At 46.1% G+C, this 71,006-nt stretch overlaps 2 protein-coding genes across 2 annotated transcripts; one reads left to right on the forward strand and one right to left on the reverse strand.

The window, feature by feature from the left end:
- The first annotated feature begins 670 nt into the window (after positions 1-670).
- Positions 671-36,314, forward strand: ATP13A5 (ATPase 13A5). Its single transcript, XM_050902252.1, has 30 exons — positions 671-733; positions 5,664-5,837; positions 6,993-7,139; positions 7,363-7,433; positions 7,510-7,590; positions 8,153-8,222; positions 10,440-10,574; positions 12,901-12,973; positions 13,788-13,919; positions 14,542-14,712; positions 14,947-15,104; positions 15,384-15,572; positions 15,818-15,879; positions 18,555-18,705; positions 19,977-20,060; positions 21,170-21,326; positions 22,755-22,872; positions 23,497-23,621; positions 23,785-23,948; positions 24,509-24,631; positions 25,451-25,530; positions 26,541-26,583; positions 27,449-27,558; positions 28,290-28,386; positions 29,440-29,512; positions 30,120-30,294; positions 31,365-31,555; positions 33,041-33,129; positions 33,997-34,077; positions 34,831-36,314. Exons 1-30 carry the CDS (start codon positions 671-673, stop codon positions 35,029-35,031), a joined length of 3,588 nt encoding a protein of 1,195 aa, XP_050758209.1. The 3' UTR covers positions 35,032-36,314.
- A 747-nt stretch (positions 36,315-37,061) lies between these two features.
- On the reverse strand, positions 37,062-40,014 carry PLAAT1 (phospholipase A and acyltransferase 1). The gene is made up of 4 exons (XM_050902465.1): positions 39,986-40,014; positions 39,145-39,377; positions 38,684-38,952; positions 37,062-38,290 (listed from the first exon to the last, which is right to left on the reverse strand). The coding sequence occupies exons 2-4, from the start codon at positions 39,281-39,283 to the stop codon at positions 38,189-38,191; spliced, it is 510 nt and encodes a 169-aa protein (XP_050758422.1). The 5' UTR covers positions 39,284-39,377; positions 39,986-40,014; the 3' UTR covers positions 37,062-38,188.
- Positions 40,015-71,006: the final 30,992 nt, after the last annotated feature.

Consider the following 71,006-nt stretch of genomic DNA (forward strand, 5'->3'; position numbering starts at 1 on the left):
GAGTCAACCAGCCTCATTGCTCTTTCCTTGTAACTCAAGCAGAATTTGAACCAAAGCTTGTCTTTGAGGTGATGCCCAGAGCTAGTGGGGAAGTTCAGACCAGATCCACACCTGAAAACCACTGCTCCAGCGTGCACCTCCACTGCACGGAAACCAAGCCCAGGCCCGGACACTGTGATCTCCTCAGAGCGGATGCTCCTCTCTGACATGCTGGAGGTGGTTCCCAGCGCTAGGATGGCTGCTCTGGCATCAGCTCTGCGCAGGGCTGTGGCACTCTCCCACCCTTCTCCTTGCGACGTGCCTCGATTTCCCCTCCGAGCCCTGCGCAGAGCCATCTCCCTGGCACAGGACTGCAGGCGCCTTCCCTCCCTCTGCCACCAGAGCTCTGCTCCAGCCAGTCCCACCCCAGCGAACGCAGCAAAGCCAGGAGGCAGAGCATCACGTGTCTTACATAAGCCTGGCATTCAAGGGCTTTACACGTGAGGATGGATTTTCCTCCCTCTCCTGGGAGCCTAATAAGAAGCGTGTGCACTGTGAGACTTTCAAAGGCAGCAGACAGGACCATGGTGAGAGTGACTTTAACACTGGTCTGAGTTCAAGTCAGGAACTGCGTTCAACATTGCTTGACCCCACCGACAAGGACATCTGGGACTGAAAACAACGTGGTCAGATGGCGAAAGAGCTTTGGAAGGATCATTGTGTGCTCCTCAACAAGGATGAAGAAAATGAGCTGGTAAGGAGTGGGGGACCACGCTGGGTTTTGGTTTCCTTGTGTGCCTCTTTTCCCACATGCCCATTTTGGATATGCCTCCGCTTCTTCTTCACCTTCACTCCCCATGTGGGCACTGTCTGTTCAACATAGCCTTGGTGAAGGCAAAATCCTGGATCAGTCCTTGCTGACTTTGAGATTGATTTTTGCAAAGTAAGGGCTAAGTGAGGAACATACTACTTCAGTCCAGAGGCACAAAACATGGAAGAGGCCTCTTTGCCCACCAGAAGTCATCGCGCCAGGGAGCAGTGTCCCTTTCCCCACTGTCTGTTCTATTGTCTTTTCCATCCTAATTGTGAGGATCTCTGCTCATGGGTACACTTTCCCTTACTGGGTCATCATGTATCAGAAAGCAAGTCATAGGGAAAGTGCTTACAAATGAGTTTTATCCTGGACAATTGTCTGAAGTAGTGATTAAATCACTTCTCCTGAAATGTAAGTGTGTCTGCTGCTTACCAGGTCTAGGAAGATTGGGCAGATGGCCAAAGTCTACCACAGCTCTCATGGCAGGAATCCCTTGTTTCTCAGTCTTTTACAGCAGCTTTTATGGACCTACTCTGCCCTTACAAGGGTTTTTTACTACTGTTAATTGAATCCAGTTTCTGTCTTTGATTATGATTGATTATTGATTATGTGCAGCAGCCTGGAAGGGCTGTACTAAGTGAGTGCTTTGCAAACACAATGAGTTGGAAACTCTTCCTCTATCTGCTAACATGCAGTGATTACACAGAGTCTGGTGAGGGTGGGAGTAAGACTTTCTCCTCCAGCTTTCTGTGCAAGATACAACTGGAATCCAGATATTTCCAGTACACAGAGTGGGCACAGAGGTAGATACCTCTGCACAGGTGTAAAATATAGTCCTGTCACTCCTGTATTTGCTAGAGATATATGTGTGCTGCATGCACTGGAAGCACAGCAGCGCGCTCCCCCAGGACAGGAGTCTCTGTCCTCTGCAAGCAGAGGCTGCTAGCAGGTGTTTCCCAGCATCTCCAGTGTCACTGCCCAGCCTTGGGGACTGAGAACGTGCCTCCGTCATGGGGATGCAGGTGCTCAGGGCATGCACAGGTGGGAGAGATCCTGCCCTGCAGAGCACACCTGCACCTCTGTATCAGGATTGCTTGCAGGGCTATTAATAGTGGTGGGGCTTCAGCTTCTATGGTTGCCTTCAGTAAATTCCTGCTGGGATTTGACTGCTGCTCATATGTGCTTGTGACTAGGGAGCTTGAATCAATTGCAGCAGCCTGGATCCAGCACCAAATGAAAAATCTGCTGTGGGAGACAGGTAAGGAGTCAGCTAGGGATCATCTGTGTCATGCTGATTGCTACAGACAGCGTTCTTCAGGGGGTCACTAGCTGGCGTGTGGATATGGCCCTCAATGCCTGCCTCTACTTGCATAAGAAGCAATGGGGATGCCAACTCCCTGATGAGGATGGATGGTCAGGATGGAGGGGTGGAGTGAGGTTGTTGCCACAAGCAGCCTTTTAGGAGCCTGTGCACCCTAGATGAGCTGCACTCACCTCCAGGAGACACCTCCCTTGCCCCATCCAGCCTGTGGCTGCAACCCTGCTGGCAGAGAAGGGCCCCAGCTCTGCCCTGGATGCTGCTGACACAGCCTGCCTTGTGCAAGGTTGTCTGTGCCAGGCTGAGTGATGTTTTTCATAACACAACTTCCTGTGGTCCTGCTTGTTGGAGCAGCCTTGCTTCCAGGTACTGCACTTCTTGGAAAACTCTTCTTACTGCAGACAGGCTCAGTGGGGTAAATCAGCTGTGAATGTGGGTTCCCTCAGTTCTGGCCTTTAGTGCTTCCTCCTAAGTACTGTGTGAATGCCCAGTGTGTATACTCTGAGAACAGGCTGTGTACTAGCACAGGCTGCCTTTGTGCCTTGCCTGTGCAGAGCTATCCTGTTGATCGGCCATGTGTTGCAGCCGTACGGGGACTGACTGTGCCAGCCGAGGCCATCTCTCTGGCCTGGGGGACTCGGGCTCCTGCCTGTAACAGCAGGACTGGGCTCCCGCCTGGCCCCGTGCCGGCACAGTGGTGAGGACCTGGCTGTGCTGGGATCCTGCAGCCTCTGGGAAGGGGCACCTCCCCAGCACCTCAGATGTCAAGAGCTCATAGCACCACTCCACTTTATTTAAACAATCCCTTTTAGACATGTACAGTGTACTTCTATTGATTATCTTCCATCATGTCTAATGCATTTTCAGGTTCCTCAGTTGCTGTGCTTAGCGTACAGCTGTGCGCTAGAGCCCCACTTGCTGGCAACAGCCCGTGGTCGGCTCGTGCTCGAAACCCCCAGATGCTCTCGCTGGGTGACTCCTGGCCTTGTGCTTACCCAGCCCTAATGCCACAGCTCTTCCCCAGCCTTCCCTCCACCTTTGGCTGCAGATTTGATCCTCTCCAGTCCCTGTGGGGTGATGGATGAGCTGTGGTCCCACACACCTCCTGTCATTCCAGCCACCTCCATAACAGGCTCCTTGTTTTCCAGGCCTGTACTTGGAGTGTATTTATAAAAATCCTGTTATGAAAAGGCAAGAAAATGAAAATCTCCTTGAATTTCCTTAGTTGTGGATACTGTGGTTTGTCCTCCCACCCTGAAAACACCGTTTGTAGTTATTGTTTTAAACTTCTGTGGCCTCTGAAGGAATAATATTTTGTATACAGCAGGGCTGCACATCTAAAAGCTACAGAGCTGGTTTGAAATGGACTCTACTAACCTGGTATAAGGGCTGCATGATTATCTTTATTTCAGTTGAGCTGCATTGATTTCAGCTTAGTTTGTTGATTATGATCAGAGTTCAGATAAATCAAGTTAATTGCTCTCTTAAACCTAAATAGGTGTTTACTCTACTGCCTTTAAATCACTTGAAAATTATATTTTAAGTTGAACCAGTACAATTGTTTGTATAAGCCCTCTCCAAGGAGCTCTGCTTTGTTGCAAACTCATCCTGTAAAACACCAGTCATCCTTCTGGCATTTCTCTGATGTATTTCAGATGTGGGACTTCCTCATTTTTATTCTTTTCTTATAAGTTAAAACACCATTTCCTCTTCCTCCTAACGACATAAGCCATGTCAATAGGTTACACTATCCCACCACATTGTGTACTTTAGTTGGCAAGCTATTCTGGAAAAACAACCGGTGTAGTCACAAGCAGATATACAAAACCACTTCCTTTTACTTACTACCTCTGCCTATATCTGCAGGGTCACTTGATATGTCCTCAGAGGCAGGTGCCTTATGCACCCACTGCCCTGTGGGTGGGTAACTGTTATCTGTGCTCTGGGTTAGGTATCTCACCTCGGTGATGGCATAGGATTGCTCCTGCAGCTCCTTGCACAGGCCTGTCCTGCAGCACCCATGAGCAGCGGGTGGCTGGCAGCATCTGTGCTGGTGCCAGGGCGACGGGCCAGGCGTGGGCAGGGCAGCACTGCAGCTGCTTGCCTGCGATGCCGCTGCTTCCTCTGCTTGCTCCTGAGCGTGGGTGCTCTTCTGCCCTCGTCATCAGCCCTAGGGTGAAGTTGCAGGGATTGCCTGGAGCTGGGCTTTTTGGAGCGGGGAAGAGAGCTGAGAGGTGGCTGGGAAGTGCCCTGTATAGGGAAACAAATGGATCGCTGCAGCAGGAATGGAGACACCTGATGGAAAACAATTGTTTGTTTTTTCAGCAGTGGATGCAACATAAAAAATTAAATCTCTTTTTCTAGGTTTTCATTTCAGCCTTAAAACAAAATTCTTTTCCCAAATAAACTTTTATACAATCTACCATAGCATGGGTGGCACAAAGCGAGCCCCATGGTGGGGGCTGCCTGGGTTCCCGCCTTAGTACCTGTGGGGAAGCAGAAAGGGACACTCGCACAGCGGCTGAGCGGGTGGGTGTAGGGCTGCAGGGTCAGGGTGGCACCTACCACGGCTGCTGTCTCAGTGCTGTGAGAGCTGTGGCCAGGCTGGATGTGGGTGACATGTCCAAAGGGTTGGCATCCCTGGATGCTGTGAGCCACCAGCTATGGATGGAGCATCTCCCCCCTTCCCTCATGCCCTGCAGGGTGCTGAGAGGGCTGGGAAAGCACCCAGCATGTAGAGAAGGATCCAGTTACGCTACAGGCATTAAAGTTATTGTTAGCCCCATGGGCTTGTTTAAAGCAAACCAAAGGGTACAAAAATCCCACGTTCTTCTCAAGGAGAAAAACTAAAGTTCTGGACTTAACAATCTCCTTCACAGACAATAGAGCATCACTGAATAGATGACTATGGGGCTATCAAAATGAAAGGGCAAGTAGGGAAGATGACAGATGACCTGGGGAATAAGTTGGAGGAAGAGAGTGTACTGAGGAAAAAAACCCTTCCATATTTGTTTTCAAGATAAGGTGTACGTGGTGGAAGATAACACACCAGTAGGTATGGTACCTGGTACCAGAGAGGAGTTGCTCGGGGCTTGGCAGTTTTCTTTCCCTGAGGCAGATTCTGTGCCCCTGCTGCAAGGTAGATTTTAGCAGTCAGCACCAAGTTTGTGTGGAGACATCCTCCTCGGTGGCATGCAGGGCTGTTTGATGCTAGCGCTGCAGATGATAGAGAACCGTTACCATGAAGGGTCAGCTGCACTCTTGGTGGTAAAAGCTCCAGACTGGAGTTAATTCTTCATTAATCCTGGGAGAGCTGCTGTGAGAATGCTCCTCTGCTGGCAGCAGCCCAGCAACGTTCTCCTTTCAGCAGCTCTGCTGTATTCTTAATTATGTCGTATCAATCGGCAAACTCTCATTTCCAAAAATGACCTTGAGCAGTTACGAGGGAAGGCTTCAGTCACCAGCCTTTCTTTTCAATAAGCTTGGGCTTCCTGATGAACAAACACCAAGGTCAAACTTGTTAACAAAGAATGCTTTCTCTTTGCTGTACAGGAGATACTTGGCTACAAAACCCAAGGCTGGCGGAGGGTCTTGTGCATTGCTGGATACATCTTGTCCTGTGGGGCTCTGCTGCTGCTGTTTTTCTGGAAGCCAGAGTGGGACGTGTGGGCAAACTGCATCCGCTGCAGCCTGGAAGAAGCGGACATTGTTCTCCTCAGAACAACAGTAGGTGAACCCTCCTAGCTCATTGTTATTTGCAGAACCTATTGTTTTCACAGATAGGGCAGCCTGTCTTTGTCTGCATGATGTAGCAGGTTAATAACACGTTCCACTTTTGGAAGTGGAGCAGCAGGGATGAGTCAAGCTTCAGAGGACCAACCATTTTTATTTGCAGAGTTTGAAATATTGCGTAAAAGACCATGTTTACACTAACAAGAGTGCAGCTACTCTGCCTGAAGGCTGGGCACCAAGCAGACTTCAGGCATTGCTGCTGCCCATCCACAGGCTCCAGCAGCTGCCCTCTGCCAATAACATGTTCCATAAAACAGCTCTGCCTCTTCCCTTCCTTTATGTGCATGGGGTGCTGCCAACTGGCTTCAGCAGAGGGATCATCTTCAGAAGTTGTGGCTGTTAGTAGCCTTTCTGCTTTAAAGTTATTGGAGAATGCCGAGGAGATGGGTTTTAGAGAGCTAGATTTCAGGCACTAGTTATGTTCTAAGACTCCATGACAGTAAATTAAAATCCAACTCAATTCTAGCAGGGCAAATGCTTAAGACACTTAACGCCCAACATTGCAATGATATTCCTAAAATAAATGCACTCAAACCACTAAATGAGTAATCTATTGCTCATTGTAACTAGTTACATTAGACTAAACTGATTAAAGGACAAGTCAGTCTGACAAATGCATGTATAGCAGTAAAGCTGAGTTGCTTCTGGCTGTGGATGTACAGCAAGTAACACAGCGCTATAAGAGTTTTGTAGAGCAAAGTAGCTGGTGCTGAGGACCCAATGTCCACACCAGAAGTATTTCAGAAAGCTTTTACTTCCATCTAGCTCTAGTCTGATCCCACAGACTGAATATCCATCCAGTAGCTATTGAAACACATCTTCTGGTTTAGTTTCGTCTTTGAAATTGCTCTGCAGCATGAACCAAAGCAAATGGAGATGACTGCGAGATTGACTTTGAAGTGCTTTACTGATTGGTACTAAACCACTGATACCAACGCCCCTGTTACTATGGACTTACATTTGCTATGATTGCAATGATGCTACAGTACTGTAGTTCTCTGGGAATCTCATACATACTTCCCACAGTCAGGAAACATTATCACAGGCAACGTTGTGGGCTTGTTGCTGAACTGTGCTCTATTTCTCTAGGATGAGTTTCAGAGATACACCCGGAAGAAAGTGACCTGGATTGATTTGTCCACATTGGCACTACCTGTTGGTAGTAGTTCAGATGGTCCTCTTGTAGCTGATAAAGACTCTGTCATAAACAGAGCCATAATGAAGCCACAGTTAAAGGTAAGTCATCTATAAAATAGAGAAGAAAGATGGCAGGGAGGAGGTGGGTGAAAATAGGAGTCAAGGCACCTGGAGGCTCCCAAGGGCGCTCTGTCAGCATCTTCCTGCAAATCCTGTTTACATAAGCTCAAGTTTTCTCCTGAAAGATGGGGAAGCATTTCTGTAACAGTGAGATCGTTTTCCCTTGAATGGCAAAAGGAATTTTTGCTACTTGGTCTTGCAGGTGAGATGTATCCAGGTGCAGAAAATCCGTTATATTTGGGACTTTTCTGTAAAAGAATTCAAGAAAGTTGGGTGAGTGTCAACAGCCTGTTACAAAACCCTTTGCGGTAGGGAACTCCCTTGTCTGAACTTTCTCCTGTTATCCTAGATCATTAGAAGACAGCAACACATGTCACAGCATACACCACAAGTTTGGAGCTGGCCTGACAAGGGAAGAACAGAAGATCAGGTACGGTCTACATATGAGTAGATGTATGAACTAATTGTGACAGTGTGACCTATTAATTCTTCTTTTCAAATTCATGTGAGCTTCTTGCTACTCATCTTAGTAGTAAGGCAGTGCAAACTGTGTGGGTGACATTCAGAAAGGTGCAAAATCATTATCCCTTACATTCTGTTGAGCTCATTATCTTCTCAGTGATGCCATAGACTGAATACCCCTCTGGGGAAAACGCCACCAGTTCTACCTGGGGTTCAGGGCACAGCAAGACGTGACTGGCTTCCTTTGCCATTTTCTCCTTAAAAGCCCTCTGAAAAGCTCATCACAGAGTTTAGCGGCAAACTGACAATCCTTTCGGCAAGGGAACAGTAAAATTCTGCCTCTGTGTAAAGTCCTCTCGGATACAATAGCTTCTGGACAGGTTTATTTGTCCTGCTCAGCCATATGGTGCCCCCAGGACTTACTTTTTTAGATAAGTGTTAATGTTATTTGGGCGCACAGTTTCCCACATGATGTCTTACCCAACGTGACTAAGCTATAACATGGGGAACTCTTCTCTACCTTTCTATAGGCAGCTGGTGTGTGGGCCTAATGCCATTGAAGTTGAAATTCGTCCTATTTGGAAGTTACTTTTTAAAGAGGTCAGTAAGTCAGACGACCACTTGGTGGGACAGGTCTGAAGTGTTTTGAAGACTTTACCTGGGCACACTGGGATGGGGTGATTGATGCTTCATAGGCATAAGCCATGGAGGAAAGTTGGTGAACCTCCTTTACGGCCAGCACACGTTCCTGGCAGAAGGTTACAGGGAAGAATATGAAGCTAAGAGGATGCTTGGTGCTGCATGCTTATAACAGCTAAATGTTTCCCTTATGATGACTGTGTCCCTTCTTGGAGAGCAGTAGTGTGGGGGACTGACATCCTCCTCCTCTGCTGTAGGCCCTTATTCCCAACTGAACATCTGCCATGAGCTGAGACATCTTGCCTCACGACTGAGCAGTGACATGCACCTGGAGTGCTCGTCCTTTCTGCAACTGCTAGAACTGACCATAGCCACATTAGTAACTCTGTCCTTTCATGTAGGCTCTTGATAATGATCTGCAGTGAAAACTTTATTGGTACAACTAATGCACACTTGTTCCTCTTTAATAGCCTTGTTTTAGTAGGCCAAAGGTAGTACAAAGCATTGTACAAGCTTGCTTGTGGCCTCAACAGCAGTGTAAATCGGGAGTGTGCTTTAGAATGAAGGAAAACATTTCTGTTTTGAATTGCAAAATTCCTATTTTATAATTGCCTTGTTCACCTAGTAACTTTCTTTTCTCCTATGACATAGACACAAGACAATTTTTTTCCTGCATAAATAAGGACACACTGCAACACTGTTCTTCCTCTACAGAGGACAAAACAAACGCATCTTGTGAATAAGAGGAGACGCATGTATGGATGGTTACTTGCTGAGTTTGCATATAGAAATGCTGGACACATATTTTTGCCAACCTGTAAGCAGAGGCTTTGCATGCAGAATACTGTCATGTCATCTGTGTTCACTTTAGCGGATTAGAGATGCTACGTGAATGTCTTTAAAATGGAAAAGAGCTATGAATGCTTGGACTCCAAGCTAGCATGTGTCTGAACTTTAAGTGGAGTTTGTTTGAAACCTTGCAAAATACATGAAAAGCTCCAGGGCTCCTGAAATTGGTTAGATTTGATGTTACCAACCTTTCAGTGCCCTCTGGAGATGATTTTGAAGAGAAGTCCGGTGTAGCACTCTAAAAAGTTTATTTAATTTGAACTTTGCACTTCCATCCAAGGCTGAAGCTTCATGTTTGAAATATTAATGGTGGTGCCTGGAGGCAGACTGGTCCTCATGAGCTTGTGGTATTTCAGTCCAGATACAGCTTCAGTGTCCGAAGCCTGGCACCCTGTCTGTCTCTTTGTCCTAGTCAATGTCGAAGAAAGTATTAAATTTTCATTGAGGGACCAAATTTGTCAGATGAATAATTCATTTCAGTTCCAATCTTTATGCAGAAAGCTCTTTCAGTGGCTCTTTCAGTTGTACCAGTTCTACAGAAAAGTCTGTCACTCCAGACAAGCCAAGCGGTGGGCAAATCTCTGAAAAACTTCATCTAATTCTTTTGTTGTTAGTTAGATACCACAATAACCAAAATTGTATTCTCAGACTTCAGTGGGGCTTGTGGCCTGTTTTAGCATAACACATTAAAGTGAGTGGTGACTGGTATTGTAAGGCTGACACAATGTAGAGTGGCTAAGTATGGAAGTATGAGGAAATCGAGCCTTCATTTTAGCTGTAGTCTAAGACTGATTACTGATGGCCCCGCAGACCATTAGTTCTTCTTTACCATTTTTCTTTTTCCAAATAAATATCATATTGACAGTGAGTTCCTTAAGTCACAAAGTATTAAAGACTTTTATGGTAATTCAGTCTTTTTTTTTTTTTTCCATGTTTGGGTAGTGTCTCCTGTGTAGGAATTACTTAGAATCAGAAACGTTAAGGTCACCTTTGTTAGATGGCTACGGTGGGAAATCAACCAACTTAAAGTCCCTTAAGTCTGACTTCAAGTTGCCAGCATAGCTGCTGCTGCATAGTAACTGGTTAGCAACAGCTTTTAATTACAAACACCATGAACTGTGTGTAATCTGGTAAATTCAGAGCTGGAGGCTATTAATGCTTTAAAACAGCCATGAAATAATGCTGCCTTGGGATGGCAAAACAACCCTTTAAATTGGTGTTTAAGACTCTTGGATGCTGTAATGAAATGTTCTCACCTCTTCCCACACTTGATCTCTCCTGACATGTGTTATGTCCGTCCCCTGATGTGCGTTACGTTTGTGTTTGCAGATTTTAAACCCCTTCTACGTGTTCCAAGCCTTCACCCTCATGCTGTGGCTGAGCCAAGGCTACATTGAATATTCAGTGGCCATCATAATCCTATCGATCATTTCTGTTGGCTTAACTGTGTACAACCTCAGACAGGTGAGTCTGCTGCGCAGCCTGCCAGCTCCCCATCCTGCGCTCTGCTAGCAATTTCATCTATCAGTCACAGACGCAAGTAGCTATTTATATGCTCTTTCTGGTTATTTTTTATTGCTGTGTATTCTGCTGTATTACTACAGATTTATTGCTATAGAAGAGTTAAAAGGGTCATACTTGGGGGTCTTGAACTTCCCAAGAATTAAAGAAGGTTGAAGTCTGATACCTGAGGCTTATGAGACTTTATGAAGGTGGACTGTATCCATGAGTCTGGTTGCTACTGTAATTTCAGGAGGATTCACTCCTCTTAAGGTTTGCTAAATAACAGGTCTTAACGGCAAAAAGAAACATCACTTTTTATTTCTCAAATTTGTTCAACACTTCTGTCATGGATACAGCTGCTTGGAAGAATTTTCTAATAGTCTCAGCTCATTCACTTTTTGACCTAAAGCACTCACCTGTAATAAACCTGAAACCTTCAGTCTCTATGGCAAAGGGAAATAGATTGAGCTGAGCCTTACGCAACGTTTGCCTGCCATTGAGTATCCTCATGCAGCCAGGTGAGGTTCTGGTGCTTCCTGCTGGAATCGCCCAACGCTCTCACTGGGAATTTGGAAAACAGTTCCTTGGTTTCTGAACCCACTTTAAATACACAGGGAAAGCAAAAATCACATGGAGAAAGGATATAATAGGGAAAAAAGAGAAACTATGTAAATGAAAGTACAGACGAGAGAGAGCAATAGGAACAGGAGTCCGGCAAGCAACATTTTAATCTCTCGGGTCTGGATATTAGGTATCACATTCCTCTGTACTGTTAAGATTTAAAAGCAAAAATGAACTGGGGATTCCTGAGTCCTGGTAAATGTTTTGTTAATCTTCAGGAAAAATATAGGGGTTAGAGGACAGCATTGAGAATTACAGTTCCTGTAGAGAGTGTGATGTGATTAGAGGTGGTGGCAGGGGTGAAGGGACAGCAGCTCTGGGGTGCACTGACCTGACTGTCATGCTCATGTGCTGCTTCAGAGCTAGGCACAGCTCACACTGCCTCCAAATTCACTGCTAAAATCATTGTTCCTGCACTGAATTACTGGGGAAGGGCAAGATTCAGCCCTTTGAAAGGTTTCTTGAGAAGGTGGTATAGCAAACTTCTCTGTGAAGTGCTGCCTGGGAGGAGGCAATGACTTGCCCTTCCAGGAGCTGGCTTTTGTTTGAATCAACTCTGCTTTTCCCTGGGCTGGTGGAGGCATACAGCACATTCCCTGCATAGGTCCCAGGCCCCTGGACTCGTGGGACTTTGGGCAGTATGTGCTCACTGGTGCACTGTGCTGACGAGGCACTCCTGCGCACCCTCTGCCCTGCCAAGGGCATGCTTTTATCGCTGCCTCACACTGATCTCAGCGAGGGCTTTGTGAATAGCTGGGGCTTTTGCCAGCACAGGTGTGTTGGCTGCACATCACGTTTTTGTATCTCTGACTAATATCTGTAGGATGACTAGCACTCCCATGTTGAACAAGCACTTGCATCTCTTTGAGCACACCTTTGTACTTAAAGTGTTGGTGTCCGTCCTGGTATTGCAGAGCACAAAGAACAGATACGGTCCATTCAGCTTTCTTTGGCAAGGCCAGTTTTATTGTGTGACTGATAATTTTGGCAGGAAGAATTACAATGTTTGGGGCCTCCAGATATTCTTCAAACTGGCTTGACATCTTCATACGAACAATGGTAATGAAGAAATCCACACCCGGGGATTAGTTTTTTGCAATTGCAACTTTTAAATCAAGATAAGGCATTCTCTCTAATGGCCTTGCAATGACAGTTGACTTCATCATTATCTCAGGATACGTAATTGTCTGAATTAGGTTGCAAAAACTGGCAAAGCACAGACACCCAACTAAATTAGAATTTCTTTTTCTTCTTGCAACGGCAGTTTTGTAACAATAGCCTTTACAACTTGGTTGTCCTGTTGACAGCCTCCTAGCAAGGATAAAACCGTTGAGCACAAAGAAACCCTCTACTAAAGGACTGTAGATAGCAATGTTGCAGCTAAGGAGACTTCTGGCACGAAGCAAGAATAGCCCCTTGAAGGTCGAGGGAGATATAGTAGCATGAATCAGAAGCAAACAGAAAATTGGGTCTATGTTCCCCAGGCAGCTTGTTCTAGGTTAACTCGATGAACTCGCATCCTGACTTCTAACAAGCAATGTGAAATGTCCCCTGGATGACTCAGCAGAGTTCAGTTTCTGTGATGTTAGCATGATCACTGAATTGTAACCTACTGCTTCACTTGAGTATTGGTGTTTCAACACTGCAATTGCATTCCCATCAACAGCAGTCTACCAAGCTGCACGACCTCGTTGAGGAGCATAACAAAGTCCAGGTTACAGTCTGCACGAAGAGCGAAGGTGAGTCATCTGAGTCTCATTTTCCTCACCAGCCTGTATAATTAACTAACGTGTTGAAATGTATCTGGAATTGCACAGCTCCTGTTGATTTCTACTGCTGAAACGTGAAGGGCGAGCTGCAGGGAGAATGGGGCAGAGGGAGGTGAGGTGGGCAGGGCAGTCAGAAGTGTGGGCACAGCCTATGCGGTGCGGTAATGATGCGTCTGTATCATTATCATCTGTATCATTATCATCTGTATCTGCCGCATCTGTAATGATACAGGTGAACCTAGTAATTTGTGTTAAGAGTTAAGAACAGCTTGGAAAATTTAATTTCACAAACAAGCAACTAGATAACAACTCTGGCCTTCTGAGACCTGCTTCCCCACTCTGCTATAGGCTACTTTCACAATCTTGTCAAGTAGCTTGTGGGCGATTTTCAAGGAGTCTAGATGTATGGCTCCCACTGAGGTATGTGCTTTCTTGCCTGCATCTCAGTTCCTTGCCCATAAAATAGGAGTTACAGCTATTTTTGCCTCCCAAAGATGTTGAGATGGGCAATTGCTAGGGTGATGGGAGATGTAAAGGCCTTGGAGAGGCTTTCTTGGTCAGAGTGTTTTATGGACACTAAGCAAATGAAACTGAAGACACCCACTCGGAGAGAGGTGTTTAGACAAGGGCTGATCTTTGCACTGTTGCTTTTCAGCCAGTATTATTTCTAAGAAGCACTGGCCTTAAATCATGGAAGTTTAGTGATGTTGTGTGTGCCTTGAGACTTTTTTTAATTGCCCAGAACTTGTGCACAAGTAACGTTCTTTTTTGTATTGTTCTACAGGTTGCAAAGAGCTGGAGTCTTGTTACTTAGTCCCTGGAGACATGTTTCTTTTAGATGGAAAAAAGCTCGCTCTCCCATGTGATGCTGTCCTGATTGATGGAAGCTGCATTGTGAATGAAGGGATGCTCACAGGTGCAGCCTTGGAGTTTGAAATGCTAAGGCCCTCTGCAGGTTCTCTTTCAGGGAGATGTCTCTATCTGTTCTGACAGCAAATTGTTTACTATTTATTAGAATAGTTTGCAGCAGGAGGTGGAAAAACTGTGGCTTGAATAATTCACAGTTGTCTTGGGCTTTTGAACACTGCCATTGTGTGGTATGCTTTTCTTATCAACATTAAAAACAAGTAGGATTAATATACTGTCAGTAGTAGAAAGTGAAAATACTCAAATACACTGAATATGTATTTTTTTAGTTTTTGCATTCTGATCTTGCAGCAGTTCTGTTCAAGCAGGCAATGTATGAGCACAGGGGTCAGTGTTATACCTAAACATCAAGCCACTACGAGGCATGAACTTGGTTCAGGGGCAAAATTTGACCCAAGCTCCTTGATACAAAATGCTCAGAGAAACCATCTGAGGTACTCTGAAACTAAAACCATAATGGCTGTCACCATAAATCCACATGTGTAAGTACATAAGCAAGCTAATTAGTGAGGCAAGTTTGAGCACCTAAAGGGTGCTGTCACTTTCTAATATGCAGAATCTGATAGACTTTTAAAGCCCCTTTAAGTGCAGCTGCACGCTGTTGTTCTTAGGTGAAAGCATTCCGGTTACTAAAACCCCCTTGCCCCTCGTGGAGAGTCCGATGCCCTGGAAAACCCACAGCATGGAAGACTATCGGAGACACGTCCTCTTCTGTGGGACAGAAGTCGTACAGACGAAGCCCACGGGCAGAGGACCAGCAAGAGCCATTGTGCTGCAAACTGGTATTTCTCTTTTCGTTTGCTAACCAGCAGGGGGAAAGCAGCAGCCCCAGAGGCTGGTAGGAGAGCTGGTTTCTCGTTGTAGTTCAAGTCCAGCACAAGTCAGCTGTCCCCAAGAAGTGCTTGTTGCCACCTGATGGCTCAGGCTTGTGCAATATTACCCGTTTTCAAATGGCACCGAGGCGGTACGCTGCCGCTATGTCACGTACGTGATGTATGGCACATGTCTTCACTCAGGGTTCAATACAGCTAAAGGTGACCTGGTGAGATCCATCCTCTACCCCAAGCCCGTGAACTTCAAACTCTACAGAGATGCCTTCAAGTTCATCGTAGGCCTCTCTGTCATTGGCGTGTTCGGACTCATCTACACCGTGTGTGTGTTCACGTCCCACGAGGTAAGTACAAGGGATGCCTCCGTGCTGCACGCGCCAGCTCTGAGCCCTCAGTCACTCAAGATCCTTGGAATATTGTTCTCTTCTGCAATTCAGTTTTCAGATGCCAGAAATGGACAGGGCGGGGGGAGATAGAACAAAGCAGAATAAATCTGTCATCCCCACAGGCAGAGCTTGGGGTGTGTTGCTCCTGAGCAGGAGGGTTGGACCCCCGAGAGTGGCGGTAGCAGGGCAGGGAGGCTGTTCCCACCCCATTGCCCCTGTTGTTCTCACTGTTTGCAGAAGCCGGTGGTAGACGTGGTGGCTATGGCCCTCCTCCTCCTCACCGTGGCTGTGCCTCCAGCTATCCCCGCTGCCTTGACAACAGGCACTGTTTATGCCCAAAGGAGGCTGAAGAAAAAGAAGATTTTCTGCATCAGCCCACAGAGGATTAATATCTGCGGGCAGATCAACCTTGTTTGCTTTGACAAAGTAAGGCGCTTCCTGGGGCACTGAAAGATGCTGGGGGCTGCTAGGAACATGGGATATTTCTTTCCACCCCATCTACCCTGATCTAACCCCAGGGAAAAATCCTTTACAGGTGCCCATGCAGCAGGGTCACTCTGCGGACAGGAGGCTTTCCTTACCCTGCCCGGGAGCTGGGGAAGGACCTCCGGGGACGTGCAGGAGGAAGGGGTGGGCAATAGCAGGGTAACTAGGTATTTATTTAAATTTAGACGGGCACGCTGACAGAAGATGGACTGGACCTGTGGGGCGTCATCCCTTCCGAAGGAAGCCGGTAAGGAAGGATTTCATTTAGCAAGAACTAATCTCCAGTGTGAATGTACTGCCCAAACGTGTAGTTAAGAGGGAGGCAGTGGCATAGGATATGGAAAGACAGCAAATAGCATGCAGCAAGAGATGTTCGGGTGCATTTGGGGAGGCAGAGTGCAATGGGTGTCCCTGCTCCCTGCTCAGCTCCTTCCCTCCGAGGAGGGCATCTGGGCGCTGCTGTGGCAGGCGTAGCCGTAAAGGTCGCTGCTAATTCAAGGCAAACAGAAGTCAGCAGCAGCATGAGTGCTTTTAATTACCCTGAGGGGATTTGGAGAATATGCACAGAGCTTTTCAATTATGTCATCCTCAGCACAGTTCAATAAATATTCTTAATCTAATCTAGTCAATAAACCTTTCATCATTTAAATGTTAGGATAATGCTCCTTCTGTTGAAATTAAGTGTTGCTGACTTTGGTGCCTGTCAAATCTCACCTACCTTCTGTAAATGCCATGAAAAAATATCCATGAGACCACAGATCAGACCTGCAAAGCTCAGGTGTCCTTAGGGACTCCCACAAACCCATGGCAGGCTCCATCTCAATTCCAAGCCCAAAGACCATTGAAATACTCAAGAAATAACCACTATGTAAACATTAAACTTGACTATATCCAGAATTATACTATTTAATTCATATTACTGTAATACAATAACAGACCAGCTCTGCAGTGCGTGTTATGCCAAACTCAAAATATTAATCTTTTGCAGTGGCCAGGACAAATCACACACCCCATATCAACTCCCAGGTTTCATTAGTAGTTGTTAATATATCAGATACTTCAACACCACAGAGATAATCATGCCATAATGAATGAAAGGATGAATTAATTGCGAGAGGAGAAAAATCACATTCCCAATACTTCCTCAAAGGACAGAGAGAAAATTACTATCCGATCCAAATTAATGAGAAGAGATTAATAAGCGTCAACCAATAAAATACTCTTCCAGTGGGACCAAACCACAGGCACATAGGACAGTCTCTTCTTGGCCCCCCTCCAGTGCACCAGGCAGGCCACACTGAATAGGTGCATGTTGAACAGGCTTGGAGCCCACCAAAGGCAGACAGGTAGGTCATGGTAGTGCCAGAATGATTTCCATCAAGGTAGCCTTGCAGGTAGCGTCTGCTCACATAAGCAGCAGAACAAAACCGGATCCATATATCAGAATAAATTCACGTAATAAAAAAACCTCTGCAAGGTATCAAAACATAAGGCTGTCTTTGCAGACATGTCCAATCTGCACCTAGCTGGGAACCAGTGCTGGTGGCTTGCCAAAACGCAAGGAGGAGCTATTGCTGTCTGCATTGATCTCATTAGCCTACTTGCATAATTACTCTTTCTTAAATGTTCACATTTTTAAACATGTTATAAGACTAGCTGTCAGCTAAGCTGAATACTGCGAGGCAATGACAGTAAAAGAATTTCATTCAGCTTGCAAAATATCCTATTGTACGTTTAAGACATAAATGTTTGTTGGTTTTATGTGGTGTTTACCAGTTTCACGGTGTCTCTCAAGTATTAATTAATTAATAAGCCAATTATGACCAGGCTGAGAACAAGGTATAATTTGCTGGAAACAGAACAGACTTGGATGGCCCAGAGGGACAACAGGTCCTGGATTCATTGTTCCTTTTAATAGAGCTGCGAGCTGTCACGCTGCTCACTTCCAGATGCATTTCACTGTGCCTGTGTTAGTAATGAGATGCTAGTTGTGATCAAAGGTAAATAAAATCTATTTAAACTTCTCCTTATCATGCCAGCCTAAATGGTAATGGGTTGTGTTCTGGCCTGGCAAACACAGCTTGTTGGCCAGCCAGTTTCTTAGGGGGAAAAAATGTGTGTGTGAGGAGAGAGGACTCTGAGAAATAACGTCCGTGATGAAATTATAGAGCCTTCACCCTGCCCAGCTTTGCACGTGTTTGGTCTGTACTGCGGGGCCAAGGAGGGAATAAACCTCAAGGCTTTCCACAGAAAGAAATCAGGGCATGAATCTTTGACAGTGTGCCTTGGTGTAACTCAATAGGAGTCAACCAATGTACCCATTTTCAAAACCAAGGTGTAAGGACAAGCATCTGGTGTCTGTGGATATGCAGATGTAAAATCTACAGCTGGAAGTGAAGGTCGGGCTCCTCATGGCTCTCCCACGTTGCCCCCAGGGGTGTGGAATGCAGGCTGCCGGTGCTCATCCACCCCAGCGGGTGCACAGCACCAGCCCGAGCAGATGCACCCCCTTTCCATACTGCAGCTTCACAAATCTTCTCCTAGGGCACTTTGCCAAACTTCTTTGAGATCCCTGCTGCAAGTTGTTGCCTCTCCAATAGTGTCTTCTCTGCTTTGTCTAATACCAAACAGCAATTGCCAAGCAGGACTCCTGTGCCTGTGCTCTCAGCCCCTCTGAGTGTTTTACCGTCTCAGTCACTTTGTGTCAAGTTGAACTTGTGCCAATTAATTACTGGGTACTTTTTGGCCTCCTGAATGCATCTGACCTGTTGTCAGAAGGATGGGTAGGACAGCATGTTGCTTGCTGTTATTCGGCTCAGCTACACGCAGTGCAGCAGAGCAGCACCTGTATGTACCAGCTGAGGACTTGTGTCTCTGCATCCCTCTTGTAAGCGGTCCCACTAACCCTCTGCTTTTAATCAGGTTTCAGAAAATCCATAAGTTCCCATCCAGCACTCCTCTGCCGTGGGGACCTGTGTGCGGAGCCATGGCAAGCTGTCATTCACTGGTTGTTTTAGACAAGAAGATTCAAGGAGATCCACTGGACTTGAAAATGTTTGACAGCACACACTGGGTAATGTGACTTGCATCCTCTGCACACATCCAAAACACGGACACCCCCAACCCAAGTCAAGCTCAAATACATGCCTGTAGGGGAAACTCCTTTGCAGTCCTGGTCATAACAGCTGGAATTTACTCTGTTATTTCTACTAACGTCGTGACAGATTTGCTGCACTGTGGCTGTTTTTTGATAGTCCAGCAATCATTTTCCTTGGGGCTGCCTGCATTTGCTCTCTTAATTTGATTTGGAAACACTGGAGTGTAAGGAAGCAGAGGGGGACCCTGGTTGCTGCTTGCTGGAAGCAGGGGATCAGGCCACGCCGTTGGCCACGTGGTGCAGAGAGCACAAGTCAGCCACGGAAACGCACAGGCAGGTTTTTATGCCCTTATGCTAAAGGCTGTTATCTCTGATTAGCAAAGGGACATCCCTATGGAGAAACCAAGGATGGATCCTCCAGCTGAGTGAACAGCAAGTCTCAGAGAGACCTGGGGAGGAGGTGAGAGATTGAGCCTCGGGGCTCATCCGCAGGGATGGAGAGTTGCTTGGGTGGGAGCAGGACAGGAGGAAGCACGAGAATAAAGGGGCTGCTCTTCTCTCTGCCACGTTCTAGCCTGGAGGAGTTCTGAGTCTCTGCAGTTAACTGCCTCGTCATCTTTTCTCCTTCAACCTCTTGCTCACGAGAGATTAATCAATAAGTAAAACAGATGGCAGCTCTTTCAGCAGCACTGTGGGAAGGCATCAGGCTGGTGCTCGCTCCTGTGGAAGAGCAGGCAGTAGCAGAGCCACATGACAGCAGAAGGGGACTCTGAGGGTGAATGAGCCTTGGCAGCACGTAAAGTAACAGAGCTGGAGGGCTAAAAGCACCCTACACTGAAAATTACAACCCTATGTCTGCACAGAACTTCAGTGAGAGTCTTTTAAAAGCAGGAGACTGGAAGATAAAACCAGCTAGATAAGGATAATTATTTCTCTTTCCCTTCATCATTGATATGGCATTAAATTTAGGTGGAACTTGAGTTTAGAGAAACCACAAAATTTGATGCAGGTTTTTACTCTCAAGTCAAAAGACGCAGGGCCGTGTAGGTTTCTGCCAAGGACAAGGCTGCAGGGAGGCTGTCACTGACGATGGATAGGAAGACCTATTAGATCATAACAAAATACTTCTGCAACTGGGTGCCAACAGTAAGGGGGAAACATGCTCCCGTGTGCTGCTGCCCCTGCTTTAACAGATGGATGTGAAGCCAAAAAAAAAAGTATCAGAAATAATGCTTTTCCTTGTACAGGAGGTAGAAGACTCCAGCACAGCTCGGGATGGGGCTGGTGCTCTCGAGACCTGCATCGTTAGACCAGGGCTGAAGGCCAGCAGTGTAAGTCCAGTTCTTTCTGAGAATGAATATTCTGTTTTTCAACCTGCAGCAAGTGCAAGCTCCTAGCACACACACTATTCATTTACCTAGGCTAGTGGCTGCAAAATGCCTTTCAACCACTCTTGGTACTGTGTTGCATCTTCCCCCATAACAGACCCTCTAGAAGCATAGGACCAGAAAAGCAAATGCTGATTAAAGTGGAGACGCTGCTCCTGAAGTGGCATCTAAAGCACTTCATGGCCCTAAAAGTCCCTCATTTCCAACTCTACTATTTGCACTAACAGAAGGTACAGACTTCTCTGAGTCCTCACCCTGTAAAGCTGCTGGCAAAATGAAACTACACAATCAGTTTAAGTGAAAACTAATGCAGAGAAACCATGTAAATGGAATAAATGTCCAAAGCATGAGTTCATCTGCAGGAGGAGGCAATGTGAGTAAGGACAAGGCATTACATCGAGAAGCACAGACATGGGTCCATGAGTCCTGCTGGTAATGGTCGTGCAACCCCACTAGCAGATTTATCAACCTCACCCCAAAGCATGGTGTTGTTTACTTCACTTTTCCTCTTAAAAGGCCCCTTGGGAAGCTCTGTGTTTTGACAGTTGAAAATTGTTACGTTTCCAGTGCAAATGTCGACCCAGCCAGCTTCTTCCCAGTGGAAGGAGTGTGATTTCTGCTAGCAACACCAGGAAGGCAGTGCTGTGGTAACAAGGAAATCAGTCTTGTCTCTAGGATTGCTCTGTTCCCATGGTAATGTCACTGTAACTCATCAAATTTCAGTTCCCAGGACTGTAGATCCAGGAATATTACATTAATATGTGGCTATTAAGAGAAAGGCTGGGACAAAGCCTGGAAAACAAGTTAAATATAAAGAAAAATACTGAGGTTCCTGGGAAGTACGCTGGGAAGACAGAGTTGTTGAGACCATGGTTCCTAAACTTGTAATCAGTGATCTGATCCCATAGCCAGAAGGCAGCAAAAGTGAAACAGTCTCCTGTTAATAATAAATCACATTACCAAGAAAGACTCAAATGAGCTAAAGTTCAGAATGGATTTGCTTTGTGTAATCAATGACTCGGATAACATCTCACTTTCCTGACCTCTTCCAGGCTCCCGTGGAAGGAATAGCAATCCTACATCAATTCCCATTTTCTTCTGGGCTGCAGAGGATGTCTGTTGTTTCACAGAAGATCGGAGAGGAACAGTATGACCTGTACATGAAAGGAGCACCAGCAACAGTGTCCAGCTTTTGCAGACGAGATACTGGTATAGAATTGGGAAAGGGCAACTTTACAGTGTTTATTTGGACTTAACCCAAACCAGAGCTTATGCTGGAGCTGAAATCCTAAAAGGATTTCCACTGGCCACACTGCCACTGCATGCGTATGACTCTTCCCACAAACAAGCCTTGGGCTTGTTAAATGTCTTTAACTTTTACAAACAAACAATGAAAACTTGTTTGTAGTATTAACTAAAGATGCACACAGCCAAACAGCTGGTGAGATGCACAGCCTGAGGTTCAGCCACTATACATCCCTTAGCTGACTTGCATCAGCGGCAGATATAGTGCATATATAATGTTGATACGTCAAAATACCTACAGCAGATGTAGGATCGTGGTAATTGCATGTGTCACAGGGAGTGTGTTGTGCTGCACAAGTTCTTAAATTTCCTCCTGACTTATTGCCCTGTAAATTCAGCATTGAGTTACTGACCCCGCTTGCAAAGGCTTTAAATCTCAGCAGTGGAAAACTTGCTGTGAACACGCAAATTACTGTTATTAAGGATAATTGGTATTAACACTCAAGCCAAGACTTCTGTCCTCTCTCTGCAAGTAAACAGGCTTTTCTTTTTTGTATGTGAACAATATTATAGGCTTGTACTCAAATTTGTCTGCAAACTTGAAACTCAGGTCACATTCACTGAATACTTCAAAAGAATGCAAAGCAAACAGAGTACCAATGGTCTGTGGCTCTGTGGTTTGTTATTTCAGATAGCATTGACGTGAAAACAGGTGAAAATGTTTTTTTTTTTTTTTTTATGGGACAATGGAAAGATTTAGTTTAGAACTACCTAAGATCTAATGACACAAACCTCCAAACAAGTCAACATCAGCAAGAAAAATATCTTCAATATTATGTTCCACTTTCTCAGGTTTCTAAATAGCTCCTCTTATCCTGTCTTGATTGTTCCTATATTGATTACAGCTTAATGAATAATTAGGTACTGCTCTGTAAAGCTGTGATTGCAGTACGTAGTGAGTACAAAATAGTGCAAAGTTAAAAGGAACTCTTTGCTTTTAGAGTCACGGGAACGATCAGAGAATTGAAAATTCAGGATTTGGGAGAATTGTCACATTAAGGCATAAACATAAAAACAATTGCCTCAGTCACTCAGCATGTATGCAGTAAATCTTAGGACAGAATTATGAAGTCACTCATTAGTCCTCTGCCCAGTAATTCATCTTATCTACCTGCACCTTAACATGCATTTAAAAAGTATAAAACAGACACATAGATCACTTATTTGAACAGTCAGTTACACAGCCTTGGTACAAAGCAGCTGACTTCTTCAAGAGGCCACAGTGCTGTAACTAAGACTACAAAGCAGTTTAAAGGACAGGCATTTAACCCTAGAAAAGCAATCAGCAAGGATGGAATATTCTAACCATGAAACTTTTTTTCCTGTAAACAGTCCCAGCTAATTTCTTAAAGGAGCTTAAGATGTACACAAGCCAAGGCTTCAGAGTCATTGCCCTGGCCCATAAAGTGCTAAACCTAGGAAAGGATGTAGATGTGAGCAACCTAAAGAGGTAAGGTGTGCTGATGAGCTGCTGGTATCGCTGTCGGGTTGCTTTCCTACCTGCTTGTTACGACCTGCCCCAAACCGACCTGCCCTGACCCAAACCTTCCTCTCCTCTCCTGCCAAAGGAAGCCTATTGGGAAGCTGCACCATAGAACACCTTCCTCTCAGCAGATGCTGATTACACTCTTAATTGCCTGCTTTACTACTGCTCTTGCAAGGCTCACTGAGCTGAATTTCAGAATCTGTTATGAAAGGGTAATGAAAGCTGGTTATTGTGCTTCTATATGGCAATGGATTGGGACTGCAATAGAAATTCTGTATGTCATAATCTGTGTGTTTCAGCCGGCCAGTTCCTGCAAATCTCTGTCCCTCTCTCTGCACCTGCATATCTGCTGCATTGCTCCTTCCTAGAGACAGCAATGTAGCCGATCAGCAGCTTGGCTGAAGCTGCAGAAGTGTTGATGCTTGTTGAGCACTGCTTGTCTTGAACTCGTAGCGGTTGTGTTTCCCTGCGGAGCAAGCGTGTTTCCCACCAAGCGTGGCTTTCCTGTTGAACAAAAACCACAGGGAGAGTCTCACTCCCCGTGCTGTCTATGGGAAACAGCACGTGTGTTTCTGTCTTTGCTCCAAGAGAGGAGGCAGAGTCTGGGCTGACGTTCCTGGGCCTCCTGGTGATGGAGAACCGCCTGAAGCAGGAGACAAAGCCTGTGCTACAAGAGCTGGCTGCTGCCTGCATCAGGAGCGTCATGGTCACAGGTAAATCCCCCAGACTCTTTCTGTGGCCATGCTGGCTGCCATGGGGCACACAGGAGAGAGATTCACTCCTCCAGCATCCTCCATTGCGCGTCCATGGTCTCTACCTGGGCTGCCACCGTGCTATGGCAGACGTGAGGAGCCTGCCTCTCCACTGTCCTTGCAGGGGACAACTTGCAGACAGCTGTCACGGTGGCCAGGAACGCAGGTATGATTCACATTGGCAGCAAAGTCATCCTCGTCGAAGCAAATGAACCGGAGGGCTCCACTCCAGCTTCCATTGCCTGGCGATTGGCAGAAGACAGCAAAGCAAACACAGCTGCTCCCCGTGTAAGCACAGCCAGGGATGGTTGCTTTCAAGTGCCAGGGGGAATTAACAAAGCTTTTAATGTCTAATAACTGGCTCCTTGCTGGGGATTTGAAAGTAGCTCTGAGGAATAGAGGAAACCTGGGGGCTAGCACATATCTACCCCAGGGTATATGGAGGTGTGATATGGACCATGCACCTGTTAGGGAGAAATAATTAATCCAGTGGTTCTTTGCTCAGGACAACATGTGAAATAACTACATGAATAACTGGCAAGGCTTTGCAGATGCAGTGGCCACTTCAATCACGCTTGAAGTGTGCAGAATTCATGCAATTATACATACTTGTCTGTGTGACTATTTGCTGGGCCAAACTTCAGTGTCTAAACTAGCAGCCTGTGGCTAACAGGGCTTAGTTATGCATGGAAACACAGCCAGAAAATCAAGTACTGCCAGGCGTAAAGTTTTACAAAAGGATGCTGCAGAAGGCTGTGTCCCTGGTTGCCTGGTGGGAGGCTGACGAGGTGGAAGTGAAATGGCATGTTATGACCTCAGTCTGAGAATAAATGCTGTCTTATTTCTAGGAGGTATGTGCTAATACTGAGGAAAAGATCACCCTGGAAGGAGAAACCTGCAACTACCATTTTGCAATGAATGGAAAGTCCTATCAGGTTATTATAAAGCACTTCTACAGCTTGCTGCCAAAAGTAAGTTCAGAGGAAACAAAGCACGCACTTGCCCTCCCTGTTTTATTAAGTGGCAGTGGTGTTCCAGCTGGAGAAAGGCGTTTTTCTGTCGGTAGCTGTAATGTTGTCACTTCACATTTTGACAACTCCGGGCAGCCTCCCACCAAGCCTCAGGTTTAACCCAAACAGCTTGCTTTCAGCATCTTCTAAGACCTCAGATGACAAGGGTGGCTGTGGTGCTGCGAGCAGCTGTGCAGTGGAGTTACTCCATGGTCACCTTCTCAATTTCTGTTTAATTAAAAACATCAACCCCATTCCCATGTGCCACTACCATAGCTGGCAATGGCATCTGCTCAGCAGGGGCATCAGGAACATGAAATACCCACATCTAGCAGCAGAAATCTTCAACTCCTGTCACTCAGTCCATAAAATAGCTGGTGCTGGGGCAGATTTTCGGATTTTATACTCTCTGGCCAGATTTTCAGGTAGGAGAAGCCTCAGGCTGAGCAGTGTTATTGCTGCTGTCATCAACCATCTGTTCTGCACTTAGGAAACACTTACAACGCCTTGTTGCTCTAAAGGCTGCTGCAGAGCGCGTGGTGATTGCTGGCTTCCCAGCACCTCCTATAGAACAGGCAAGGCAGAAAACAGAGCAGGATAAATCTGATGTTAGAGGAAACCTGAACCCTAAGGGTAGCAAAACCATGGTAGGGTTTGGGAGATGGGATTAGAGGGTTTTACAAATGTGTCAGGCATCCATCAGGGAGGCCTGATCCTGCCTTGGTGGAGCGATGGAGGCACAAATGCCTGCCCAAGGCAGCTCGTTGCTCTGTCTTGCAGATACTGGTGAATGCGACTGTCTTTGCTAGGATGTCTCCTGGCCAGAAGTCCAGCCTTGTTGAAGAGTTTCAGAAACTCGAGTAAGGTTCTCTTTTGTTTTCTTCTTGAACCAAATCAATAACAAGTTTTCTTTGAAGTGTAATTGTCCCAGCTAGCGCTGCTCCAGGCCCATCTTTCTGACTGTCCCTTCTTCCACGTGACCCCTGTTTGCATCCTTTGTGGCCGCCTTCTTCCCAGTTCCCCTACAGGATCCCTCTGCGTCAGGAGTACCTGCACCCCTCGCCCAGACTTAGCCACTGCTTCTCACCAGTGCAGTACAGAAGGCAGCATTAAATGAGGCTGAGAGAAATATACAGAGGCAGACCCCCGCGTATACAAACAGCCCCCCACCCCAGCAACTCCCGCATGGCTGCTGGTGCTGTCCTGGCTGCAGCTTTAGCAAAGCTGAAATCAACCTGATGCAGCTGGGAGTTTGACCCCAAAGATGCTCCTTCAGGTCCCCCAAAGGAACGTTTCCTCCCCCAAACAGTACTCACACTAACTATGGATATTGCTTGCTAAGCATAAACAAGACATGATACCTTTCTGAAAAAGAAACAGTTAATTATTGATTACGAGGTGCTTCCTCTGGGGATGAAGTTCCCTGCCCTCTCAGAGGGATCTCACGTGTGGTGGTCTGGGAGCTGCTGTATTATTTCAGCAATTCCTGTGTCTTCGGGTCTACAAAGACAGTTGAGGAGAAAATGCCAGTAAAAGCCAAGCTGCAGCTGCAGGAGCTCCTGCAAACGTGTACACCCTGCTCCCTTTCCATGTCTCCTGGTACCAGAGGGAAAACACCATCTGGAATAAAGTAGCAGCATTCCCTTTCCCCTTACAGCCTCTTTCAAAACTTAATCCTAATTTTGCCCGGTGCACTCTCCCCCATCCTCTTCCCAGATACAACTTGCCCTCTGGAAACAGCCACTGCCTTCTCCAGGGCCAACACGAGTCCCTGCTCTGATGTACCCGCAGGTGCTAAGCCAGCGGGTGCTCCACCACAGGGTCAGCTACGTGGAAGGCTTATGTGTTTTCCTTCTTTTTCCTCCATCAGTTACTACGTGGGTATGTGTGGTGATGGCGCCAATGACTGCGGGGTACGTAGGAGCTCATCTCCCGTTCTTGTTAAATTTCCTCTCTTTCAACCTAAGGAGTCCTGTGATGAGAGGCTGCCCAACACCACTTGTCACCAGCATTTCCCAAGTTGGGTACACTCCGTCAGCGTGTCACTGTAAAATACTATCTACACATATTTTTTTATACTAACATACACAATAACAGAGGATTACTGTTTTGGTTTTTTCCCCCAGAAATAGGGACAAGAGACTTTTTCTTACACATTTCTTACACAATTGTAAATTTGAGGGTCTTAGCCATAAAAATAATTATTATATTACCTGTTATATTATTATAATCTATTATATATTAAAATCTGTCTAGTAAATTATATCTAATATAATATTATTATAATAAATATGTTATCATAATATAATTTTATAATAATGCATGAGCTTGCTTTGTAAAAGTTGTCCATAGCCTACACCTCAGCACTAAACCAGAGGTGACAAGGCCAGGGAGCTCATAAGAGAGCAATAAAAGAAATATGAACAGGAGACTGAAAGGAGTAGAAAGAGGATAAAATGGTAATTTAAATAGTTTAGGAGACTGTTTAACAGGAGAGGTATGCACAAACTCCAGTGTGGGAAACAGCATACAGAGTAGTTCAAAGGATTGTAAATAGGTATAATGGGATTAAATGAACAAAAGAAGTATTTAAGCTCCAGGGAAGCAAAGATATCTGGAAAATGAGATCAGCTGGGCCACAGAGTAGAGGAAGATCAATTACAAAAGACAGTTGAAGCAAAACTTGTAAAGCACCAGTAAACATACTGCGCAGGGTGGGAGGGGTGGATGGATGTCTCTCCATTTTCTGACTCCCATTTTCTGACTCCATGATTTCAGGCTTTGAAAATGGCCCACGCAGGGATATCACTGTCAGAGCAGGAGGCATCCGTGGCCTCGCCTTTCACCTCCCAAATCCCCAACATCCAGTGTGTGCCGGAGTTGATCAGGTGAGTTTGCTGGGCGCTGCCCTGGTGCAGTTGTGGGGTGCTGCTGCCTGCTCTGAGCTCAGTGTGCGGGGTTACAAGTGGGAGTGCACTACTCTCAAAGATGCTGATAAACCAAACTTAATTCCTCAGTAACTATATAAAATATAGCAGAAGGGTTTTTGAATTGGTTTTGATCCTCAAATTCCAGTGCTGGGAGGTTTTTTGTGGTTTTAGGAGAGTGTTGCCCATGGTGGCTGATGTTTTTGGAACAGGTACAGCAGTAGACTCACATGAAAGGACAAGTATAACAGTGACCACAGAATAATTTGCTTGCTATTACTTTAAATAATATATATCCATATGTTGCACGCAGTCATGGAGCAGCCAGTAATAATGCCATTTGACCAAATGTATGCAAAGACAATTACCTGTTTGTGTAGAAATGTGCTTGATTCCCAAAACTGTTAGGCAAATGAGTAATGAAAAAGCAACAGCAGCTTAATCCAGCTATTAAAATTGTGGCTGCAGAATAAAAATAAAGAAAAAAAACACTGCAGATGAAGGGCAGTTAAGTGGCTCTGCAGTATCTTAAGGCCAAAATATTCATCTATGGAATTTGAACTGTTTTCTATTCTTAGAGATCCTAAACAAAAGGAGTTACCCTCCTTAGAAGCAGAAACCATCTGTAGCACTATAACCACAGTACTGTAGCTGTAAGTAGGGTTTTTAGCTTTGTTTTGTGTTTTGAGCAGGGAAGGTCGAGCTGCTTTGGTTGCCTCCTTCGCTGTGGTTAAATACCTGACCCTTTATGGCCTGATTCAGTTTGTTGGTACCGCTCTGCTGTTTTGGGTAAGCATTTTATGCCCATCTTTTATCAGTACGCTGTGGTTTTATCTTTAGTGGTATTACTTGGCAGGGAAGAAAAGGCATACAGGGCTTCAAGGAATAACAAAGATGTGAAAAGCTGGGTAATTACCAGCAGGGGGTAGATTGGTTGTAGGGACCCCCAGAATTGGGGAAAAAGCCCAGTGATAAAACTTCATCTCTTCCAAAAGAAGAAAGGGAATTAGAAGGGGGTGAGTCCTGCCTAGCTGGGTGGTGGAGGCCCAGGAGCAGGACTTGCTGTAAAATGGGGGCTTTGGGAGAGCAGCTGCCTCTCTCTGCTGGGAAAAAAAGCTTGAAAAAGAAGTGAGTGTCTTAGGCAGATGAAGGAGGGTAGTGAAGGAAGAACTACCATTGTATATCACCAGTATGTGATGAATCCTCTAAAATTTTAATACATGAAAAGAAAAACAGTGAAGGAAATTCATGTATGGATTTACTCTGGGCCACCTCTCTTGCCTCAGTTCACGCGCATCTTCTGTGCGCAGTCCCACAGAGGGTGAAGGGCAGAAAGCAAAGTGAGCTGCTGTGAGTCTGCAAGGTACAGCCGAGGCTTGGTGGCAAACATGGACCGCTGGTGGGTCACCACATGGGGACAGCTTCTCCAGCCACTAGTTTGGGCACACCAACTTTGTCCATGTCCCCACTACCCAAAGACATTTCAAACCTGGCACAAAGTGAAACTCTGGCTGTCACTGTTATTACTGTGGGCTGGGAGTGCGTGACCTGATCTAAGTGGTCCAAGGGGCATTGGTATCTGATGGAAGAAGGGTGGAAAAACATTCAAATGCCACATTCAAATGTTGGGTCGCCCACAAGTGCTATGAATTAGCCAGGGGTTCAGTGGGACCTGGCTGACAGCTGGCAAGCTGGGCTTGCTAGTCCTCACGGGGTTGCATTAGGGCTGTGAGGCTGCTGTTGCTGGCATGACATTGCTCTGAAATAGCATCAGATGCTACAGTTCATATCGTCAAAGTTGTCATCGGTTCTCAGGTGGTGCTGCCTTTGTTTTTGTTCCAGCAACTGCAAATCTTTGGGAATCACCAGTATTTGATACAAGACATCATCATTACCCTTCTGGTTTGCCTAACAAGTAAGCAGCTCAGGGAAGCCAGCTTGTGTCTGTTTGAGAGCCTGAGTGTAAATAGCTGACTTCATTTCCCAATAAAAATTAAAACGGAGCCAAGTTCCGCTGTCAGTAACATCATAACCATTGATGCTAGACCAATTCCAAGGGCCCAGAGTGTGGGATTTGGCTCATAGTCCTTTGCAAACACAGCTGCAGAACTCTGTACGTAACCAATAGGGTTTAGACGTGAGACTCGACTGGAAGAGGAGCAGTTGCTCTGGTGACTGCTAGTGGGGCTCAGACAGTGTAACTTCAGCTCCTGGCTTTCCTGTGTGTTCCTGGCGTGAGACTCAGTATGGCTCCTACGCTCCCATGGAGATCCCCATGGATGGGATGATATTCCCCGTCTTCTCTGTGTGTTTTCCTGAGGGGGGGATTCAGAGAAGGTTCAGGTGGAAAACAGTGGTGATCAAAGCCATTTCTTGCCTGCTTATTAGGGCCAGGCTTTGCAGCTTTCACCTGTGAGGAGTGGATGGGGGGTTTGTTTGCAGCTCTGCTTACCCAGCAAATGCAGAGGGATGCTGGTGGGCTGGGCTGCTGTGGACTGCAAATGTCTCCGGTTTCTCTCCAGTGAGCTTGACTGAAGCCTACCCAAAGCTAGCACCTTATCGCCCTCCTGGCCAGCTCATCTCTCCTCCGTTGCTGCTCTCCATCATCCTCAACCTGTGCTTTACTATAATCATGCAAACCTGTGGCTTCCTTCTGGTGAAGCGGCAGCCCTGGTACGTCGCGCTGGCCAGCCAGAGGTAAGTCCCTCTTTTTGTCTCTGATCTCCAGCTTGCAGATCACGTTGCTGCTGTGTGCGAGGGACACTCCAGCCTCGCCGTGGCCTGTAGCCGGGCACGCCGTAGGACCCGAACGGGACAATTCCTCCCTGCCCCAACTGTGTGTATGCTCAGCAGAGCGTTGCCCAGACAAAACGAAGTTGCTGCAGGTGCCGCACTGAAATCTAAAGGGCCAGCCCGAGGGCTCGCACACGCGTGTTTTTTTTTTTTTTTTTCAAACGCCTCCTCTGAAGCACGCAGGGCGCTGCCCGCCTGGAAACGCGGGAGAAGAGGCGGAGGCGGTGCCCGTGCCACGGCGCTGCCCCCGGCGCCCATCCCCGCCGCGGCCGGGCGGGGCCGGGGCAGCGGCTCCGGCTCGGGGCGCCCGCGGGGCCGGCCGGCCTCCCTCCCTCCGCTCCCCTGCGCCGCCCTCTCCCGGGATCCGGCCGCACAGCTCCTCCGGGAAATAAACAGCCCTGGGGCCGGGTTTTTCTGGAATCCACCGTGGCTTAAAAAACGGTTGCGAGGTCGGAAGCCGGCTCGTTGCCGTGTTTGTGAAAGGTGGCAAGTTTCTCTCCATATTCCAGAGCCGAATTAGATTATGTATTATATACGTACATAATATATGTTAATGACCAGCATATCATCGTGCAGAAATGAACCGGTAGGGCAGGAGGCCCAGCAAGGCGCTTCAGTGGGGATGCTCCCAGAGGCCAGGGCTCAGCCAGGGCCATTTCCCTGCCGCTGCATGGAAGCACCACAGGGCGAGCATGCCTGAGTGGTGCGCAGGCACCTGGGGCACACGTCTTCATAGCCGTTGTCTCTCAAACGCTGCTGTCGTTGCTCACCTGACAGCCGAGATTTTGGCACACACCAGAAAACCAAGCTGATTTGTTTTGTTTTGGTTGGTGTTTGGTTTTTTTTTTTTTTAATGTATGGTTTTCACTCCTGTGGCTGATACCTGGTTATTATAGTAGGCTGGGTTGGAAAGAAGAGGGAATTGTTGTTTGCAGCTCACTGTTGCTGGAGAGATGCTGGGTGTTACCTTACAGACATTGCTCTCCAAGGAACCAGACCATGTTCCCCACCAGCCCAGGGGAAAACAGTACCAGCAGTGGTGCCCAGAGCACTGTCCTCAGTTACGAAGACACTACACTGTGGCCACTGTCTTCTATCAACTGCATCATTGTGGCCTTTGTCTTTTCCAAGGGAAAGCCCTTCCGGAAGCCCATCTACACCAACCGTGAGTAGAGCTGGAGTAACATGTACTCTGCAGACTCCTGTTCCTGCCCCAAAATAACCCTGGCAGGAGAGGCTGCTAGGGAAGGGATGCTGTGGATTTTTCTGTACCTGCAGCAATGACTGGCATGTAAAATAATAGTTGGTGTATGTGAGCTCCTAGTTCTCCTTTACAAAAGAGCTCAGTGAGCACTGCTTATGTTAGCTTCTTCCTTGAGATAAGAAGCAACAGAGCTGAGAAAGGAGACTGCGTCTTGTTTTGGAGAATGTGTGCTTTGCAGAAGATGATGGGCTGGATTTAGTGCAGAACTGTGTATTATTGTGAACACAGAGAGCATATGAGGATCGGATCAAAAAGAGTTCCTCTGAGATTCACAGTCTTACCCTGCCTGAATTCCATTCCTAGAGATGAGAGAGAAAAGCCTATGATAATATCACTGTTAAAATTCTCTCACAATAACCTTTCTTCTTCTATTTGAGTTTTGCAGAGATGATTTAGCCCTCCTAGCCATCGGTTGACTGATAGCTCCTTTGCAATTGCAGCTCATGGATGAGAGGGCAGGACTTTGCTTCATCTTAGCAGAGTTGACTTTGTTAGGTATTTTGTTAAAAGGCAGGTCCCAAACCCATTTCACAGAGCATTGGTCACCTGCAGAAGACAGGTAAGACCAGAAAGAAGCTGCCCTGCAAGAAGCCAGGCTGAGACAGGACAGAGGACTCGGTCAGCTGAGAAATCTGCACACACTTCTCTGTGTTTTATCCCTGTTTGGGGACAATCCCTAGGAGGAAGCAAAGGGTAATTCTCTTGTTTTTGACACCCACTCAGCCCTGTCCCCTCTCCTCCCTGGTAGTGAGAAGGTTGCCAGGAGGTCGTTGGGAGCTGTTGACCCAACTTGCCAGCTAGTTTTAAGATGCTCAGCTCCTAGTAATTGCCAGGAGTTTGGCACCTCTGGACGTCTGAGCCATTTGCCATCGCTCTGTGGCCTCCTGCTCCTTTGAAAGAGGATGCAAAGCCAGACAGACTCTTCCTGTGGAAGGCACAGGTATAGCCCACCTTTGCACCCTGTCGGTCACAGAAGCACCTGGCCCTCCCTGGGAGGGCAGCCTGTGAGAACAAGAAGCTTCCTCTGCTGCCTGCGGTCCAGGCATACAGCTGAGCATGTGGCAGAGCAAGCGCGGGGGAAGGGATGCTGGTGTGGCTCACAGCAGTGCCCCTTCGAGGCAGTTTTCTGTGGTTGTACAAGAATCAGAACGTGCCAAATCACTGGTGCAAGAAAAAACAGCATAGGTGGTGAGCTTTGCAACAGGCTGCTGGGGAGTAGCTCCTCCAGTTTCAATTCCACAGCTCTTTTGGGGGGGGGGAAAGAAAGGCATTTTACATGATGGCAGTTTTAAAGCATTAGCATTTGGTATTCCTGTCAGCATATTTGCAGAGTTTGGTCACTAACCCCCCTCCTTCCCAGAGCCACAAATGCTCTTCTTTCCCTAGATGTATTTTCAGTCCTCCTGGCCCTCCAGCTTGCAATCTGCCTCTTCCTCTTCTTTGCTGACATTGATGCTGTGTACAGTGGCATGCAGGTAAGCGCAAATGAAACGTGCATTTCCTTTTCATGCCACGTATTTTGCTGGCCCTTTACTTCAGCATACAGAGCAGAAGCTACAGCTACGGTCATCTTGGAAATGAATTTGCTGATCTGATGCTGACTGGGCAGCCCTTTCAAACTTCTCTAACATCCTTCTGACAAGGGCTTGATTAATGAGGTAGTCCTCCTCTCCTCTAAAGACTGGGCGGCAACCGGGAGAAGAAAAAGCACTTATAACTTGCTGAGCTTTTCCTCCTAACAGAAGAGCACAATAGGGTGGATTGTGGTTTTGTGTATTGGAGGAGGCTTGTTGGCCAGAGAAGCGAGTGGGCAGGGATTGCTGCTGCCCCTGCCCGGAGCACCATGAGCTCATGTGGGGCCAGGCTGCCTCAGCCCTCCTGGGCGCTCAGCCAGGGCACAGCGCAGGCAGCTGCCTCCAGCTGTGCTGCCCAACATCAGGAATGGCCGAGCCCTGCCGCTCGTCCCCGGCCATCCTGCGTGGGACGGATTCAGGTGGAGGCCTGGCGTTAGGGCGAGCATATACAGAGGGAGAGGAGCCGCATGTTGTGCATTAGCTGCAGCTCCCCAGAAGTTTTTGGGCACCAGATCCTGCCCCAGGCACCTGATCTGCAAGTTTTAGCAGTAGCTTAAGTAGCTGAGATGAGTTTGGCAGCTCCATGCCATGGGGAATCTGGTATCAAACTTTCCAAGATCTCTGTGACAAGGAATTATTGTCGCTTCCTACCGCCTCCTCCATGCTTGCCACTGGGAAAATGTTAGTTAGCTTCTCAAATCATTAGGAACAGATGCGAATCTTGGCAAGGGATTTAAACCTAATTGCTGTTCATGTCTTTTCCAACAGTTTCTTTGCACTCCTGTGATCTGGAGAGTTTATGTCTTACTGATGCTCTTGGTCACCTTTTGTGTATCTCTTTTTACAGAGGTGAGTGCATTTGTTTACCACCTGTTCCCTGGGGTAAACAAGAGCAGCGTCTGGTCAGGTCTTTTTACCCCCGTTTCCTGCCACGCTCTCCTCCTGCAGAAGCATAAACCCTCAGGCCTTTTTTGTTTCCTTAAGACTCAATGTGTGTCAGTCAAATCCATTTTATGCAGCTCCAGACATGATTTAGACCACATCTCTTAAGCCTTTAGAGAGGGAGCGAGCTGAAGTGCAGCTGCCCAGGAGGAGCCCGCTGCCCTGGCTCGCAGGGGAGCAGACCGCAGCACGCGTCAGGCGCTTGGCAGTGATTTTGAAACAACCACTTCCCTCTTGTCCTACAACTGACCAGGCCAGAGACTGCGCTGGCTTGTGCCATTGGATATTGCAGTCATGACTAAGCCCTGAAGTGTTTTGTGGGACAAGGCTGGCTGTATCCAGCACCGGGTATTGTCCCCTGCAAGGAGCAGCAGTGCCTGGTTGTCCCACAGCCCCAGGAGGAAAACCTTTCCCTTGATTATCCCCTTCAGCTAACGAGACTGAGATCAGTGTTGTCCTGATATAACTGAGCAGAGCCTGCCTGTAGATGAGGAAGGCGGCAGTTGGCAGCTGTGTTACCGAAGGGGAGTGCACGCAGCCACCCAGCGCCATGGGGCTCAGGGGGGTTGCGCATGTAGCAAGGGATAGCTTTTGTCCCCAAGCAGTCCTCCCTTCCAGTGAAGGGCAACAGCACTGACCCTGCACCGTGTCACTCCGCAGGATGTGATCTTGCAGAACAAACACCTCTGGCTGCTGATTAAATCCTGGTTTGGATACCAGTCAAACAGCCAGTACCGAAAATGGCAGAGGATGCTGCAGAGGGATCCCAACTGGCCTCCCTTAAACACAAAAGACTTTGCAGCAAAAACCACAGAGGAGATTTACATTAACCTTACCTATGAATACAGCAACGAGGACTAGGCAAGACCCTGCAGCCGAGTGTGGGGCTGCACAGTGCTGGCAGCTTCCCCAGCTTGCACTGAACAGCCCGTGTTTTCATCCTTTGATGTGCACCAGATTCAGATGTTTGAAATCCCTGCACAAACCTGTCCGTTCAGGGGCAGGCTGGGCCTGTGCTGGCTGTGCCCTGGAGCACAGGCGTGGCTTATTCTATTGGCTGCTGGTAAAATAACAGCCTTGACTCTACTCCATGGCAACAGCAGGTCTTGTGCCTTGCCAACATCTCCTACAACGGCTCAAAAATATTGAATACAGCGAAGTGATGGCTTCTGCTGCTCTACGTCACACTCCATGTTTCAGTAACTGCTCCACCAAATCCTGTCAATGCACCCACCAGGCTTGATGGGACAGCAATCCAAAATAAGTGACCTAATCTTGACCACAGAGGAGCACATGTACAATTGCAAAATCCTGCATTAAAGGACATGCTGCAGCTTCCAAGAACTACAAGAAAGTTCCCCAGATGAAGTAATTCCAGTTTTCTTGCATCCCAGCGTGAATTACAGATGTGAGAGGGTGCATATGCTGCCCTCACCCAGCTCTCCCTTGCCAGTTCTTGCAGACATAATGCTCAGAGTACAGGAAAGGTTAAAGCTCACAGATTGCTGTAAGACCAGGCTGGGAAGGCCGGTGAGAATATGCTCCACTTAAGCTTGCAAAGGCAGGGGACAGCACAGCTGCTGCACGCATGTCCCCCCTCCCAGTTCATACTCTGCTGCTGCCAGGTCCTGGCCCAGGTTTGGTGTCATGTGTCAGAAAGCAGAGCTAAGCTTTGGCTTCTTGCTTTAACTAGGTCCTGCCAAGAAGCAGGGGTTTTAATGTGCTCTGGCCCATGGCTGCTGGACAGGTTCAAGAAGCTGAGCCCCTCTGTACTTGCTCTTTCACCTTCAAGTTGTTCAACCACCTAATTAGTTTAGCCATGAAAAAACTTTTGATTATATTTGCAGGAAGCAAAAAAGGACTTTCAGGTTCAGTTTTATTGTAATATGTTTTCCCACATTAAAAAATAACTTTATTTAAATGTAATAACAGAGGGCACTACAAAATAAGGTCAGAAGTCTTGGCTTTGTTATTTCAAACATTGAAACAACTGATGTTTAAAAAAAGCTTCTGATCCCGTTATGTACATGTTAAGAGCAGACAAAAATAGCAAGCCTCTTACAGTCAGCTCTTTTGCTCCTATCTCTTCTTACAGTCCAGGCAGTTGCCTGTGGCATAAAGCAACACAGGATTTAATTTCTTACATGCGGTCTGCAAATAACATGGTTCCAAACACATAAGCCAGATACTCCTGATAAAGAGTAATAAACCACCCTGTTCCAAAACAGTTTTCTTCTAAGACAAGCCACACATCAGCTTTGTGACAAGGAAATAGTGGGGCTCTGTAGATTTGGAGATGGGGCATAGGTGCTGGACAGCTAATTCTCCAGGTACATCACCCACAGCACTGCAGGGACCCTGGCTTTGCCTTCCTGCTGGCTGCAGGAAGATCAGTCTTGTGCTGGGGCTACAAACTGCTTAAATTCAACTTCTGGTCACTGAAGAGCCAATGGCCCCAGCTCCAGGGGGCAAAGGCTCCTGGCTGCCCTTGCAATCCATGGTGGTCTTTCTTTAAACCTCAGTGCTTTGGCAGCCAAGGAGTAGAATCATAGAATGGTGTCATGGTTTATCCCCAGTCAGCAGCCAAGCACCACGCAGCCGCTCCCTCACTCCCCCCCCCACTCCCAGTGGGATGGGGAGGAGAATCAGGAAAGAAGGTAGAACTCATGGGTTGAGATAAGAGCAGTTTAATAACTAAAGTAAAATATAATACTAACAATAATAATAATTAAATATAATAATAATAGCAATGAAAAGGAATATAACAAAAAAAGAAGAGGGAAAAAAAGGAAAAAAACCCACCCAAACCAGTGATGCACAATGCAATTGCTTACCACCCGCTGACCGATGCCAGAGCTGCGATCTGCCCCTCCCGGCCAACTCCCCCTGTTTATATACTGGGCATGATGTTCCATGGTATGGAATACCCCTTTGGCTAGTTCAGGTCAGCTGCCCCGGCTGTGCCCCCTCCCAGCTTCTTGCACACCTGCTTGCTGGCAGAGCATGGGAAACTGAAAAGTCCTTGGCTTAGGATAAGCGCTACTGAGCAACAACTAAAACATCAGTGTGTTATCAACATTATTCTCACACTAAATCCAAAACACAGCACTGTACCAGCTACTAGGAAGAAAATTAACTCTATCCCAGCCAAAACCAGGACAAATGGTTTGGGTTGGAAGGCACCTTAAAGATCATCTAGTAAGCTTGGTCAGGTCTAATGCCAACAATTACTGCACTTACAGGGATGAAGAGGGAAATTTCAGTGGCACAGTGGACCCAATCTGGAACAAACAGCTGCCAGAGAAAAAGCTAGCTGGGGTTTTTGTCAGACCTCCCCAAACTGGGGGTCTGCTGCTCCCAAAGGGAGTCCGAGTAACCAGGGAAAGGACACTTTCCAGGCAGGAGAACACTGAGCAAAACACTATCATGCCAAAAAACAGAGCACTCGTTTAAAACACTGCAAGATACAGTCTGTAAGACCTGCCCTTCCTTCCTACCTCCCACCCTCGCAGGAGCAGCTCAGTTTAGGCACCGCAGGCACAGGCTCCAAGACACAGTATATGCCTTGTCTGCCCTTTTGCAGGCCTGGGAACTTGCGTTTTTCCACTTGCACAGGCCCTCAGCTGGAGGACACACAATAAACCCTCAGCAATACTTTTATATTACTTTTGATTAAGAAAAACAAAAAAGTAAAAATGTTAAGGTTAAAATAGGTTATTCACAGAAAGAGCCCATAGGATGTAGCTGATAAAAACAGGATGCATGTAGAAAGCCTGCACCAGCCCTCAGCAGAGCACTGGGGGTGTGAGGATGGAGAATTTGCTTGTGCTCCCAGACTACCAGAAAAATCATCACAGGCAATGAAATAAAAGAAGATGTGGCAAACAGGCTAGTGCTGCTCTCAGCAAGGGCGACGCAGTTGTTAGTAAGTCTCGGTGGCAGCTGTGGCCACAAACTGTCCCGGGTCCCTCCTGGCCAGGGGCTCCCTGCCCTGCTCGGAGCTTGTCTCACCAGCCCATCAGTACTGTCTCTCTCTGGATCTGCTCCAGAACAAGCCCAGCAAGGAGAAGGCACCGGCGGCAGCTGTTACAAACCCGATGGCACTGACTGCTCGGCTGGCCTGCAAGGGGGAGGTAAAACACAGGCTGGAAACACAATGAGCTTTTTTTTTTTTTTTAACCCCAGGCATGCTGATGAAGAGCAGGCAGGGAGGATAATCAAGGCAATTAAATGCATGAGAGACACCTGCCCCATAAGCAGCAACGGTAACACCCAGGCTTTTACCCTTAGGCTGTGGCATTCAGTAAGAGGGCACTATCAGAGTGCAGACAGACTATAGCAAGCCTCCTGGCCTAGGGTGTCCGGTGAGGCCAGAGGCAGCGATGGTTTGGACCCCACGCCTGGGGCTTTGCTGTCCCCATGCAGTTTGAAGGCTGTGCCCTCGTCCAGGGGCTCACGCAGAGCAGCAAGGAGGTGCAGTGAGGCATGCAGGGATTTACCCCATGTTACTTACCTGTTCGGAGACCCCCTCGCCGTAGCGGAGCAGCGTCACAAAGTGCTCGCAGTTGTTGCCGAGCAGGTCATAGGACACCTCCTGGTCAATGAGGTACTCAGCGCGCCGGATGATCTCCTGCACTGGGAGGGGAGCGTAGGTGCCGTCATACTTGTTGTTGATGTGATAGGAGTTGTTTCCGACCACGTCCTTCAGGAGCTGCATCCTCACCCGGGCCTTTCTGCTGAACACTGACTTGGTGCTGGCGAATGTGGCTGGGGGCCCTTCATCTGGGGAAGGTACGGATGGGATGAGCCAGGCAGGCCCTGTCTGACTCCTCCAAGACCTTAGAGGGGTTTCTGGCTGGCTCCTGGAAATACCGTCTACACACACAGGGTCCACCACCAGTCCACGGAGGGAGACAGGGCTCCCAGGCCACCCCAAAGCCCCCTCTGCACCCTGCCAGGCTGCACCAGCCTTACCTATGGGCGTCACGTTGATGATGTACCCGTCCCCCAGGTAGAGGGCCCAGTGCTGGTAAGCTGGCCGGAAGATCTCGATCAGGTCCCCAGGCTCAGGGTCACCGGGGTGGGTGGCACTGAAGCTCTGGATAGCTGCCATCTCAAGAGCGTGAGGTCAGGACAGGCCCCTCCTGCTGGGCAGGCTCAGTGCAAGGCACGGTGGAGAGAGGAGGTCTGGGATGTGCACAGGGCATCTGCTAGGGGATCGCAGGCAGGGAGATCATTAGGGCCTGGCACCGGCACGCTCATACCGCATGTGGAGCATCGTCGAGTGCTGCTGTGGCGGTCCCCCCCTCTGCAGGGCCCTGGCCAGGGACAGCCGGTCCTGCCTGCTAGCGACGCGCTGGGTAAGAAACGAAATCGCCGCCCCTCCCGCCAAGCGCTGCAGGCGAAGGGTGAAGCCATTACGGGCCGGCATCCAAGCTGGCAGCGCCCGCCCCCGGCTCACCCCGCCGCACGGCCCCCTCCCCGGCCGGCGGTCTGAGCTGTGCCCACCCAAAGACGCCGCCCGTTCCCTCCCGGCCGTGCTCCTTTCGGGGCTCCGCTGGCGCCGGTACCGGGCCAGCTCCGGTAGAGGGTCGCAGCTCCCCGGGGAGGGGGGGGGCATCCGGGGTGCCGAGGCCATCCCCAAGCTCTGGGGCACCCCCGGGAGCTCGGCAGACCCGCACCTGCCGCCGGCACCCCTGCAGCACGGCACCCGGCACCCCGGAGGGGGGCACATCCTGCTGGCAGACGCCTGCTCGCACCCCCAGAGCTCCCCGGCATCGCTCCCCACCCCCCCCCCCCGCAACGCCCCGCTCACCCCCAACGCCCGTCCCGCTGCTGCCGTGGCCGGTTTACTGCCCCGGGGCGAGGGGGGGGCAGCGGCGGAAGCTGGGCCGGGTCCTGGCTCCTCCCGGCCGCTATAAATGGCGAGGAGCGGGGCGGGTTCTAGGCAGGCGGTGCTTGCACGGTACTGGGGGAGCTGCCAGCCCGCCTGCCAGGCAGCCAAGCAGGCGCTCTGCTCCTCTCCTCTCCGCCGGCGGCGGCTCCGCTCCGGAGGGTGTTCCCAAAGCCGCCCGTCAGGTGGAAAAGCTCGTCCTGCCCCCGGGGAAGACGAGCGGCCGCCGCCTCCTCGCCGGGAGCCTCTGCCACGGCTGCCGGGGCCCCGCCAGCCGCGGGGGTGGGCTGCGGTGTGCGGAGCTGGGGCAGCCGTCCTACCGAGCCGAGGGGTAAGTGAGCATCCCTCACCAGGAAACCTTTCGAGAGGGAAAGGGGATGCTGCCGTTTCACTTCTTTGGTGGTGAAGAGAAGCAAAGGATGTGGAGCTCAGAGTAAATCCCAATGGCCATTTTAGGGCAAAGAGATTTCTAGGATGGTTTTTCCTGTTGTGGCCCAGGAATTTCCTTCAGGACGTCAGAGGAGTCTCATGATTGTGGCCAGCAAGAGTCCTCTGAGCTGAGGGGTGAGCACAGCTGAGCAGGTACGGCTGTCTCCTTGGCTATTGTCTGCACAGTCTGCTAAAAAGGAGTGCTCACTAACAACAAAACTGTCCTCTGGGTGAGTTGAACTAGGCAGTGTATTTAAAGCCCAGCGTTTCAACAGTCAGGTGAGCAAGCTGGTTGATTTAAAAGATCAGAGCAGCGGAAGATTTGTCATCTCTCTGGCTTCTGTTGACATGAAATAGTTAAGTCGGTGGAGCACTGTAATTCTGCTTTCTGTATCACCCCCTGTTTCAAGTCTGAAGTACTTGCAAAGCTTTGCAGTGGAAAGCCAAGGCAATTCTTGTGGTATTGAAAAAAAAGTGTATCCATGGAAACCCAGAAATCTGCTTTACCTGGGCACAGCTGGGCCCTGTTGCTTGGGAGAGCCCGGGCTGGGATCCTGGAGGGTAGGGACTGGCCTGTGCTCCCACCGACTGCGAGGGGAGGCAAGCGTGGTCAGCACCGCTGAACATTCACAGAACCGCACTTTTGGCAAGCGCGAGAGCACAATAGGAAGCTGCTGCTGAACAGGCAGGAAAGATGCTTTTATAATCTCGGTGAAATTCCAGCATAAGGTTGGCAGTTCATTTGCGCATGAGTAGGTCTCTCATGCTGATTCATTTTCACTATGTAACGAGGCTGAAAGCCCCTTTCCATTGACATTCTCTCCAAAATAGCTGTGTTGTGCATGTATGGACAGCTGGCGTGTTCTTGAATGGACCAGAATAAAATGCCTTTTATCTACCTAACTGTTCACGGAGGTTACAAATACGTTTCTGGCTAACAGCACACATGAGTTTATGGATACAAGGGAAAGGAGAAAGGGTAAGTAAATAATAACCAGTATTATGGCAGAAACAATGGGAAGCTCACGCTGTTCCTCACCGTAATCAGAAGTGAACCTGCAAAGAACTGGAAAAGCATCAGAGAAACCTTAATGGTGCATTCCTTACGTCTCAAAGCTTCACTCATGGCGCTGGAAATTCGTTCAGGGCTTGTGCAAGGTCCAGGCAGTGCCTCGGTCCCCTGAACCTTGTGAGTGGTCTGTCACGGGGCGGGTGTCTCGCACACTGCATGTTATTAGGCCTTGCCACAAACAGCTTTGGTCTTCTGCTGTAGGGGGGTCCTTAGCATGGTCTGGGACTGAGGCGATGCAGATCTCTACCCGCATTCATCAGAGTGTCACAGCTTCAGAGTTTGCAAAGACCCCAAGGAGAGTTTATGACAGGATCTCATTCTTCAGAAAGCTTTTATTAAGTTATGCTCTTGCTTAGCCCCCACAGGCAGGGGGCTGATGACAACCCTACTTCTTGTCCACTCCACCCTGACAGCAAGGAGGCAGCTCTCCTTCAAACAAACCCTTCTTTCAGTGCAGCACTCCCAAGGGGGACAATAGGGGTCATCCTTTTTACTACATGTGTCACCAGATGAGCTCAGTGTCTTTCTCTCCCCAGCTGGACGTGCCTTGCCAGAAGAGCAGTAAGAACTGTGTCCAGCTCAGTCAGCTAATCCCCTCCCCATGGAAGGATTTGGTAAGATGGTCTCATGAAGACCTGCCTGGGATGCTATAATTAATTCTGACTGCATCGGTCTATGGTTTGTACATCTATCAGAGGTGTGTATGTGATGGTGTGCAGCACACTTGTGCTGGCAAATTCTGTATGGACTTTGTGTTTTCCAAACAGCCTCTGAAGACAACACAGTCTGTTATGTGAGTTAGGACACATTTCAAGTTGTGTCTACAACATGAGATCTGAGAGATATTTTAGATGAACAAGTTCAAAGGTTTTCAGCAAATGCAATGATTTATTTATTATTATTTCTTCTCAAAGTATTAGGAATACTATTAAAATACAAGAGCAGAAAGTAATACAAATGAATTGGAAAAATATTGCTAACTATAGGTATGTATTTTGCTGTCAATTTTGATCAAATGCAGCATTCACGATGCAGCCATAATCTTGCTCATGTCCTCTGTCATCCAATATATCCCTGGAGTGTTTGAAAGAAGAATCCCTTGAAATCACAGCTATAGCCGTCTGTCTTTTCCTTCTGTACAATGGAAAAAAAAAAAAGAACAACCATTTTTAATTTCTATTCTTAGCTGTAGTGAAAGGTCAAATAATAGTGTGAGCATGAATGAAGTCAGATTTTGGAGAAGCCCAAATTTTGTGATAGTGATGCATATGCCCTGTGTAAAGGAAATGGCATATGTTCATTTCTGTAGAAAAAGCCGAGTTTCCCCTCACATTCCTCAAATGAGATCCTGAATGCTGTGGTTCCTTTCTGGTCCTGCAGGTATGTGAATAATGGGAGTTTTCAGGTTTACTGGTGCTAAGAGGTGTATGTGTCTTGACTCTGCTGAACATAGCAAAGCTGGGAAAAGCCTTACCTGTACAGGTACACTGTAGAGGAGATGAGAATGATGATAACAACTACGCCTGCCACAACTCCAACGACGATGGCAACTGTATGGTCCTTAGGATCCTCTGTGGGAGGGTCTTCAGCTGAAGAAGAAATAAAAGCCCTGTCAGTGAAAGCTAACCATACTGTGAACAGAAATTTTTTCTCAGCCTTTGCCTGTCTGCTTGGTTTATACTGTGTTCTCTGATGAATGTGGCTTTCTGGAGTGGTGTGTCAGACCCAGGTCCTGTATGCTCTACAGAGCCCTGCTGTCGTGCCTTCTAGCACCTCTCCGCTGGGGGATCTGACCCGTTCTTTCTGCTTGGATGACCACAGGCTGTCACCCCCCTGGGTTACTAATTTACAGCATGGAAATGAAGAGCAAGCTCAGTCTTCTCCATAATGACACCCATTTTTGAAAGTGGTGTGTGTAACGCAGATAGTGAAATCCAAAATAGTTTTATTACCTATCTTTTCAACCTCGCAGCTTGGTCCTGTGTACAGTTCTGAACATTCACAGTAGAAGTGGAGAGAGGTGCTGTTGGTAGTTTCAGAGCAAACTCCATCATTCTTACAAGGACTTGGCATACATGGTCCACCTAGCAAAAAGGAAGGAGAAACACTTCAGACTCTCAGATAATCCAACCCTGAGAGAACTGTTCTTGCTTAGATTACACTGACTCCTAATGCTGGACATCCCCTGTATTTTAAGGTACATTACTTGTATTTGACAACAGGAATAAGGGAAAGAAACACTGTTTCTACAATGAAACATCAGAGCAAGATCCCTGCTATGCTTTTCTTCTGTACACACTCCGTTGCAATTATCCCCAATCCAGTGATGTCCTATAAGCAGTAAGTCAAGACTTCTTAGCATCAAAGACAATGTGATAGTGGTTGACTCACTCTTGTAGCATCCACGACTGTAGTTTGAAATGCCACAGATTTCATCAGATCCACACACTATGTTAGAGCACGAGACAGTGGAGCTTTCTGTGCACTGGCATCTCTGAGAGCAGTCATCAGTGGTGAATGTTTCTCCAATCTGGAAGACATCAGTTAAATGTTAAAAAGTATCAAATAAAATCAGCCAGAAAAACCATGAATGGAGCACTGAGGCCCCATGCTACTCACTCTGATGCCTTCCTGATGAATAGCAACAGGGCAGTTTTGGGTTTTTTTTAGTAGTTTGTACAAAAAAGAAAGCAAGCAGTTTACTAATCCAGCTCTTTGAAACTGAAGGATGGCCCAAGAAAGAAGGCAAAACAAGAGTTTGGGGTATGAGATCCTAGCCCCAGGTGGGGCACATGTGCAACCAACAATGTCTAACTGTTGCTGGAGACAAGAGAGAGTGGCAGATGCATCACATCATGCCTCCAAGGAAATGTGAAAATGCTATGTGCCATTTTCCTGGCAAGTGCCGCCTGTTCATAGTAAGTGTCTCCCTCCTCCCATAAAACAATCTTTACTGGCTTAGGCCTTTTCTGTACCAAATCTCTAGTATTGAAACAGAAATCTGTGAGATTATGAAGCTGTTCTGTCCTGCAGCGACAATGGAGGATTCTCTGTATTCCTCAGAATCCAGCCTTGCTTGGGGCTCTCTTCATGTCATAGCCAACTCTACAGACTCTTAACCCTGCCTATACCACTCTTCACTGAGAGGAGAGGGACCACAGCGACTGACAGAATTTCTCTGTAACTGGTGTGTTGTAAACTTTAGAGCCTATGAGGCTATTATTTAGCATAATAAAGGTGAAGAATTAACATGGAGGTCAGAGTGTAATCATATACTTTCTCCAAGTGCCTGCCTTGAGTATTCTGGCAGGCAGAGTTTCAGAGGCAGACCAAGTGATCTACTCTCTCTTCCCTTCCTCCAGAGACCAGAATTTCATTAAACAATTGCTCTTTGTTTCTAATGCAAGATTACATGCTGAAGAGAATGAGGAGATTGTCAAAATTAGCAGCAGAAGATATTGTTTGGTGCTGCGGGAGCTGTCTGACCCACAGAGACACTGTACCTCATAATATTTGTTAAGGTATGTGCAGCCACATTGTCTGTAAGGCACACAATCAAAACCACTAAGAACATAGCCAGGGAGACATTCACAGCCTTCAAGACAAGGTGATTCGCACTCAGAGGGGCTGGTCAAGTCGCTGCAGGATGCTGGGCATGCAGACATGCATGAGCTGTAGTTGCTGTTGGCAGGACATGATATACCTGTAAAAATAAGGAGAGCGCAGTTATAGCAGGCTGCTGTGCATTACTTACTTACACAATGCCCTTGGAGATCCAGAGGACGTTACCATTTTGTAGGAGGCAATATGATGAACAGACATACACAGAGATGTGCATACATATATAATAGTACTGAAGTCGTAAGCAAGCACTCCAAAGTCAGGAAATGCATCATCAAAGCTATTTGTATGCTGTGCTCTCATTCCTGGCATTCACTGATCTCAAATAACTTCTCACACATTCAGGGTAGCCATCCCTGCAAGTACTAGAGCTGTTTCACAACTCTGGGAACTGTGTTTCACCAGGAATACAAAGTCATATAACCTTGTGTGAAGCAGGGGAAGTATGGTTTGATGAATCTCCCAACTTGAAAAAAAAAAATTAGGAAAAAAAGGTTTGAGATTATTGTAAGTTTTATTTCAGCATTTTTTTAGTCTGAAAGATTCGGAGTTTTCAGCTGAATCTTTTTTATCTTGAAATTCCACAGGCAAAAAAGAGAATTAGTGTATTTTGTAGATTTAAAAAGAGATTGAAATGAAATGTTTTTTCTTCAGATTTGTGGCTTGTGATGCTCTCCAAAATTTTAACTTTTTTGCTCAGTTGGGAATGGGGACATTTTTTTCTCTCACAAAACTTCTGACAACAGGGGAGCTGACAGCTCTGCTTTCCTAAGTAGCTTTCTAAGCTGGGGTCTAAATGTGAAAGTCAGCATAGGACACAGAAGAGAGGGCAGAAGAGCAAGTGTGCATGCTAAACTGTGAACAATGATTGAAGTGTGAATCAAAATGCTTTTACTCCCTGAGAAGCTTTCATATATGGTGCATCTAGCAAAAGCCTCAAATCTCAGATTTTGAGTCCTTTAGGCAGAAACCGTACTTTCTGGTTCTTCCTGTGCTTACCACAAACTGTCTGTTGCCTCCAGCCTTCCATACCGACTCCTTGCTGCTGACAAGCCAGCACGTAGTCCTCCAGACTGCGACATAAGGTAGCATCCTCATCTCCTTCCACACACATATCAAACAGGCAGCTCCTATGTGCAACATGAGAAAGTGTTCATTCCCAATACCTTTGTTATTGTTTATTTTCATCTGCTTTTCTGCCTGACTCTGAGTTAGTTCCGTTTTCCTGTATCTGGCTGACAGGAAAACAGAGGAATAAAAAAAACCCCAGCCACATGATTGGGAAGATCAGGTCATTTGTTGTGCAGCTGCTGCTAACATGCGAGGTATTCATATATGAACAAGCAATAAACAGGTACCTGACTGCTTGTCACAGTAAGTTATTTTTTGCTATCTGCTTCTGTTTTGGGCTAGCATGGCTACATCTTGCTTATAGAGCACTTTTTAGTGCTGCTAAGTCTTATAGCTGGACTACACACTTCTTTGAATACATAGGTGCCCTCCCCATGTCCATATGCCTTGAATATTGACACAGAATTCTGGTTTACCCAGTGTTTGTTTGCCAGTGCTACCTTCTCAGCTTTGCTCATCATCTGAATATCCGTGGCCTGATTTTCAGAGGCAATGAGATCTGAGATGAATGGGATCTGCAAGTATGCAGCACCTCAGAAAAATCAGGCAACCACTAAGAAGGTAGGACAGGCTGCCCAACCAAATTCTGGAGTGAGGAGAAAAAAGTAGGCTTATGTTAAGAATCAGGATATGTACATTGAAGCCAGTGGTCCAGTTTATTTGGCTTAAGATACCTTCACATTCTTCTCACAGCTAAGAGGGACGTTGAGGTGGGCATTATCTATCTTTAAACATTAGGTACAACTATATGACTAAAGAAAACTGGCAGCTACTTGGCAATTTTGTGATTGATGATGGATGAATGGTGAATGTGGGGATGAATCAACAGGTTTCATACAGCTCAAAATTAGGTGTGTAGGAATTGTATATGTAGGAGGCCAGAGCAGTCTTGAGCTTTTAAGAGCTTTCTAGAGCTAACAGAAAAGTGAAACTCTAAATAGATGGAAAGACAGATCATCACAATTATTTAAAAATAAATAAGGGGATTTAAATATATCAATAATGGAATCACTGGGCCCAGTTCTCCAAAGCCACTTTCTATCCTCAGTTCCTATTAATACCCTGGAGACTGAAGATGCAAAGTTCTTGTCAGAAAGTAGCACCAAAATGATTTTGCAAATGGGGAGAACAACTGCAGTAGACACTTACGTGAAATAGAAATTTGGTGAGACCATAGAATGACACTTTGCGAAAGGACCATTTGAGTCAGTCAGGATTTGACATCTCGAAGTTCTGTTTTCTTGCTTCAGTTGATTTTCACTGCAGCCTTGGAAGAGCCCTGGATCTGGTTCCTCCTCAGACACATCTGTTGAGTTAACATCTCGTCTGTAAATGAAGTCATTATGAAACCATCAGTTCTCTGTACATCCAGCATTCATGGTACTACTCTCTAACACCACAAGAGTACTTCTGCCTTGTGGTGTAAGTGTAAGCTTATTTCTCTCTCATGATTTATCCTGAATGGGAAGGAGACAGATAAAGCAAATCAAAGATGTACTAAAAGACTTCCTACCATCTCAGAGATTTATGGGTATTTAAATCAAAAGGGATATCTGTAGTTATCTCTTTGGAAATTCTGCACGACACGGGCTTCATCCAATGCCTCCTTCATCCAATCTATGCAATAAAACTTGAATGTTAGTCAGAATGATGCAGCTGGAATAGGCCACTATTTCTTGGACAGATACTCACTTTCACTGAACAACTGGCTGCATGCCTGAAGTGCCAGAATTCTCCTGCAGGCATAGCCTCCAGAGCCCCTTTATGCTCAACACTAGCCTACATACTGCTTTCTAGCATTCTGGCAGACAAGTTTTTGCAGCCAAATTACATCCTGACAGCTAGTACAATTCCATTTACTTGCTGAAAAAGTTCTGTGGTAGTGGCTAAGCAACCTCCAAAGGTCTTTCAAAGCAAATTGAGAAGGAAGGGATGGGAAGGGAAAGGAGGAAAGGAGGGGAGGGGAGGAAAAGAAGGAAGGAAGGCAAGGAAAAGGAGGAAAGGAAGCAAGGAAACTTCTTTCCCTACCTGTTTCAATGTTTTGTATGGACTATTTAGCACAGAATTTGCCTGACCACAAAGATCATGCTCATTTATACTCAAAAGAATGTCCTTACTTTTTGTGTACTGGCAGAAAACACTAGACAGCCATGAAAGTAAGGAAATCAGAGTCTTCAAGAACCTCTTCTGGGAGGAACTGTGAATTCATCTTGATGGATTTCAAGGCTACCTTCATGTTCCAGAGGGAGGGATGACACTGAACCAGGATTTGCCCTCCCTCAGGCCCATCCAGCACCACATGATGTATTTATCTTTGCCAGGAACCATGAGCTGGCAAAGATCTTATTCATCCCTGTGCCCTAGCAGTTGCAATGGCTGTGACTCCAAAGAGGAATACTGAACTGGAGTAATACAGTGATAGTTCAGGCCTGTTTTGGCTAGACAGAAGGGCACCGATAGTTCACCTTAGTGATGAGCAGAAAAAGTCCCTACACACAGACCAAGGGAGGAAGAAAGACCAGAAATAAGACAATGTAGTTATTCCTGGATATTAGCTATCGCTTAATTCACTCACTTCCAGTGGCTGTGCTTGCCATGGATATTAAGTAGAAAATTAAGTACCTGAGACGAGAGGTTCTTCTTCTCAAAGGAACTTTCCAGCTCTCACCAAATGCATTCACATTCTTCACCCAAACACCATCTGGTTTTGTGAAGTCATTTCTATGTCTCCCATCAAAGTTACCACATAAGCCTTCCACTCTGTTTCTGTAGGTGTTGGCCAGCTTTATATCTAGGGAAGTTCAGAAGAAAAAAAAGCTATTACACAGAAATCTTTGCTTCTGAGTGTATGGAAGAGGTGGAAAGCAGTGCCAAGTACCACATTTCATGATTCAGTTTTGACTAGGTAATGTGACATGGGCCTCATACGTAGGATATGAACACAGCCCTGAACATAGATGTTCATACATGTATTCACAGGACTGTTTCTGTGCTCTGCAACATGTATCATGAAAAAAGTAATTTCTTGCAGCCAATAAGGTATTATATAACATGACATCACCGCCTGAGTGCTCTTAGTGCATACTGGTTACTGCTTTGCAACAAACTGAATGCACCACCCACTTTTTGCCCTTCACTTACAATCCACTTGCTCGTTGAGAAACAGAATTCCTATAAAACAGACCTTTTCTTTCTGCAGTTGGAATTTTAGGGTTTGGAATGATGGTCATGTCTATAAATGGCCTGGCACTTTCACCATACACTCAGAAATAACATGGCTATATTCTGTTGTAAATCAGGAGTAACTCTGCTTTGAACGGAGGAGGTAATGTGAGTTCAACTTACATGAGTTGTGTATATGTGATATAAGAGTCCTGCTGAGAAACACTAAATAATGGGATTATCTGGAACAGGCTTGAGAGGAAGCATGTAAAAGGATGCCCTCACAGCTGTATAGCTTGAGGACCTCAGTCCTATGACTAGGTTAAGCTGCCAAAGGGGCAGATCCAGACTTCACCCCATCATCCTGATCAGCAATTTTACATGATTTGCTTTCGTTTTTATCACTCAGGCCTTACTTAACATGAAAAAAAGTAGAACAGTCTGACTCTACATCTCATTTCTCCTAAGTTCAGGTGGATCCCGATAAAGAAATGCCAGTTTTATGGTTCTTCTGGTTCCTGGGAAACACTTTTTGTTTTAATTTTCTGGAAGTTCCTATTACAAAGGGCCATAGACTCAAAGGGTGAAGGTTTCTAATTTTGCCTTGAGTTTAGACCTCCTTTGGAATGAGAACATTTTTTGAGACAGTGCATAAATATTCTTGCAGATTGTCTTAGTATCACTTACCTGCATTTTGATTGCCATCAAAGCTCAGGTATAAGCCAAAATCTGTCTCCAGGTAAATTCTTGTTGTCCTCTGATATATACGAATACCTTCATGAGGACGAGCAGGTGGTCTCACCCTCACACCATCCAACTAACAGGGAAAGAATAAGTTACAATTCATAATATATAGGCCAAATTCAAATCTGACTTCAGTACAGGTCAATGCTACGAAGGAACACTCCTCTTCTCTGGTTTTATGATAAATGTATCAGATAATTTAACCAGGTAAAAGACTCAGTATTCAATTTTTTAAAGTTAACAAAATCATGTATTGAGGAAAGTGATCTGGACACAGTATTTTCATATCATCCTAAGACATTTCTATTATTGAGCTAAAAATGTATATATGAACTATGTATACTCTTATGCACCAATAGGAAGGAAATGAAGTTTTCCTAGCATAATTCACACTTTTCTTTTCCCTACCACTGATAAAAATTTGTATGGCTTTATTGTAAGTCTTGGGATATTTGGTGTTTTATTCCTAAATCTCTATTTATTCATTTATTTGTTTGAAGTGGAATTATATCCTTCATAGCTATAGAGAAAAAAGACTTGACACAACTGAAAAATCACATTTGTGATTGCCCCATAGCACTGCTGTAATAACACAGTTAGCTTTAATACTTAAATTCTTGAAAACAGACATTTATTACTCAAAGGTGTTTTACTCCAAGAGAGGGCCTTTCTCTCTGCTCTGCAGTCAGCGAGAGACTTACCACAACCTGCTTGTTCTGCCTGAATCGCACTGTGTGATTGTAAACATTGACGAGAATCTCTTTCAGGTAAGTAATGTGTCGTCTTCGATGAAAAGGATAGTTCATGCCTTCAATGCTGAACTGCGTCAGAGTATCAGGTAGGTCAGGGATGGTCTGAGCCAGAATATACGTGTATTTCCCTTGAAAGTGGTGCACCAGACCGTCAAAGGTGTGGTAGTGTGGGTCGCCCATGATCTGGCATTTCCCAAAACCTAAAGGGGAAGAGCTTCATTATTCTCCAGTCTGAATGTGCATGTGCCACATTCCATGCATGGATCAGTTTAAAATAATTTAGATAAAAATGAGTGCTGCTAGCATGCAGGTCTCTTAAAGTAAAGCTGGGTGCTCAGGCGTCACCCTAGTGAATGGGCACTCAAATGGAGAGACGGACAGAGAAACTTATTCCTCTGCTGAGAACCAGTGTGAGCCAACTGAACTGAGGCAGAACATTATGGTTTATAGGCTTTATAGAGACTAAGTTGTGCACATTGGTCCTCTGCAGAGGAATGACTCTGCCACACAGCATGGCTTGCAGTGGGCTCTTAGAGACGTCAGTTTCATAATCCTCAGCAATGTGTTGCTACAAAATTATTGGAACATGAAAAGCAATGTCTAATTTTGGCTGGCTCACTGCTGTCACACTGATTTCTTCTGAGGTTACTAAATTGATCATTGGGTTCACCGGACCTAACAATCAGATGCAGCGACTATTGTCTAAGTATTCTCCTTGACCATTGAGTGCAGAGCAAACCGTTATCCCAGGAGCAAGGCTCTCCTTAAGACTGCTGGGGTGTCTCTGCTGTGGTATTTTGCCAAAATGGAGCAGGGGGAAGCTGGATTTGCATTATGCTGTTGTACTGATCATCAATACAGTAGGACCTATGCCATACTATTCTTCAAAATTGAAGTGTAGAGTCACTAGGCAACAAGCTATCTCCTAAACAATCCAATTTACCTAGAGAATATGGGATTAACTTTGCTTAGCCAAAGCAACTATTGAATAAAAAGCACCAAAGTTCTCTGACTGGCCTATTAGGTATCTGTTCAGATCTTCTCTGTCCTGTTTTGCCTTTATTTTTTTCTGTTCTCAAATCAACGTGCAATGGAAAAAACAGGATCATTGCCAAAGGATTCACAGACATATCTGAGTTTTGGTTTTGGTAGACGCAGTGCAAATCTTTTTTTTTTTTTTTAATTTAAACTAGCCAGACTGAACTGTCAAATTTCTAGATGTAAGTAAATTTTCAAACTCTTGTTCCACTTCCCTCTACAAATTCTCTGTCTTGTACTGGAACTTTCTATTCTAAGAACTTTTTGTGTTCAATAATGTGTCGTCAATAGCACTGTCAGAGCTGCCTTCTTTCCCTGTGGAAAAGACTGGAAGTGCCATGGAAGAAAGAATGGATACCAACATCCTTCCTCCTTCTCCAGCCCTCATGGAACACCAAGTGAAGACCTGCGTGCACATACCTGTTGGATTGCACTTGTGTTTTCCATTTTTGATCACGCAGGTTTCTTTAGAATCACAGCTATAGCTCTGACATTTGATGACACCATTCTTCTGACACTGGCATCTTTTGGTGCAGTGTGGAGTTATCCAGGTTTCCCCAGCCTGGACACAAGTTGTGTTAATAATATGTTATCAAGGTGGTCAGCTTTGCAATGCAATAAAAGTTCAATAGCAAAGGGTGTGGGGGCTGGCTAGGTGCAACCTGTCCAGTTGGTGATTCCACAACTGGTCAATCCAGGTGTAGTCTCACCAAGAGGCTGGGAAGGGGGATCCTAGTCCATTTATCTTGTCTTCGACATGAGAATTTGAACACAAAACAGGACTAGGACAGACTGCCCGAATAATTCTGATCAATTGACTCGTTTCGAATATGCCTCAATTTTGGCCTCAGGTGCAAAGTACCAAGCTCCTGCATCTCCTAATACCCGAGCCTGCAGCTTTTACTAATCAGATGAAAAGTATTTAAGAGGTAGACCCTCAAGATTTCTCTCTCTCTCTCATTCAGATGTACAGGAGACCAACTTTCTACAAGCTTTGCAGCCAGAGGTTTGCTCCACAGACAAACTACTTACACTGTAGTAATTGTTGTCATCATCCCTGCAGCCACAACTGCTCAGAGGTACACAATTGCCATTACTGAGCACATAATTATCATCACACTCACACCCCTCTGTGCACTCTTCTGTCTTCTCACAAAGGGAAGAGGCAAAAATGTCATTGCATGATGATGGGCAGGTGGAGACACAGTCCGTGTAATGGCTGTGGGGTAGACAGGGCAGTGCTGTGTGGGTGAAGGGAATAGAACCAGCGTTATTAAATACATTTAGAAAGTGCACTGCAAACACACGTGTCTGCCTGAAAGCTACAACTTGGCCTATAAAATGGTAGTATAGAATTGCCTTTTAATAGCTGATTTTGATCGTCAACCAGTTTTGATTTTTTTATATTTTATTTAAAAAAACAGCACAAACAAAACAGAGAACCCTCTCTGGAGCTGCTATTCAGTTCTATTACAGGTATGCTTGAACTGGTGGCACCTGGTGCTAGACCAGAATCATTCAGATTCAGTGTTCCAGTTCAGCTGCAAATGCCTCTTTGGGCACTGCTGAAAATGAGAATCTTTAGGGCAAATTCCTTAAAATGTTCAACCCTCTAGTGATGCAAAAGAGGTGTATATTTAGCTTAACCACAGACATAAACACATGCAAGAACAATAGATATGCATTGTCAGACTGAAGATTCATCTAGCTCTATACCCTATTTCTGCCAATGACTAGAGATGCGTAAGGAGACAGTTCAAGAAACAGGGTAGCATGACAAAGTGTTCGTTTGTCCAGTATTTTCCTCCATTCGTGGCAAGGAGGCAACTAGGAATTTCTGATGGACCTATTCAACATTCATCTGGCTTGGTTTTTAACCAGTTGTTTTGTCCTCCACAACATTATGAGATAATTAAGCCCACAATGTAATACTAAATTGTGAAAAAACAACAAAAAGAAACCCACTGTGTAATCTTTACTCATTTTTACATAATTTGTTTGTAGCTTTATTGAATGGGTGGAGTGAGGCACATACATACACTGGAAATTACTCCGAGAACGTGGCCCTTAATAAGCAACTGGCCAAATTGCCAGTTTTCATTCAAAACACAGTGGGTGGCATTGAGCCCTGTGTCCTAACACAGTATCCCACTTAGTTTTAGTCTTCTGGTTATATTATTTCTCCATTTTAGGCTCCTTGCAATACCTCATGGCACTCATTTGGCTACTAAAGCCATTCTAACTCCACATTACTATCCATAACTTGTCTAGTCCTGAGTTATCACTGGGTTTAGCTCAACGTGAACACAGTTCAGTGCAACAATGGAGTCATAAAATCATAATAATAGAATTGCATTTTGTGAGAATTTGGGTTTAATTTTCTTTTACATAACTTGTTCACCTAATACTGCTAATCTGTTTGCATGCTATCAGCCATCCAAGTTTGTTTTTTCACTTGCTTGTGCACTTACGACAGAATGTGCTATTCCTCCATTTAATGGTGATTCCATGATTCCTGCAGGTGTCCACATAGACTTGAACTATGTCGCAGAGAGTGGACTTCATGCCATCATACTGGCACATGTCATAGATGCAGATCTGTATGAAGTCTTCAGGCTTGACTAGATTATGACATGCTTTGAATTTGTCTGATTTTAGGACATTGCACTGGCTTTCAATGACTGGTTTATTTTCAGCAGTGCAAGAAGGAACATCATCTTCTCTTAAGTCTGGTAAACAACTGCATGAAAGCACAGACACAGCTGCATTTAAGTTTCAAAGGCATATGTAAGATGGAGACTGAAACTGAAAAGTTTGTTTCTACTGAAAGGTATTAAACAAATAATGCTAGAGACTACAGTCTTCTTTCTGTCTATGAATGAAAGATTAAGCAGAAGTAGACCTGCCTGGCAATTACCATGCTGTGTCTGACCCTCGTTACTCTCACTGAACTTCACCCTGACTAGAGGATTGACTTCTCAGCTTGACCTCAGACCTGTCTCATCACTGCAAACTTGTGTGGTGATCTAGACTCTTGGCTGACCCTGGCTTCCACCCTTGGGCCTGCCCTGCTTGCCTTCCTAGAGGTAGTGTGGGATGGGCCCTGGCTGGTGAGGCCACTGTTCTCTCGGCTGTGTTATCACACTTGGCTCCCTGTCCCTTAGAGAGCAGCTGGCCCTCACTGTTCCCCAACACCATCGTCCTGCTCTAGGTTTTTTCAGTGTAAAATAAACAAGAGGCTATGTCCACACTGTGGACTGCCCCAAAGCCTAATTCCCCAAGTGTGTATGTAGATTAATAGAATGGCTGTGGTTTCCCTCCGGCCTGCGCAGTGGTTTCCTGTGGTGATGGCTTTTTTTTTTGAGCTTCAAATTCAAGAAGAGAAAAGTCTCACACACACTACTTATATGTTACAAAGTAGCAAACAGTCAAAACAATTGAAAGGAGATTGTTTCCCGAGGGAAGATGGAAGGTATGAAAAGAAGTTACATTTACCCTTCATCACTGTCTTCCTCCACTTTCCAGCTATTTCCAAACTGTGTGACGCTGACGAGTGTACCATTGGGCAAGGACAGATCATCTTCACGATTATCATTGAAGTTACCACACATGCCATGTACCTGCAAATGAACAAGAACCATATTCTAAGCACAATCTGTTCTACATCAGCTTCCCCAATAACTTCTTATTCATTGCCTATGAAATGATGTGACCAAATCACCACCAGCAACCAATCTTGTACCAGACATTTCAGACATACTCACTAGAGTCTGACTGCACCCATGGAGAAATAAAATAGAAACTGCAGTAAATCTGTGGTTCCCTAAGGCTTCAAGGCATTTTATTCTATAAGCTGGATGTATTCCCCCAGCCAGGTGATTTTCTTTAACTACCCCCTTGGAACACAAGGAAATTGTTGTGAAGAGAAGAAAATAGAAAGAAAAAAAATGACGTGTTACAATACAGCTACAAAGAAAGATGCAATAGCAAAACACAGGAATAAAAGAAATTAAAAGTAAATGCACAAAGCAGTGGTTTTTAAACAGTGCCAGATGTTTACATACTAAATCTTACCTTTGAGAAATAAGACTGTGGGAGTGTGATTTCCAGATGGTGATTGCCATCATATTTCACTATCACACCAAAGTCAGTTTCCAGTACTATAAATCTGCCAATGTTTCCAATGGACACGCCTCGCAACCGGTTCTCCATTGGAGTGTAGACTCTCTCATTGTTCAACTGGAGAGACATGTCATTTGTCAGTATGGACATTCTTCCATGAAAGCTTTTCTGCTCACAATCTATATTCCTTGCAGTGCCGAAGATTTCTCTATGACAGTTTTAGCTCCTTTACACTTCCACCATTGCATATTCCAACTATGAGTTGGCCTCAGCCTTTTAGCTGAGGAGAGCTGGGCAGGACTCATAGCCTGTGCCTTTAACAGGGAGCTGGAAATATCCCTGGTAGTGAGCAAGCTCTTACCCACCCATAGGGTGGATTCCCTGCCTCTGGTACTGCCATGGATCCCCATGCTATTCTAGACCAATACAGTATGACTTGCTTTTCCTCTGTTCTTGTTAGCTACCTATAGGTGATTGGATTGACAACAGCTATTGAAGTGGGGAGCCCCATTCTTTAGTTCAGGCAACAATTCTCCAATCTGGAGGCTCTGGGCTCCATCTCCAAGATACGGCCAATAGAACAGTAAACTCAAACCAGAAGCCTTGGGAACTAGCGAGAAATGATATTTCCCCATGATATCCAGTTAATGGAGGTGCCCACAAGTATTAAGCATACGCATACATATTCCTTAGGAAACATGAAGATCCTTTTTCCTACAGCTACTGTAGTGAGCTAATTTTAAGATACTTCTTGCCAGAATAAAGAGCACCACCACCTACCAGGATTCCTTGGCTTTTCTGAAGGGTGATTCGTACACCATACACATCTATGTAGACTTCTTTCAGGTATGTGGCCCCTCTTAGTCCTCTGTCTTCATTCTTGCCAAGGATGGTTATAGGAATGACACTGTTGGTGTTGACAACCTCAACCAAGGTGTAGGTGCAGGTACCCACAAAAGTGTACATCATTCCATCAAATGTGAAATAATGGGGATCTCCTGCCACTTGACATGTTGCTTGGCCTGAAGGTGAAAAAATGATCTAAGAACTTTGGACTGGATTTCACCATGGACTCAGCTGACCAAAGATGTTTGCATTAGTCCAGCAACCTAATCGTGATCATTATTATGTGGGCAAATCTTCACAGAGGTATCTCAGGTTCATGCCAATGACATTTATTTGGAAATGAGAAATTTCCAGAAAGCGTCTCCTAAATTTAATTTGCAAATTATGTACAAACTGGCAACTTGGCAGCAAATTAACCTCTTTATACATTTCTATATGCTGTTGTAGCTATCATTTATGGTAGTTGAGAGTAATACAAGGTTTTTCTACTTAGCTATATAAAAATATATAATTACATTGATAAATATAGGTGTAAATATAAAAGTAAATAAATTTGCATCTATATACATAGATACTTAATGCACTTGCCATCACCCAGACTCAGAAATGCAGTTCTCAATTATTACCAAATTTAGAGCTTGCAGCACTGGTGAAGTGGGACTTGACTTTGTATTATCAAGACAAAAAGAACCCAAGTGACCTTGCAAGCTTTTGGGCAGCATCAGTTTTTGCTGATATCCACTACAACAGAAGGGGATCTGTGCTTGCAAGACAGATCATCATGTCTTTTCATCTCTTAGCACTGGCAGCAGTTAGTTGGGACTTCTTTGCCATCACATATGAAAAGATATTTATAATAAAGCTAGAAGGAGAAGAAGGATCTAATTATGGAATTGACATTGAGAACCATTTTCAGGCAGGACTTACCATTGGAATGACAGCCCAGCACACCATCCTGAATACTGCATTCCTCTCGGACTCCACACTCCCAGGATGTGCATACAATGGTGTTATTAGCCTTGCAGGTGCAGCGTTCAGTGCACGGATAACTGGTGAACCAGCTTTCATCCAGCTGAGTGGAAAAAAGAGTGTAGAAGTATATACTATAAAATAAATTGGAAGGTAATACTGTAAGGGACAATCAAATTATTAGTATTTGAATGTGCATGATATATGATCATTTGGCCAATTGTAGCCACACAGCTCACAGATCAAGAAGGCTGGCAAAGTGAGTCTATTTTGTTATTATTAATTGTGTAAATAATAATTGTGTTAGTGTTATTAACATTTTTTTCTCTCATGGTGATAAAGAATGAGATCCCCTGTTCTTTCTTTTTTTTTTTTTAACTGTCTGAGGTAACTTGCCTGGTGATACTGGTTTTTTTCATCAACACAACCACAGCTGCTTTCTGGCACACATTTGTCTCCACTCAAAACATAGCCTTCCTTACAGAAGCAACCTTCCACTGGTAAAGAACTGCAGGAATCAACTGCTGAGATGTTCAAACAGGTAGAGGGACACCTCGTACCACAGCTCTTGTAGATGCTGCCTCCAGGACAGGACATTGCTAGAGAGAAAAAGAAAAAATAAGATCACTCAAAAGGGCAAAATCATGATAAATTTTTTCCTGATGCTTTCACTGTTAGCTCCTGAAAATATACAAAATTGCTGTTAGAAAGTCTGACACAGGAGAGTGCTGTGTACAAAGGATTTTCTTGCCGTGTGAGATGGGTGGCTTTTGGTAGAGGTGGGTGAGATAGGTGGGCCACCCTGCACTTCACCTCACAAAAGAAGCCAAACATTGCAGGCTCGCTTTGAGGGTAGGTCTGATGTGATCATACAGGACTAATTGTGCTTGGTTCAGTAAACCTTTTTCTGCAGGTTTAAAGACATACATTCACGCCATTAAGGGAATAGAAGGATCTCTTCATGTACCAGCTGATATGGCCCCATTTCTGTAGTTACTATTTGAACACCTGCCATATATTTAAAAATAGAACTAAAAATCAGTTTCTGTCTTTCACTGAGACCCCTTGAGGAAAATATATTATACTGTCACACTCCTCCTGCTCATGGTAGAATTGGGCTTCTATCACTCAAAGCATGCTTCCCAGGGAAGACATTACATTTTTCAGAAATCCTGAAGCATTTGTCCATTTCTGTCATCTACAAAACCCCTAAAAACTGTTTCTGGCTAGATTCTGTGATCAATCACTACATATGACTCTCATTTACTTCTGTCCCTACAGCAGGATCTCTTAATCCTGTCAGGCAATTACAGCCAACATCTCCAGTCATCTAGCCAGAGTATCTCCCCTTTATTAGGTTCTTAATTGAGTTTTTATTTGAATTACTGATGGAGGGAGCACTTGAGAGTCAATCCTCTTAATGCGACTGAGTCTTCTCTTCTCTATCACTATAATCAAGCCATAGATATTTAGGTCCTGGGCTATGGCCTCAGACTATGGAGTCTAGATGTCCATAGCTTTAATCTGATTTGGAGGGTTGGAAGCTCGCTTCTTGCTCTGTCTTCTTTTTATATATGAATGCTCTGTGCTCTGTACTCCCAGGGCTGACTTACTGGGTGCTTTAAAGCCATTCTAAAGTCATAGTAATTCTTTTTCCAAACTGAGCAGCTCCTAGAATCTCTCAATGTTTTTTTATGGTTTAGTTTCAATGCAGAGCTAATTGTTGATCACATAAAAAAAAAAGAAAAAGAAAAAAATGGTGCAAATCTGCAGAAGGTAATACAGTGGTAACTGGTATAATCAAAATTAGTGTAAAAGACAAGAACACATAGAGAAGAATTATGGTTTATTTCTGTGTGGTTGACCTTTAGAGAACTTCTTTTTTTCTCTCCAGGTGTGTACTTTGTGGATATAAAGGTCCTTTAGAAGATGTCTGGCAAGCAGAAAACTGCCCAGTGCTGCATAAAATTGGCACCAGTGGAACCACTGGAAAGCTTTATTCTAAGAAATATGAGTTCATTATATGAAATTCCCCATAAGGTCATTCTGAAAAGAATTAATTGGGAGATAAGTGAGAATACCTGATTTCTTTGCTTTACAGAGAAATACTTGTAAACTTCCTAGAAGCAGCTGTTTCTCAAGGTCTCTTATTAAACTAGTTTTTTTAACCAAAAGCCATCAGTAAGCATTTGTGTACGGAGGACTACCAGCTCTGCTTACATTGAGGATGGTCGATTTTCAGTGGAGCAAAGCAACAGTTATTTCCCCAATGCAGAAGCTCACATAAGGTACAGTTGAATGTAATCAAACTTTTCCAAGACATTAATAGTAAATTATTAAAACTTCAAGGATTAGACCTGCATGTATCCAAATGTTCTTGAAAATTAGTATTTTATACAAATACTGGAATGGTATTGAAACTGAAGCAGGCTCAAGACATGACAAAAGATAGACTATACTCTAAACATTACATAAAATGAAATAACACGCATGAAAAAGGTAGAGGAGAATGTGCATACTTTTGAAGTTTAAATCCAGAATAGGTATTTATAAGTCACAACACTCACGGCAAAGAGTAGCATTCCTCCACTCTATGCATATCCCAGCATTGATACACGACTCAGCATAGGCCTGCAGTCCATAGCATAAGGATGTTGCCTGTCCACCAGTGAAACACATGTCGTAAACACAGTTTTCAAAGAAATTCTGTGGAGGCACTTTGGTATGACAATCCTTGAAGATTCCTGTGTAAATCAAGAAAGATATATAGAAGGATAGAAAAAAAATTGGGAATGATAAGATCACCACCACCATCTATTTTCTGTTACAGCCAATGTATTGTGAGTGCTCCAGGCTAACTTTGTTCAGTAAGTCAAACCAACACTTGAAACGCAGCATGCACAGTGAGACTTGGCTCTCTGGATCAGGCTTTCTTTTTGCATGATTGATACAACATAGCTTACATAAATTAAGAGTTGCTGGCTAGGCAAGCCACTAATTCTAGACAACTGCAGGGACTGTCCAATGCAGGGAACATGTACAGATTTTCAGATAAAGTTATCCGTAATACATGCAATGACAGTGCCCTCTGAACTGTTTCTTTTAGCAAGCAAAGTGCAGGTCACTATAAAGCAAAGAGCAGCTATGGCTCCCTGCACACATTCTCAGATAATCTTCGTGGACACATTGGCACTGCCTGAATGGTTGACATATCTTGACCAAGCACCTATGAGTTTTATGTTGGCCATTCACACTGGAGGTTTTATATGCTTCCAATGTGAGCTCCGAACAACGGACTATAGAGAGGAGAAAACACAAGCTATACAGTGCTGTATCACGTGGCTCACAGAGAACTACCAACATACTACCTGTTGGGTCTGTGATCATGCCACATGCTGTGTTCTTCTTTGCTTCACTCTCCAGCACAGGATCACATTGCTCTTCTGTCCCACTGGAGCATCTGGGGAAAGCAAGCAAAATCAAATGTATGTTTCACATCTCTTACTATCAGATTTTCAGTGCAAGATTGACACATGATAACCCTGCACAACAGGGTGTATTTTATTACAGTCAAAAGACTTTATCCAGCTTCTTTGAAAAGCTGATGTCAGCCTTATCACTGAATGGACTCCCTTTTTGATGCCTTCTGGGCTATTCAAAGGCTTATTCTTAGCTGAAAAAGGAGCTATGGGATCCAATCAGTTATGGTTTCCAATCAGAGAACTGGACTGAAGTCCCATCCCCCCTCACACTCAGCAGGCAGTTCCTGCTTTGGAAAATAAGACTTAAAGGACACAAGCCCTCTTCTCATTTCCTGTTTAATGTAAAGGAGCAGTTCCCTACTTCTAATGGGCAGCTGCAAGATTTAAAATGGTACTGGATGACAAAGCCAGTGAGTGGATGGATGTTTGATTTTATAGAGTTTGACGAGCAAATGCCATGTGATTAAATTAATACACATACATGGTGTTATTCTCAGGCACAAGCCAGCTTTCTCCAAGATCAGTGGAACCACTTGCAATGTCACCATTGGGCTTTATGTTGTCATCATTTGGATCACCATTATAATTACCTGTGAGGGTAAAAAGAGATTTATGGGACACAGGAAGTTCACACCTGTAGAACAAATCTAGGTTTCAGGCTGTAAAATAAACTACAATGAACTAGGGAGAGTACATATGCAACATCAATGTGTACTGGGCAAAATAAGAAGAGCTGAATTGTGTTTCAGACTTTGACCACTGACAAGAGCTGCTGTTCAGAGACTTGTGGACTTGAAGCAAGAAGTCTGTAAGTTCTTATGTAACTAGATCACATTGCATACAAGAAAGAATTACTTAGCTAAAAAAACTCAACTAATTTCCTTGGATGCTACCTGTAGAATGTTGGACTAAAAATCAAACGGTGTTATTTGCACCATTATATTCTTAGGTAGATTTCCTGAATTGAAAGTGTGAAAAACCCATGGAGAGATAACTGAACTAGGAAATTTCAGATGATCCAAATCAAAGAATAATCAGAAACTCACAAGACAAGGTACTTTGTAATTTCTACAGTCCTGTTTCCATTCTGAAGTACATTTCATATAACCACCTGGATTTCAGTTCCAACTAAACCTGCATTAGCAACATTGCTAATCCAGTCTGTCAGCTCAGCATTATCCATATTGGATCCTTGTCATTGCTTTGTTGTAATGTAGACACTGCCTATCTTAGCTGGAATAAAAAGTAGGTAAAAATAACCCTTAGTAGTCTAATTTTTCTTTTCTTTCTTTTTCTTTTATTTCTTCTTTTTTTTTTTCCTTTGATCATATAAACATGATCATTCATGTTGTATAAATACCTCCTAAAACAGCACAGGGAAACAGCAGCAGGAAAGCCTGAGGATGTTGATAGTAAGCTATTCTGAAGATTGCTCTCTGCTGTGGAAACAGCCTCAAGTTTTTATGATTCACAAAATGAAATGGTATAGCATTCCTCACACCCAACGAAAGACAAATACATCAGAATGTAAATAACAGAAAAAATGTATTTGTACAATTCTTGAGTAGATGCATGCAAATCATTACTCTTCCTAAATTTAAGCTGTAGAACTGAAGTGAGGTTTTTTATTTGGCTAAAAATGTTATTTGTAGTTATACCTCACAACATCGCAAATAGATAGCATGTTACCAGGAATTTTGTAAGTAACAGTTCTTAGAAACTGAAAAATTCTAGCACGTTTTCTTCACTGCTGTAAATTCTAGTCCATTTGATAAAGACCAGTTGTGTGTAGAATAAGTATGACATGCTAAGAAAAAAAGTTGAAGTAATCACCAGCCTCCACAACTCACCAAAAAGTGGCTAAGCCTATGACTTACCACAGAGGCCACAGAGCAGACCACGGTAATTAGAGGGCACAGAGACTTCTGCATAGTGATTTCCATCATATCTCACCCACAGTCCAAAGTCAGTTTCCAAAAGAACATATCCACCGCTGCTTTGAATACTGATCTTCTTTTCAATAAATACAGGTAGGTTCATTCTGCTGCCATTCACCTGTACAACAAGTTGTAAAAGTTAGCGTATGGCTGCTGGACTCCTACAACTACCAGCAGCTAGAATAGATTAGTGAAAGATATGATCTTGTGCACAAGGGAACTGGAAGTAATTAAAGAACACTTCATCTGAGCAAATTTTTTGGACATCTCATTAAAAGAGGTACATTTAACTAATAAAAAGAGAAAGTTTGCTATAAACTCTACAGAGAAAAGTATTTCATTATCTGCATGTCAGTTTAAAAATATATGTCTTTTAAACATTTTCTTACATTCACTTTCTTCTGTTTCAGCAAAGAAATCTGGTTGCCATAGACTTCCACTTGCACTGACTTCACATAAGAGACTTTGGTGTTGGTTCCTCTGTGCTCATTCGTTGTGGACACATCAAAGTATGGAAGCCTCTCAGAGACATTGCACACTTTGGAGAGGGTGTAAGTGCAATTTCCCATGAAATTATGAACTCTGTGGTCAAAAGTGTTATAATGTGGATCCCCAGAGGCACTGCAGGAAGCACGGCCTGGGAAGAAAGAAAGACAGACTAATTCCCTCTGAATCTCTAGCAGACTTCTGCAGTTGCTTTGTTCCCACTTTGTTTGTTTTACTTTGTAATTGCTGCTCAGATGTAACAGTGATGGCATTAGTCAAGAACATTCCAAAGCCCAACCCAGCCTCCTGTCTTTGGACCCATAAACAGGTTGAGGAAGAAATATAAGCAAAAAGTTTTGATATTAAAAAAAGCTCTGTCATTAAGACATTATATAAAGTGGAGCAGTGAGTTTTTAGTGTCTATGTCTGAAAGGCTATTTCTGACTAAATAGGAAGAATTTACTCAAAAACTTTACAGGGTTGGTTAGCCAGAATAGACCGCTGCACTACCAGCTGTCTGGGGTTCTGTACTCACATCAGTTATGGAACTCCTATTGAACACTGCATACACAAGGTGTCCTTTACATACTTCTGAAAAGTATCAAAGTTAATTAGCCAGTGATAATATGTACAAATGGAGGTACACAGTGTGCGTGCATTCGCGTGTGTGAGCTGGATAAAGTTTTGAGTGCTAATAAGAAATTCCCATTTTCAACAAAGAAATCTTCCCATCAAATCTTAGCAGAGTTGAGCTTGCAGGTGCTTTATGGTGTTTATCAACAACAACAACAAAAAATAATGAAAAGTGGTCCTTACCTCTTCTCTGCTTTTCAATGGCATGTTACAAAAATAGCTACATTTACAGTTGTGTCTACATGTCAACCTTAACTGCTTAAACACAAACTATTAAAACTCCAGGAACTACATAGATAACAATTATAAAAAAACCACAGAAGACATCCAAACTGACTAGGTGAGCGTTCTGGTTTCGGCTGGGATAGAGTTAATTTTCTTCTTAGTAGCTGGTACATTGCTGTGTTTTGGATTTAGTGTGAGAATAATGTTGATAACACACTGATGTTTTAGTTGTTGCTAAGTAGTGCTTGTCCTAAGTCAAGGATTTTTCAGTTTCCCATGCTCTGCCAGCAAGCAGGTGTGCAAGAAGCTGGGAGGGGGCACAGCCGGGGCAGCTGACCTGAACTAGCCAAAGGGGTATTCCATAGCATAGAACATCATGCTCAGTGTATAAACTGGGGGGGAGTTGGCCAGGAGGGGCGGATCACTGCCTGGGCATCGGTCAGCAGGTGGTGAGCAATTGCATCGTGCATCTCTTGTCTTTTCTTGGGTTTTATTTCTCTCTCTCTTTTTTTTTTTTTTGGTTATATTCCTTTTCACTACAATTATTATTATTATATTTTTATTATTATTAGTGTTAGTATTATATTATATTTGACTTTAGCTATCAAACTGCTCTTATCTCAACCCACGAGTTTTACTTTTTTTTTCCCAATCCTCCTTCCCATCCCACTGGGAGCGGGGAAGGGTGAGCAGCTGCGTGGTGCTTAGTTGCTGTCTGGGGTTAAACCATGACAGTGAGCTAGCACTCTCTCGTACTTAACAAGCAGACACATGTAGAAGACTTAGTACTTAAAAGTGGAGGAAAGAAGCAGTTAAAACTTATCTGAACTGACATTTTAGTGTATTTCCTAAGTATTAAAATAACAATAACCACGACTCAGTCTTTTCCAGGACCATATAATTCGATTATACCCAAAATAAAAACAAAATTTGGAAGCTAAATTAAATTTCAAAGTACTACAAACAATAACATCTGTAAAACAGGTGAAAACTTGCCATAGAAAAGGGTAACTTAAATATTTATGGACATGGCAATAAAGGGTATGTGAGATGACTATCAGGCAGCTGGTCTACTGTTACCTAAAATGCCAACACTGTGGCAAAAGAGACTCAGGGCAGGGCTTACATAGTCACTACTCAGAGTCCCAGCACTGAAGGACTGTGCCACCAGTGTGTTTGGGTGAGAAAGGAAAAGCTCTGACCCTCCAGTATAAAAACTCTATCACTTGGCTGTGGGACCTGGATTAAGAAAACTGAGAAGTTATGACAGGCAGCAAGAGATGGGGATGGAAAATGACAGTGCCTGAGCTGGGTGTGGGTCCTGGTGGTGATGGTGTGTGTGGAGGCTGTGTTGTAGTGCCTGGTGAGGGGATCGTGGGTTTTGGTGTCAAGGGACCTAGCACAAGAGAGAGCTAGAGGAGATCTGCACCAACATGGGAGATTTGTTCCAGGCAGCTGGCCCACCTTTCCCAAACACCCAACCACGTGACCAGGGAGGCCCAGGGCAGGGATCGCACAGTGACTCCTCAGCAAACACTCCAGCACTCAAGTGCTCTCCCATGAGCAAAGATGGAGGATAGGAGGAGACACGCAGCCCCTTCACTGCAAACACTCCATCCATGGTTGTGGGCCTTGGAGGAAGTTAAATGAACAGTTACCACAAGCAGTAGAAGATGGGGAGGGAGCATGAGAGTACCTGAGCTCGGCGTGGGTCTTGGTGGTGACGGCGTGCGTGGAGGCTGCGTTGTAGTGCCTGGCGAGGCGATTGTGGGTTTTGGTGTCGATGGACCTAGCACAAGAGAGGGTTCGAGGAGATCTGCACCAACATGGGAGTTTTGTTCCAGGCAGCTGGTCCACCCTTCCCAAACATCCCAACAGCATGACCAGAGAGGCCCAAGGCAGGGATCGCAGAGTGTCATCTCAGAAAGAGCCCTGCCACTCAAGTGCTCTTTCACCAGCATAGCTGGGTGACAAAAGCAGATTAGGCACTTCTGTAGCTATGCTCAATGTCTTGGCTCTGGGCCTTGTAATACATGAACTAAATAGTGACTGCAGGCAGTGTCAGTGCTCCAGTCTCCCAGAGGAAAGCCTGCTTGGGCACAGGCTGCATCACTGGCCTACAGGGCAGTGCAAAGACAACCTGTGCTCCTGCCTCTAGCACAGCCTGCCACCTCAGTCGGTGACATCTCTCAAGCTACCCTTCCCCAAGCCAAGCCTTGTACCTGCACAGGATCCCTTTTCAATGGACAAATCATCCAATGCTACGTCGCTCCGGACATCTTCACCCCATTCTCCCTCCAGGACAATCTAAGGGAAGGGACGGTTCCCAGCATTAGCTCCAGCCGCATGTGTGAAGTGCCATTAGAAAGCACGCTTCATCTCAGATGGCAGTGAGAGCCTGTGCCCTTACCTGCATGCTTCCTGTGCTGTGCACCGTGATCTCTCCCAAGTTCCATCTGTCCCCGTGGTTCCCAGTGCTGCTCCAGACCAGCACTAGCTCTTTGCCCTTAACCACGTACACCCGCAGGGCCATTGCTTCAGCCGCTCCGTACATGTGATACCAGAAACGGAAGCAGTGCGGTCCTTCCGAACTGCACGCTGGACTGACCAGATGAGCCACAAAGCCAGGGAGGGCATTGCTCCCTTGCAGGTAGATGTAGTAGCCGTCTGAAACAAAGCGTGAGCCACACTGTCACATGCATATCAAATCTAGACAAAGCAGCCAGGGACAACCCAAGCACAGTCCTGGGAGCACCCCTGCTGCAGTTCAAGGCAGGCAAAAGGAGGGGAAAGCAAACACAAGCCCTTTGCTAGCCATAACCCTCCCCAGCCCTGAGTCCACCTATGAACCGTGCTCTCTGGGCCATGGCAGCTGTATGGCTTGGACTCAGCAACGGCACCACCTCCAAAGCATCGCCACAATCCTTGCGTGGCTCTGCAGCTTTAGGGGCCCACTCACCATTGGCTTCTGGAGAAGCCAGCGTCTCCTACAAGAGAGACCCGTTCCTATTTCCCTGAGACAGCTGGGTCATCAAGCTTTGCATTACTTTCCCCCTTGCATGACAGGTCCTTGCCTGCCCTGCGGGTACCACAGACTGATTCCCAGGGCTGGAAAGCTTCCTAAAGGAGGGCTCTGGCCAGAAACAGCTCTGGATCAAGGCCAGGAAACATGTGGCATGTATTTGCTGTTAGAAGAGGTTTGTCACCATCTTCCCAGGGACACCCCTCTGCCTGAAGGACTGCTGTGTACTGATTGCTGTTCCTACCTCCCGTCGTGTGGTCAAAGGAGGGGCCGGTATTTTGCGTGGGCGTTGGACCCTTGTTCCTTATCCAGTCAATGCTGCTGTAATCTGCCTGGACCCACTCACAGAAGTCGTTGTCAAATGTGCAGGTGAAATTGCATTCTGTCGGGGGAGCTGGATATGGTGCAGAAAGGAAAGCAGAGTTTCTAGCATGAGGGTCGAGGCCACCTTTTCTTGGGTCCCACAGGGCACACCTACATCCCTGGCATGCTCAGGGCCAGGTGAGGATGGCCAACCAAGTGGAAGTGCACGAGCTGAGTGCCTAGCACAGCCAGTAAAAAACATGGATGGGAGACAACAGTACCTGTGCTTGTCCCAGGTGCCGTTGTTGTTGTATGTGGAGGCCGCGTAGTGGTGTCTGGCCATGGGGTCGAGGTTGTAGGAGCTGCTGGACATACAGTGAAACAGAGGTGGAGAAGATGTGTTTCATAATGGGGATCTGTTCCCGAACGGGGAAGTTGCACCCTTCCCAAACACCCCCACACCATGGCAAAAGGAGCGCAGGACAGGAATTCCACGGTATCCCTGTCACAAAGAGCCTCTTCACCCAAGGGCTGGCCCACCAGAGCGGTTAGGTGACGCACGGAGAAACCTCCACCACCGCTGCCCCATGCCTTGAATCTGGGCCACGAAGGAGATCAACAGAACACTTACCACAGACAGTGCCAGCACTCCAGTCTCCCAGAGCAACGCCTGCCTCAGCACACGCTGCAGCATAGGCCCCCAGGTCATTGCAGAGCTGCTCCGTGCTGCCACCCGTGGCACACTGGTCATAGACGCAGCTCTCAAAGTACGTCTTGGGCGGCAGAACTGCATGGCATGGCTGGAACGGGCCACCGAGTTGCGTGAGGATTGCACACTGCTTGTTAGCTGCCTCCTCCTCGGAGGGGGAGCAGGACGCAGGAGGGCTGATGGCTGGGTCACACCTACAAAGCAGACAGAGAGCCCTGAGCTCACAGCAGCCTGTGGACCCCAGCCACACCCTTCCCTGACCTCCTCCCCAGCCAAAACCTCAGCCTCTGGAGTCCCGATCCCTCGCTAAGACAAGGCACCCACGGCTGTCACTTGCAAGGGCGGGCAACATGGCCCACGGTCACCATTCCCCTCCGTGGCATCAGGTGGACAGAAACAAATGGCCGAGGCAGTTGCAATCCCAACAGCTTGGGAAAAGCGTCATGCCAAGGCCCCGGCCCACTCTCTCTGGCGTCAGGAACAGTGAGATGCAGCGTGTGGAGCGGGACGGCAGGGCCCTGCACAGAGGTCACCGAGGGCCCCAGAGCAGAGCGCCTATGGGGAGAGAGCACCGTGCACCCTGACCGCACGGAGGGCCTGGACACCGCCACAAACAAGCCAGCCTTGAGGGGAAAGGGGAACGGCCACACGTCTGGCACCCAGGTGCAGACAGGACATCCCACTGGTGGGTGGAGCAGAGAGGTGAGACGCAAGGACGATACGTCTGCTGCTGCGGAGCCTCGACGTGCTCTCACACGCTTTCCCACAACTGCCTGCCTCCTCTCCCTTGCCCCATGCCTGCCATTACCAGCCCTCCCTCCTTGTGCCCCTCACAGCTCCCCTCTCCCACGCTCCCTTTTGTCCGTCACCTACGCGACGGAACAAGGACTCACGGCCACTCATCATCTGGCACCATCCAGCTGGCTCCAAAGTCATTGAAGTCGGGCACGACAACCCCATCGGGTCGCATGAAGTCGTCCTGCTGGCTCCCAGTGTACGTCCCACACAGCCCACACAGCTTGCCCTTGTGCTTCTCAGACACCCTCACTAGGAGCTCCTGGTCCCCATTGAACTGCAGGTGCAGGCCCAGCTTGGTAGAAACCCGCACGTAGGAGCCACTCAGGGAAATGGTCACACCGGGGGCAGGAGAAGCGGGCAGGGAGGCCAGAGCGCCATTGATCTGAATGAGGGGGAGAGAGGGAGACAGAAGCATGAAGAGATGCCCTCCACTGAGAGGTCCCTGTTCTTCACTGCGATGGTGCCAAGCCCAGGTGAGTCAGAAGCACTGATGGCATGAGAAACCCTGCCCAGGCCTACGAGAACAGCAGCGACTCTACATACGGCACACCGAAAGCTCAGGAAAACAAGCTGAAAATCTGTTGCTGCGCAAGCAGCCGTATCTGCCCCGCTCAGAGCCTCGCCGTGCTCTTCTGTGAGCACGCCAGCAGGCTCAGGGAATATCAAGCTCTTCGTGGGGACAGAGTGGTACTTAGTGGTGCCTAGGGCATCTGTTGTTCCCAGGTGTAAAAATGAGGGGCTTACGTAGACGGCCTTGTTCTTGCGCAGTGCAATGTGGAGGCCCTCCATGGACAGTGCCACAGAGTTCAGAGCTGTCCAGCTCTGGCTGCCGCGATGTTTGTTGCGGGTGGTGACACTGAACCCAACGGAGGAGTTGTCACAGCCCGTCACGACCGTGTAGTTGCAGGAGCCCTGGAAGTGGTGAAGCTTCCCATCGAAGGTGCTGTAATGCGGGTCACCGTAGATGTGGCAGAGAGCAGTGCTGGCTGGGTAACAGCCCCTCTGGCCGTCCTGGATCTTGCAGACCTCGTCCTCGCCACAGGACAACGCAGAGCAAACCATCTGGCCGTTGGCTTCACACCGGCACTGGCGAGTGCAGTTCTCGCTCACAGAGTACTCGCCTTCCTGCAGGCAGAGAAACACCGAGCGTCAGCGTATCAGGCAGGAAAGCAGAGGCAAGGGAGTGCCCTGCGAGGGGTGCAAGCCAGGGCAGGGTTTTCACTCACGCTGTAGTAGTTGCCCTCAAAGAGGCAGCCACAGTGGGCCTCGGGCACGCAGGTGTCTCCGCTGAGGAGGAAGCCAGAGGTACACGCACAGCCCTCCACGCAGGGCTTGGAGCAGTTCTGCGGAGCTTGTCGGTCAACACAGGTGGCAGGACAGCCGGTCATGCAAGGGTCATAGTAGCTGTTGGCAGGGCACAGCAGGGCTGCAATGGGAAGGGGACGATTAGGACCAGCAAGCC

Source organism: Gymnogyps californianus, chromosome 10, assembly GCF_018139145.2.
Source record: "Gymnogyps californianus isolate 813 chromosome 10, ASM1813914v2, whole genome shotgun sequence".
NCBI lineage: Eukaryota > Metazoa > Chordata > Aves > Accipitriformes > Cathartidae > Gymnogyps > Gymnogyps californianus.

Bases quoted from the DNA above. Each gene is read 5' to 3' on its own strand.
- ATP13A5 (XM_050902252.1), top strand. From the start codon at position 671: ATGGCGAAAGAGCTTTGGAAGGATCATTGTGTGCTCCTCAACAAGGAT. The intron at 23,622-23,784 runs GTAAATCCCCCA...CTGTCCTTGCAG, and splicing joins CAGGAGCGTCATGGTCACAG to GGGACAACTTGCAGACAGCT. The intron at 25,531-26,540 runs GTAAGGTTCTCT...TTCCTCCATCAG, and splicing joins GAAGAGTTTCAGAAACTCGA to TTACTACGTGGGTATGTGTG.
- PLAAT1 (XM_050902465.1), bottom strand. From the start codon at position 39,283: ATGGCAGCTATCCAGAGCTTCAGTGCCACCCACCCCGGTGACCCTGAG. The intron at 38,953-39,144 runs GTAAGGCTGGTG...TACCTTCCCCAG, and splicing joins CATCAACGTGACGCCCATAG to ATGAAGGGCCCCCAGCCACA. The intron at 38,291-38,683 runs GTAAGTAACATG...TCCCCCTTGCAG, and splicing joins GCGAGGGGGTCTCCGAACAG to GCCAGCCGAGCAGTCAGTGC.